The sequence below is a fragment of the Nicotiana tomentosiformis genome, chromosome 5 (assembly GCF_000390325.3).
Source record: "Nicotiana tomentosiformis chromosome 5, ASM39032v3, whole genome shotgun sequence".
In the NCBI taxonomy this organism is placed as follows: domain Eukaryota; kingdom Viridiplantae; phylum Streptophyta; class Magnoliopsida; order Solanales; family Solanaceae; genus Nicotiana; species Nicotiana tomentosiformis.
The window spans coordinates 90,181,210-90,253,298 of record NC_090816.1 but is presented as its reverse complement, the minus strand read 5'-3'; the positions used below and the strand labels follow the sequence as shown (position 1 = coordinate 90,253,298).

Here is a 72,089-nt window from a genome sequence, read left to right as displayed (position 1 = left end):
GTTAATTACGGCTAATTACAATCCTAATAACTTGACTAAAATATTTTCAAAATATAATGAAAGTGGAAGGTGTTTGAGGCATGATAAATATGAATATCATGATTTGAAAATAGATAGGATTGGTGAAATGACCAAAAGGATGAAGTTTGAAGATTGAATGAAGAATAACCTTCAGAGTCCTCTTGCTATAGTTGTGTACGTGAGCCGATTGCAGGAGGCAATTCAGTTGGCTAGACCCATAACCTCGTGCATTGCGAGAAGAGATATTTCAAATAAGGTGAGACAATACATTTAGGTCCCATAATCCGGCGGCGCGAGCCAACCTCGACAAGTATAAATTTCCTAACCAAGAGGTCGTCGGAAAGAAGACCCAGATTATAAGTACATTGGCAAGTCGGAAAGAAAAAAATAGCAGTAAAAGTTGTGGAATGATTTTAAGAGTACTTTTAGAGAAGGATCCGACCAATACATTATCAATGTACGTATTTATGGATATTTCGAGTAGATTTCACTAGATAACATCAAATCATACTCATTTGTCTAGATTTCATCAAATCTTCAAGGACTTCATCAAATTGAATTTTTAGGATTTGCGACCGAAGAGGTAAAGTCATTACCCAATCTTCACTTATAATGTTTAAATGAGTGCTATTACTGTCTTTTCTCTTTTATCCAATGTTTTTTTTTATTTCATTAAAAAGAAGAGGCCAGGCCTTTTGTATTTGAGAAAACGTTTCACAAAATGCAAGCACTATTATCATTCCCTTTCTCTCAGTCACCAAAAAGGCATAAACTCCATGTGAAATGAATCACGATATTGTTATGAACTATCTTGTCCAAGTTACTTTCTTGGTTAGTTTGATTTTATTTGTTACTTTAGTTCATTATCTTCGTTTTACTAGAAAGTGAGGCTGCCTATCACACACCTCATTTGCTAGTTGCTGCTACATTTATATTTTATTACATTTATAGTCTTCGAAGCCCTGATTAGGAGGTGTGAGAGATTGACCACGTCGGGTCACATGAGGGATAGAAGGAGACCCAAGAAGTACTGGACAGAGGTATTTACTATATAGGCGGGACATGACACTACCTCAGCTTACCGATGACATGACCCTCGATAGGAAAGTGTGGAGGTTGATAATTAAGGTTGTGGATTGATAGATAGTTGAGAATTCCTTCTAGTCTTACCATATGTTTTATTATATCTATAGTTTTCGATGTTCCAATTAGGAGGTGTGATAGGTTGACCATGGCGGGTCAGGGGAGAGGTAGAGGGAGGCCTAAAAAGTATTGGAAAGAAGTGATTAGACAAGACATGACACTACTTCAGCTTACTGGTGACATGACCCTCTATAGGATAGTGTGTGATAGGCTATATGTATAACTCTGTTATATTTTGATTATCTAACAAACTTACTGTCAAGAACCAGATAAGGAACCTGTTACACATTCTCAAGGCCTTAAGATCAAAAGGTTTCAACTTGGGATATGGCTCAACTCTTCAAAGTCAAGAGAACAACAAAGGGAACAGATAGCTACCGTTTCCCGAGGAAACTGCACAAGTCAACTGCCCCAGTTGTAAAGCTGCTGCCTGCACACGCTACAGTGCAGAAACAGTGCAGTAGTCAACTTTATGGAGAATGTCTTTTACCTCCCTTGCTTACATCATACTAGTGATGTCACAAATGCATTATTAACATCAAGGAAGGTAAAAAAATCACTTTAACACTTAGAGAATTTACTCAAGCACTCCAATAGTGATTGATCTTCCAGTCAATGATTCTCAAGTGCATCAAGAACAAAGAACAACACTGCTACGAACCAGTTTCTCATATCAAGTGATTGTATGTCCTTAGTTGAGTTGTAACTTTGTTAAAGTTCTCAATTGTAATTCCTACTTAGCTTGTTTAGAAGCATTGCGTAGGAAACCCTTTGTAAATCATAAACCCTTGTGTTTGTGTCTTGGCTAGAGTTAATCGAGTTGTAAAGTCTTTGTAATAGAGTTATTACAAAGTGGATTGTAATAGAGTGTTACAAGTTAGTGAGGGAATAAGAAATTAATTCCTAGGTTACATAGGTTGTAATCTGAAAGTTGCTCAGTAGTGAAGTAGAAATCCTACAAGAGTAAGTTGTGATTTTAATCCCGTTGAGCTGAGAATTTTCCACGTAAAATTTCTCTTGTCATTTACTTACAGTAGTGTGCGTGGTTTCTGTGGGAACTTATAGAGAACTTGATTCTCTATATAGTTTGGTGGACCCTTAAACTCTATCAATTGGTATCAGAGCGGGTTCTTTCTATCAGGCTAACACCTAAAAAGGATCCTCATGGCTGCTCCCCCAAACTTTGAAGAAGGTCAGTCTACCTACAGGCCACCAAGGTTCAATGGCCAGTACTATAGATGGTGGAATACTAGGATGCACGACTTCATCATGGATAAAGATTCATAGCTATGTGATGTTATCTGTGATAGGCCCTTTGTTCCCACCAAGAATCTTGGCGACCCAGCTGTAGCCATTCCCAAGATGAGGAAGGAATTCAATGACGCTGATCGAAAGGCCATAGAAAAGAACTTTCGTGCAAAGAAAATTCTTGTTTGTGGCATTGGTCCTAATGAATATAACAGGATATCGGCATGCCAATCAACAAAAGAAATCTGGAAGGCTCTTCAGACAGCTCACGAAGGAACAACATATGTTAAGCAATCCAAGATCGACATGCTCACAACTGAATATGAGCTCTTCAAGATGAAAGATGATAAATCCATCCAAGATATGTACACTCGTTTCACCACCATCATTAATGATCTTCACTCTATTGGTGAAACTATTCCAAGAAACAAGCTTGTGAGGAAAATCCTTAGTGTTCTGCCCAGTTCTTGGGAAAGCAACGTGAACGCCATTACAGAGGCGAAGGACTTGCAGACACTGACCATAGATGACCTTGTTGGCAATCTGAAAACATATGAAATGAAGAAGAAGGACAAAGAAAGAAGAGAACCCAAAAAGGAGAAGAACCTGGTCCTCAAGACATGCAGCAATGGTTCAAGTGGTGAGGATGGTGATATGGCTTACTTGACAAGAAGATTCCAGAAGATGGTTCGTAGGAATTAAGGCATTCCAAAAAGGGGAAGTTCTAGCAAGCCAAAATATTACGACCTATGTCATAAATGTGGCAAGCCAGGACACTTCATCAAGGAGTGCCCTCTCCTAAAGCAAGCTTAGTATAAAAATAACTTCGACAAAGCAGCCAAGAAGAACCCGGTTCCTGATAAATGCTTCAAGAGAAAGAATGTCGCTAACAATGTTGTAAAGCAAGCTCTTGTTGCATGGGAAGACTCCTCTAGCGAATTTGAAGAAGAAAATGATCATGGTGATAGTTCAATGATGGCAGTGGAAAGTGAAGCAACTGAGTATGACTCAATCTTTGCCTTGATGGCTCTGTCTAATGATGATGAAGATGATGACGATGATGAGGTAATTTTTCTGGATGTTCAGAGAAATCTTAAATCTTATTCTCCTAAAAAAACTCATGTCTTTGGCAAATGTGTTAATTGATGCTTATCACAGTCTTATAAATGATAAAGATGTTGTAACTGTGGAGTTAGGAGAAGTAGAACAAACCAAAGATGACTTAGTAATCGTTGTTGTTGATTTAAATGAAATAATTGAGAACTTAAAGAAAGAGAAGGATGCCTTAGATAAAAAAATTGCACATATAGAACATGAGAGAGATGACCTATTAGTGGTGGTAGTGGACTTGAAGGAAATAATTGGGGAACTTAAAATGGAGAGTAGGCCTGAAAATTCTCAAAAGGGAAAGAAAGTTGCAAGTGAGGCACATATTAAGCTTGAAAGTGAGTTAAATTCAGTGAAATCTAGTATGTGTGCTCAGCTTGAGAAAAACAAACAACTTCATGAGGAACTAGGTAGAGTGAAGAGTGATCTTGAAAAATCACTCAAGTGGACCTGGTCCTCTGATGCTATCACTGCCATGTATACCAATAATGGGGGGAAACATGCAGGGGATTGGGTTCCAAAGGGAAAAGACTCCCTACAACCCTCATAGCAAGTACGTTACTGTACCTGACAATTGGTTTTGCACTTACTGCGGTAACACTGGGCACTTTAAAGAAAATTGTATGGCCAGATTTCAGTCACACCAGAAAAACAAAGTTTTTGCTGAAAAAGTAACTACTGGTAGAGAACCTTGTCCCTCATATAAAAAATGCATAATGCCTGCTTGGACCAGAAGATCCCTCATTTACCCATTTCCTCATTACAAGGGACCCAAACTCGTTTGGGTTCTTAAGTCTAACTCTTGATTTTCTTGTGCATGAAAAAGTGAAAGGAAGCAGCCTACAATGGTACATGGATAGTGGCTGCTCAAAGCATATGACTGTAAGTACAAATGACTTCCTTTCACTTAAGGCCCTGCAAGGAGGGAGTCTATCCTTTGGAAATGGCAAGAAAGGATACATTCTGGGAGTTGGAAGGATTGAGAAGTCTCTCTCACACTCAAAAGAAAATGTGTACTACGTGAACGGGTTGAAGTACAACTTGCTAAGTGTTTCCAGATCTGTGACAAGGTAAACAAGGTGGAGTTTGTGTCAAAAATATGTACAGTCACAAACCTAGTGACTGGTGAGGTGGTTCTAGTAGCAAAAAGATACAAAAATATATATGTTGCTCATTTTGAGTCTTTGCAGAATGGTGATCTCAAATGTCTAAGTGTTGTTGATGATGATGCTAAATTATGGCATAGAAGGCTGGGTCATGCAAGCTTCACGTTGCTGAACAAATTGGTCAGGAAGGACCTAGTTCGTGGTCTGCCCAAGTCAAGTTTCAAGGATCACAAAGTGTGTGATGCATGTGTAAAAGGCAAGGAAGTCAGATCCTCATTCAAGCCCAAAAAGAAAGTTAGTACATCAAGGCCACTTGATCTTCTTCACATGGATCTATGTGGACCCATGGGGGTGGCAAGCAGGGGAGGAAAGAAATATATCTTCGTTATAGTTGACGATTACTCCAGATTCACCTGGACTCTGTTTCTCAGAACCAAGGATGAAACCTTTGAAGTGTTTGTTGCCTTCGTCAAAAGGATTCAAATGAAGATGGGTAATAATGTAGCTTGCATCAGGTCTGATCATGAGACAGAGTTCGACAATGCCAAATTTGATGAGTTCTGTACTGAAAATGGTATCACTCACAATTTTTCAGCTCCAAGAACACCTCAACAAAATGGTGTTGTGGAGAGGAAGAATAGAACTCTTGAAGACATGGCAAGGACAATGTTGATTGACAGTGGGATCTCAAAGAATTTCCGGGCAGTAGCTGTCAATAATGCTTGCTACTTGGTGAACAGGTGCATGATCAGGTCCCTTCTGAACAAAACTCCATATGAACTGCTGAATGGAAGGAAGCCCAAGCTGACACATCTAAGGACTTTTGGGTGTAAATATTTTGTCCTCAACAATGGAAAGGAAGCTCTTGGAAAATTCGATGCCAAAAATGATGAAGGAATCTTTCTGGGGTACTCATCCCAAAGAAAACCTTACAAAGTATACAACAAAAGGACTCAATGTATTGAAGAGAGTATACATGTGATCTTTGATGAATCTTACCTCTCATATGAGAAGGACAGACGTGTTGACCAAGATAAAGAACCTTTATCTGTTCCAGGTGAAGTATTGACATGACAAATGGAAAGGAAGACATGATGAGTCATGTCAAGGAATCTAGTGAAGATGATGCAAATACATCTCCATCCATTGGAGAGGAACCTGATCCCATGATCACAACAACTGAAGCTGAAAATAGAGTTGTTGATGCAGTCCAAGGTACTCCACTTGCTAAAATAAGAAGCGGCCAAGAACCTAAGTAAGATATACCTGGGTCCTCCACAAATGAGATTCAGGTACCAAATTGGAAGCACAAAAGCTCACATCCTCTTGACAACATAATCACCCCTCTTGACTTAGGAGTTCAAACTAGATCAAAAGCCAAAAATTCACTTGCCTTTTCAGCCTTTCTTTCCCAAATAGAGCCCAAAAACATCAAGGAAGCATTGAAGGATGCAGACTGGATCACAACTATGCAAGATAAGCTTCATCAATTTGAAAGAAACAAGGTATGGCACCTGGTTCCTCGACCCGCATATCGAACTATCCTAGGGACCAGGTAGGTATTCAAGAACAAACTTGATGAGTTTGGAAATACAACAAGAAACAAGGCAAGGCTTGTAGTTCAAGGCTACAATCAGGAAGAAGGGATTGATTATGATGAAACATCTGCTCCAATTGCTCAAATGGAAGCTATTAGAATTCGTATTGCCTTTGCATCTCATATGGAATTCACATTGTTCCAAATGGATGTCAAAAGTGCATTTTTGAATGGTTTTCTGAAAGAAGAAGTTTATGTCAAGCAGTCTCCTAGTTTTGAGTATCATGAGCATCTTGAGCATGTGTTCAAGCTGGACAAGGCATTGTATGGACTAAAACAGGCTCCCCGAGCTTGGTATGAAAGGTTATCAAAGTTCCTTCTAGAAAATGGCTTCACAAAAGGGAAAATTGACAACACTCTTTTTCTGAAGAAACGAGGGAGGAACCTGCTCATTGTTCAAGTATATGTTGATGATATCATTTTTGGAGCCACAACTGACTCTCTTTGTGAAGAGTTTGCAAAACTCATGGGAAGCGAGTTTGAGATGAGTATGATGGGAGAACTAAATTTCTTCCTGGGACTTTAAGTGAAGCAATCTAAAAGGGGAACATTAATAAGTCAGCAAAAGTACATCAATGAGCTGCTGAAAAGGTTTGACATGGAAGCATCTAAAGTTATTGACACTCTCATTGCCACAGCTACACGTCTAGACATGGATGAACCTGGCTCCCCTGTAAATCAGACCATGTATAGAGGCATCATAGGATCACTTCTGTATCTCACTGCAAGCAGACCAGACATTGTGTTCAGCGTGAGTCTTTGTGCAAGGTTCCAATCAAATCCAAAGGAGTCTCGCCTGAAGGCTGCTAAAAGAATATTGAGATATTTTAAAAGAACGCATGACCTAGTTCTCTACTATCCCTTAGGTGATAACTTTGATCTCATTGGGTATGCTGATGCTGATTATGCAGGATATCTGGTGGACAGGAAAATCACATCTGGAATGGCACATTTTCTGGGTTCTTGTCTCATCTCATGGGGTACAAGGAAGCAAAACTCAGTGGCACTATCAATTGCAGTAGCAGAATATGTAGATGCTGCTTCTTGCTGTGCTTAATTGTTGTGGATCAAGCAGCAGTTGGAGGACTTTGGAGTGTACTCAGATTGTGTACCTCTCTTGTGTGACAATACAAGTTCACTCAACATGGACAACTCCAGTCCAACACAAGAGGACCAAGCACACTGATGTACGTCATCACTTCCTCAGAGACAATGTTGAAAAATGGCTCATCTGTATGAAGTTTTGCAGTACTGAGGATCAGATTACAGACATCTTCACCAAAGCCATGAGCAGAGAGTATTTTGAAAGAAATCGCCTGGCACTGGGGCTGATAAAACCCAACTGATGAACTCGGTTCCCCAATGACTGGTTATGAAATAAATGTACATGTAAAATTAGCTAAAAGTGTTTTCTCGCAAAGTCTAACTCATTTCTATACTGTTACAGGTAGACATGCATGATGATTACAGAGCAGCTGATGCAGTGCATGCTGGTAAAAGGGGTTAAGCTTACATTTGCAAGACCTGTCATGGAACCTGGTTCTCCTGACACATATTAGTAGCTTCTTTGTTTTCTCATACGCAATTTAGAACGGATAAAAACAATGCCACATCATCAGTTTGTCAGTCTCTTTACTTTGCGTCTTTTGAACCAAAATGTCTCACCTATTACTGAACGACCCGACTCCCAAAATAAAACTGCCGCATTTTCTTAACTGGTCCTTCATCTCTCATAAATGCATCTATCAAGGTCACAACTCCTCACATCAAACTTTAAACTCTTCACTTTGATTTCTCTCTTCTCAAACCACTAATCTCTCCAGTACACTCCATCATGACTGAGAATCAAGAAAACTTCGATGCTCTCAACAATACCCCAATCGAGTCCACACCAGTCAAAACTCCAATAGTAGACTCCTCAATAAACACCACCACCAGTCCAAACCCTAAAGCGGAGTCTCCCCCATACTTAGTCTCCTCACCTACCCACTCAGGTTCTAGTTCTCATCGGAGTCGCAAAACCTCGACTCCAAAAAAGTTTGTGGCTACTAGCTCTCCTCCAATCTCGCTGGTAAAACAGAAGGAACAGGGTGAACAAGGTAACCTGGTCCAAGAGGGAAATCAGGAAACATCGAATCTCGCTATGGAAGAGAACTCAAGTGCAAACCATGAGGCTAGTCCTGACAATGCTGACTCAACCATGACAGGTCGTGAGTCTACAGGTAACACTCCTCCTTTTGTTGAGATTTCCATGGAACCGCAAGAAAATGAGGCAATAGAAAATATACTCTCTATAGTTGTTGAAGGGTTTTTTGTTGAGGAATGTATAGAGGGGTCTGAGCCTCAGGGGGAAGAGATAGATGGGAGAGAGCTTGTGCCGTTTGAAACTTTGGCACAGGATGATACTACTGGGGTCCCTAATAATGGACCTAATCCCTCCATGGAGGATCCAGGTCAGGGGTCATCTCCCCAGGTCAGTTTTGATCCTGCTCCTTCTCCCCATTTCTATGTTGAACCCCTGTCTATGGTGGTGCCTGAGATGTAGTATGATAGTGAAGAAGATTTGGATGATATGGTGATTGCTAGTTTTTTCAGGGCTAGGAGTAAGATAGTTACAACTCCAGAGCCAAACACCTAAGCGTCCCACTACACGGTTGCAGAAAAAGGAGGCTCCAGAGTCTGCTCTCAAGAAAAGTCAAAGAAGTAAAAGAAGGAGAAAGTTGGTAAATGATGGAAAAGAAATACATGAAAATGTCGTTCCTGTTGTTAATGTAGATGAGGAAACAGAAGAGGAACCTAGTTCCTTGAGTCACAACCCCTCGAGGCAGAAGCTCTATCTCTCTCAATCCAAAAGAAACACTTCTACCAGTGTTGAGAGTCCAACCAAGAGTGCTGATGATGTTTCTAGTGAAACGTTTGTGGAGAAATCTGGTGATAAGATAGTGAAAGAGAATGGTGGGAAGTCTGAAGGTGAAGAAGTGGAAAATTCTGGTGAAAATGTGCATAAAAAGTCAGTGGAGAAGGGAAAGTCTATTCGCAAGTCAGTGAAAAGAAAAGTGGATGATGATGAGGAACCCAATTCCTCCAAGAAACCAAAAGTTGGTAAGTGTCTGAGTTCTGGGAAAGAGAAGTTGAGAAATCAGAAGGTGCTGTAGGGCCACACATTTTCCCCTGACATTGTGGAGCTTGCTGGGATGAGACAGTTAGTGGAGATTTGCGATTTCCAATAGTGGACTCATTTGTTTACAAATGATGTTCCAAAAGTATATGAGGAGGATGTGCGGAGTTTTTATGCCGACCTCTTCATAGTTGAAGATAATCACATCTGTGTGTTGGTAAATGGGATGGATATAGTGATAGACTCTGCCGTGTTAGGGTCAATTCTAGGTGTTCCTACTGAGGGGTCATCGTCTGTTCAGGGTTCCTACTCATCCAATTTCAGAAATGCCATTGTCAAGGACAAGGCAATCCAGCAGGGGGAACGAGTGCATAAGAAGGCACTCCTTCCAGTATATCAATTTCTTTTTGAGAAGGTTAATAAAGTGTTGCTTCCCTGTGCTGAGAGGAGATCTATTACGTCCAAAGCTGACCTGCTCCTTATGGAAGCCTTGGATGGTTTTACCATCATCAATCTGCCCGGGTTTCTTCTTACAAAGGTCTTCGAGTTCTTCAAAGTGCCTCTGGGACAGGCCAAAGTGGGCACTAAAAAGCAAACCTTCTCCAAGACTACTCTTGAGGAGTGTGAGTGTATTGACAAGGACGGAGGAGTTGGAAGTACCTCTACCATCTCTCAACTGATAAATGCTCAGAATAGTGCCACAAAGGAGATCCAAATGTTTAAGGCAAGGAACGCGATTCTTGAGAGTCAGCTCAGTCAGCTACAAGAGGTACCAGGTTCCGGTAGTTCTCCTAACTCAGAGGTTGCCCACCTGACGCAGGAGAATGCTGAGCTTAGGAAACAGGTAGAGGACCTGAAAGAAAAATTGCTCAATGAGCAAATGTCCGCGAATGCTTGCATGGATCTTGTCCTCAAAACCCTTGCCCCCTCCTCGAAGCCCTCTTCATCCAGTGCCCCCTAAGCAGTGTCACCTTCAATGTCCAGTTTCTAGTGTCCGTCTCTTATGAATGTCTATGATGATGCCTTTTTGTTGTTGGTACTTTTTTTTTTTTGTTTAGGAAATTGTGGATGGTAACATTGAATCTGCTCCCGTTTGTAAAATCCAAATTGTTTTATGGAAGCTTTTCCCCTTTTGCCGCGTATGACATTATTTCTTTGTGTCTGTTTTCTATCATGTTTGTGTGCACACAAGTGGCATGAGTTAACCACGCTAGACTTCTTTTTGCTATTTACTTAGTATTCTTCTTTTTATGATGCCAAAAGGGAAAAAATAATTTAGGGGGAACATGATGGGAAACAGATTCAGGGGGAATTCAGGAAATGCTGGTTCTTAGGGGGAAATTGAATTATAAGTTTGTCATCATCAAAAAGGGGGAAATTGATAGGCTATATGTATATCCTTGTTATGTTTTGATGATCTAACAAACTTACTCTCAATAACCAGATGAGGAACCTGTTACACATTCTCAAGACCTTAAGATCAAAAGGTTCCAGCTTGGGATATGACTCAACTCTTCATAGTCAAAGGAACAACAGAGGGAACAGATAGCTACCGTTTCCCGAGGAACTGCACAAGTCAACTGCCCCAGCTGTAAAGCTATTGCCTGCACACGCTACAGTACATAAATAGTGCAATAGTCAACTTTATGGGGAGTGTCTTTTACCTACCTTACTTACACCATACTAGTGATGTCACAAATGCATTATTAATATCAAGGAAGGTAAAACAAATCACTTGAACACTTAGAGAATTTACTCAAGCACTCCAATAGTGATTGATTTTCCAGTCAACGATTCTCAAGTGCATCAAGAACAAAGAACAACACTGCTACGGACCAGTTCCCCCATATCAAGTGATTGTATGTCCTTAGTTGAGTTGTAACTTTGTTAAAGTTCTCAATTGTAATTCCTACTTAGCTTGTTTAGAAGCATTGCGTAGGAAACCCTTTGTAAATCATAAACCCTTGTGTTTGTGTCTTGGCTAGAGTTAGTCGAGTTGTAAAGTCTTTATAATAGAGTTATTACAAAGTGGCTTGTAATAGAGTGTTACAAGTTAGTGAGGGATTAAGAGGTTAATTCCTAGGTTACATAGGTTGTAATCTGAAAGTTGCTCAGTAGTGAAGTAGAAATCCTACAAGGGTAGGTCGTGGTTTTTAATCCCGTTGAGCTGGAAATTTTCCACGTAAAATTCCTCCTGTCATATACTTACTGTAGTGTGCGTGGTTTCTGTGGGAACTTATAGAGAACCTGATTCTCTATATAGTTTGGTAGACCTTTAAACTTTATCAGTGTGGGGATCGAGAATTAAGGTTGTGGGTTGACAAATAGTCGAGAGTTCCTCCTAGTCTTACCAGCACTATTAGTACTAGTCTTATATTTTTCTATTCCTAGTTCCTTGTTATTATACGGTGTGTCATTCTTACTGATCTATTGGCACTATTCTTGTATTTTTGTATTTTTAGATCTTTGTTATTACATATTGTGCTATTTGCTTCCATTGTCCTCTAACCTTGTTGGTGCTATTATTTGTTATTGATTTCTTTTTTGTTCTTGATCCGATGGTCTATCGAAAATAGCCTCTATACTAGGGCTGCTTATCGGGCAGATCGGACGGTTATTTACTCTTAACGGTTCGACTTATCGGTTATCGACTTTTAAATGTATTAATCCGCTAGCCACCGATAAGATATCAGGCGGATTGGTATCGGTTTAGCTATTATCGGACAGTTATCGGGCAGTTTATCAGCCTATTTGAATATGTATTACAGAGCCCTATTTTGGTCCTTTGTGTTACTAGTAAATACCAGCAAAAAGCGAGTTTACTTATGCATTTCATCATTCTTTAGTTGTCTCTCAAGGCACTTGGTTCTAGTGATTGGATTTTCTACATTACTTTATTTTGTCTTGTGTATTTTGTAGGTTGCCTTCAAAACCAAAGTATTCCACCCAAACATCAGCAATAATGGTAGTATTTGTCTTGACATCCTAAAAGAACAATGGAGCCCCACCCTTACTCTATCCAAGGTAGAGTATTGCATAGGATAAATGGAAGGAATATTTAATATACATATGGATAAAAATATATAAATATAAAAATTCTTAACGGGTTAACGATTTATCCTATAAGAAAATTGAATAATTCGCCCCCAAACGGATAAGTCGTTAATAACAAAATCTCAATCCGTTCACTATCCGTTAATCCGATAACCCGATACTAACAAGCCATTAAACCACTTTTGCGGTTCGGTTTTCGATTTCGGTTCGATTTTGAACACCCCTACTCCACCTTCATAAAGTAGGGGTAAGGTCTGCGTACGCATTACCCTCCCCAAATCCCATTTGTAGGATTTCACTGGGTTTTTATTGTTATATCTATATTCAAACTTCTTTAATATAAAATTTTGCTTATGACATAACTGTAAAATTTGATTCGTGCAATATTATTAAGAATTCATCTCATTCAATTTAAATTTTTTTAATCCCTTTTTAGTGCATCCTAAATGAAATTATATTTACAAGATGAAATTTCAAACTTATTATGCTTTGCAAACAGGCGTATTTTATTTTTCAAAACTTTCCAATCTATTAAAAGATTTATTATTGCAAGTCCATATATTCTCCCTCTCTAGGGGGTCGTTTTGGTTCAATTACAAGATAAACAAGGATGGACTGAGCTATTTTATGGGATTAGCTATTCCTCTTTTATTTAGGATATCTAATCTCATTACTTTGATATAAAATTTATTCCCGCCATTAATAAATATTTTAATCGGCAAAGGGTCAAATATACCTCTTTATTTTCGAAAATGGTCTAACAATACCCCTCGTTATACTATTGGGTTATCTATACCCCTGCAGTCATACTTTGGATTCAAATATACCCCTAATTTAAACGGAGAGACACATGTCATCGTCATGTTGGTCAATTCTAAATATCTTCTAATTAATTAAAAAGACCCATTAATCATACCCGAAAAGTAATTTTTTAAAGCAATTTTTTTTTTTTGTAAAAACTGGAAAAAAACTAATTTTTTTTTACTAAAAACTGAAAAAAACGAAAATATTTTTTTTTAAAGTTTTTACAAAAAAACTGCTTTAAAAAAAGCTGAAAAATATTTTCTAAAATAATATTTTTGTAAAAACTGAAAAAAATAAAAAAGCAAATTTCTAAAGCAGTGTTTTTGTAAAAACTGAAAAAACATGTATATTTTTTTTTCTAGTTTTTAGTTAAAAATATTTCAGTTTTTTCAGTTTTTAATTGTTTTAGAAAATTGCTTTTCAGTTTTTTTCTCTCCAGTTTTTACAAAAATATTATTTTAAAAAATATTTTTCAGTTTTTTAAAAACAGTTTTTTGTAAAAACCGAAAAAAAATATTTTCGTTTTTTCCAGTTTTTAGTAAAAATATTTTCTTTAGTTTTTTTCAGTTTTTATAAAAAAAATAATTATTTTTTGGGTATGGATAATGAGTTTTTTTAATTAATTAGGAGATATTTAGAATTGACCAACAAGACAATGACACGTGTCCCTCCGTTTAAATGAGGGGTATATTTGAACCCAAAGTATGACTGCAGGGGTATAGATAATCCAATAGTATAACGAGGGGTATTCTTAAACCATTTTCGAAAGTAGTGGGGTATATTTAGGCCTTTGTCATATTTTAATACAATCTCCATAATATATACCGAAATTAGTATCAAATCACCCATATTTAGTTTTAAGCCATGAAATCGCATACCTTAGTGCAAATTAAATCAGCACTCGAAGATGAGAATGAGATGAGAGTGACCAAAACCCAATCAAACGATTGGCGTCCGCTGTACAAAGATTTTCTGAAACTATTAGTAGTAACAGTAAGTAGTACTAATGGTTACTTTTGTCACACGTGAATTTACCCACCTCAGATTTTGTCACCTTGTACATTTGGTAAGTGCAAACAAAAGGAAAACAGATTTTTGTTTTTCTTTTCCTTTTCCTTTCCACTCTTCTTCTCTCACTGTGTGACTTTTAGCTTCTTTCTCCATTCCTTTGGAGGAAGAAAAAAGAGAGACTAAAGAGGGTGTAAATTAAAATTCCAAGAAATGCGGACGGTGCCACTTGGAAGGACAACATGTATAATTGGTACTAATAATAGTCTCAATCTGTTCCTAAATCTGGGTGCTATCAAGATCCCTTTTCACTTTCCTGCTTCCGATTTCAAGGCTTCTCCCAAATCTTTCTCTTCTCTCCCCAGAAGATCAGGTCCAATTCACTTTCCTTTTTCTATCAGTATTTAGTTATAGCTATAGACTGACATATCTACAACACTTGTTTATTTTGGGTTTGTTTTATATGATTTTGACTGTGTTCACTTGTTACTTTAGTTTTATGTGGCTTAGAATACTGAAGGAAATGATCGGATTATAACATGATGTGATTATTGTACACTAGTGGTTTCTGTTTGTTTTTCTTTTTGCTTAAAAAAAAGAAGGAAAAAGTTAGTAGTGCTAAATTATCTAAATGAAAGGTCAAAATTTTAGGATAGATTACTAATTATGGGCAAAGTTCATTAGTTAAAAAATTTGTTAGAGTTGAACTTGCCTAGGTTACTTGTCTATAACAAATTTACTTGTTAACATATCTTTGGCAAGGTTTTTGCTGAATGGATCTGACCCGAGGGTGCAGACTGTTTAAGTCGAACTCGGGGAAGGTAGAATGAGCCAATAATTGGGGGAACCAGAGAAAAGCTTTGCACTGTTGACCTTTCACATTCTATCAAAAGGGAGATTGATTCTCCCTATAAAAATAGTTGAGGAAAAAGGGCCCTTTTGTTGAAGGGCTAACTATTGTAGACGACTCCTTGTCTAGCTTTCCCCGGCCAAATGACTACAGGATCATCCATCCACTCTATCCCACTTCACCATTTCAAACCTTCTCCAGAAGGTTTTTGCGTACCAGCTCTTTCTGTGGAAATCCCTTTACAACCTCCTGGATGTTCATGCTTGCTTTAAGTATCTTCTCATATATCTCGTGAACCTCCCAGTGTTTGTTATAAATTTCTATGGACCAGCATGTATTCAATTGGCAAGGATATAACAATCTTGGACAATAATATCATAGGAGAACTAAGAAATTTGGACTAAAGAGAGCCAGAACTCTTTTATGTTACTGAAATTGGAATTATTCAGCACTTGGCAGTGCTGGAAGATGGAGCCCCCTAAAATTTTGTAGGAGTTTCATAAGCTAAGAATGAAACATAAGAAAATTCAAATTGGGAGTTGTTCTTTGCCAATGTTACAAGTGCCATCCGGTGGCTGACTAATGCTTGGGGTGGGTGGGGGTTGGGGGGGTTGGGTTGGGTTGGGTTGGGTTGATGAATATATGAGTAGCATGCAAACAAAAAGCATCGCCGATTATCCCTGGGGAGGTCTCCAAATGGTGAAGTTAGGCTACAACAAATGTGTAACTATTATGACTATCAAGATGTGGAGCAGTGTCCCTCAGCAGTGATTGAGAGTATTTATAGTATGGTCATGTAATATCCTCTAGCCTTGTCTTTTAATGGGGAAGGATGACTCACTCAATCAAACTCCGCATTTGTTTATATTAGAAATAGAAAGAATCTCTATTTACTTTAAATTGATGCAAGGTAAATCAGGGTTTTGCAATGTATAATGTGTATTTATGTTACAATATGCTCAAATGGTTTTGCCACGTAACTTGGGCTTATCATTCTCTTCTAGAACTAATTGAGTGATTTCTTCTCTTACAGGTCTATGTAGGGCCAGCCAAGTAGCTGAGCTTTTCCCAACGACATCACCTGAGGTTTTTGTAAGGGAAGCCAGGGTAGAGGACTGCTGGGAAGTAGCTGAGACTCACTGTAGCTCCTTCTTCCCTGAATACGCCTTCCCTCTAGATTTTGTGTTGAGAATTGACAGGCTGATTGCTATGCTATTTGGATTCTCCATACCTAATGGATGCAAGAGAACTTGTCTTGTTGCTGTGGTTGGAAGCAGAGATAAAGAGGCTTGCTTAATAGGTACAGAAGAATTGAAACTTGGAGGATTTGACGGTCGATTGAGTCTCAATAAGGGCTATGTAACTGGAATATTGACTGTGGATACTGTAGCTGATTTCCTTCCAAGAAAAGGACCCTTGCGGCAGAGAAGGTCAGTTATGTTTTGGATACTTATCAGAGGGATGGAGATTATTTTAATAAATGGCCTTTCCATAAAATTCTAGTTTTTGGCTAACCATTTTTTGTGAGAAGGTAACATATCCAATATATTAATGAAATCATCAGCACGTCTGTTTGTACTGGAAACCAAAATTTACATCTTGAAATGTTTAAACAAAAAGCAGAAACCAAAAATCCTTGTTCTTCTAAGAGTGAAAACTGATCATCTATACATTCTTGTTTACACCAAAAACTAAAAAGAAGAATACAATTCATCTTGATCTTCTGTGTAAAGCTACTTGCATCTTCAAAACATCTTGAATTTCTCTCTTTCCAACAGCCCACCAAATAGCTGCTGGGACAAACTCTCCATCTGTCTTTGTTAGATGTAGAGCTTCCCCTAGTGTTCCAACTAGACAAAAGTTCATAAGGTCTTCCTGGAATTGTCCATCTAATACTCCATCTTTTGGCTAACCATTATTATCAGATTCACTAAACATATGCTAGAAGTAAACTGTTACTATAATTTACTATTCGATCGGTCTAGGGTCATGATGTATGGAAGATCTCTAAAGCTTTCTAATTGGCCACATTTTGAAAGCACAACATCGGATTAGGCATTAGGTGATCTTTAAATGCTTAATGATTGTAAATTACTGTAGTATTTTCCTCATTTCCTGTATGGAAAGATGGAACCTCAAAACACTGTCTGATATGATGGTCAATACACCGATGCTATTTGGCTATTGAGTAAAGTGATTCTTCCCATTCCATAGTACAAAGGGAGTTTCACAGTCTCCTTTTTGTTCTCTAAAATTCTATTGTTCCTCTCTCCTGATAATCAACCAAATTGCAGCTGGGATAAGAGTCTTGACTTCAACTACTGCTTTCTTGAGTCCCCTCTTGTTCCGACACACAAGAAATTTCCTTCCCTGATCTAGGGATAGACTTGTGAATCCCCAGAATGTTTAGCATTAAACCCCATAACTGTGGAGGAGTGCACTCACTTTGCAACCATTATATTAATAAGTTTCTTCTACCATCACTAATATAATATAAAATCAAACTAGTATCTTAAACTCCATCTCTAATCAAATAGCATCATGTGAAATGAGACAAGGGAGTACATAATACTAACCAACTGTCTCTTTCACAAGAGACAGGGTTTGTATGGCTTCCGTTGTTGGTCGTTTGCCTTAGTTAGAAGTAGAACAAGAGGGTACCGATTACTTGTACTGAAGAAATAAAGGGGATGGATAAAAAACCTGATTAAGAAACAAATACTTGGTAATGGGATGGGGAGGTTAGTCCATCCGCTCTAGTGGAGTGCATTTGTGCACATCCGCTCTTTATGTGCATTTGTGCATCCATATACTTTTTGACATAACATCCACTCAATCAAAAGCTGATGAAACCATTGTAGTTCTTTGCTCAACAGGTTTTGCATTGAACATGATTTCTATCTTATGCAAGACGTTAATAATTTTTACAGGAAAGGAATTGCCTATATATCAAATGTTGCAGTCCGGGAAAGATACCGCCGAAAAGGCATAGCAAAAAAACTTGTAACTAAAGCGGAGGCACAAGCCAGAAGCTGGGGATGCCGTGCAATTGCTTTACATTGTGACACTAGCAACCCTGGAGCCATAAAGTTATATATAGGACAAGGCTTCAGAATCATCAAAGTGCCAGAAGGAGCAAACTGGCCTCAACCAAAGACATCCCCAAATATGCAGTTCAATTTATTGATTAAACTACTGGACATATAAGACAGTTTAGTAAACAATTGGGGGTGTGATACTTGTATATTTATGTGTAATTAAGGGAGCAGTAGCTGTAACTAGTCAAAATTTCTTCTTTACAATGTTTCTGTTGTATAATGCTTGCCAAACCAATGGCAGTTGATTTATTATTAGGAAGCACCCTTATAGTAGCAGTTTTTGCACTCTTTTACACATAATTATCGGACTGAAAGATATAAAGGTTAGTTTTCCATTTTAACTTCCCAATGAGTCTTTTCTTTTCTGAAAAGATCCTATAGTTGCTCATACAATTTGCAAAGTAAATATCACCTCCTTCAAAGACTGTTACTAGTAAACTTAAGCCTCATATTTGTTACTCTAGGAGGCGAAAAGTACTAGCGTTAATCATCTAACTGTTTTTTGCTTTTCCGCTTCACACCTTTCACATTGCAAATGCAAAATTTCTGTGTTTGTCCATGACAATCTGCACATTTTTATGTCCTTGAGGTAAAAAGATGCACCAAACAACTACTGTAAACGAAGTAATCACAAGTATCTCCTGGTACCTATCACACATTTTTATGTTGTTTGCACAGACGGTACAACTTTATTACATACAGCTCTTGATTTGTGAAGGAAATTTTTTCTATTCCAGCATTTCCAAGTTTTGAAAGATTCCAAAAACACATCAGTGGCCCTGTGGTCAGGTTGTCCAAAAGGTTGATGATCATCTAGACAACAGATAAATGCAAAGCGCAACTGCTCATACTCATGCTCCAACAAACTTAGTCAAGGCGGAGGTATCAAGGGCGGTGAACTCATTCACAGCATTAAGCACATCATGAGCAAGTTTTACAGCAGCCTCGTTGCTTGGTGCCTAAAATGATATATAGTCTATATCAGATATTTGTACTCGAAGAAAATTGCAAGAGCTCAAGAAATACTCAAAAGGAATAGTTGTAACCTCAATATTAAGGGGTAGAACAGGGTCATGTAGTGAAAGTCTTAGAAGGAACCACCCGCCATAACCAGAAACTCTAACCTGTCATCAAAACCAAAATAATCTGGGGACTGTTAATCGCAAATATACTTGTGTAGATATCCAGGGATTAGCAGATTACAGCTAATGAACTTCAGACGAACAGCAGGATACATATGATGATTCATCACACATGCAACGACTACCACAACGACTAAACAAATGAAATATGCTGGCCATAAGCAGTTGCTGCTCGGTGTGCTCCAATTTCAAGGAACATAATAATAAATCAATGGTATCAAAAAGAGTAACTTGATTTGCTTCTGCAAGGACGATAACAGCTAAAAGCTTACCCCTTCATAGTTAACAGGTGCTTTTAGAAGCTTAGCATCTGAGTCAACTGTATTCTCAAGCTGCTTCAACACTGCTTCCCCATATACACGGAAGGATCTGGAGGCACAAGCATGTTCCGTAATTTACAGAAACACAATAAGCTCAGCCAAATTAAATTGCAAGGACAAATAGCATACCCTCCTTTAAGATCTGAGTGATTCTGATCGATCTTTAGTCTAAGTTCAACAGCAACAGCTGGTTCTTCGAGACCCTCCACCATGTCAGTCAAGACTTTGCTGCCGCCTCCTTGTCCCGATGTTCTAGCTGATGCAAGCTTATTCAGTAACTTCACCTGCAAGTGAGGAACACGAACAAGATTTAGAAAATTTACTGACAGCAAAAATCTTAGAGCCCAGGGACTAGTTTTGGCAGAAACGTACCATAAGGTATGCACCATCATCAAGCCAATGATTCTCCCTTAGAGCTCCATGCCCACTAGTTTCAATAGCCAAATGTGCTTCCTCACCAACAGAGTTCTGTCAACATTCTACTATTAAGTACAATCTGTCTCAGAGCAACTTAAAGCTTGGCAGCAAAGATTTGATGCATTCAACTCTATCCAAACCCAAATATTAGAAAAGTAAAGTAATGGCAAGAGTCATAAGCCATCTATTTAGGCATACAAGTGCTTCACAGTTTCGAAGCTTGAGGCTGTAGTTTCCTCATGCTGATAACTTCAACAAATTTAAATGTACTATACCAGGCTAAACTCGTTCAGAACAAGATGATTAGTTATCGGAGGATTCCAGTTTATCTCAACACTCAATCCTGAAAGTTGTGATTGTATTGAAGAGAGTGCGCAATTATTAGAAATAAACCCACATGTTAGTGTTTCAGGTTTGCTTTATCACCCCAAGTGACAACAACAAACCCAGTGTAAACTGTAATCCCACAAGTGGGGATTCTGGGGTATCATCCAAGTGAATGAAGTTCAAAAACTTTCCAATAGAAGTATGCAAAGTTTAAATGAAAGCAGTTGATAAGTTGGGTTTTGGCCAACTTATCATTGTCTTATACTAAGTTTTTAACGTCTTAAATTTAAATTTAGAATTATGGCATAAATTGCTTGGTTTCATGAAGAAGAGTGTAGATGGCCGAGGAAGTGGAAATCGCGCAGAAAAGAGGCCAAGAAATGAAGATTTAGATTTTAGAGCTTTGAAGATGAATTTCGAGGAAGCCAAGCTGAAAGCAAGAAGAAAAGAAGAACTGCCGAACGTGAAACAACCCGCAGAACGGAGATCAGAGTCAGTATTAGGCCCAAGTCAACATATTCAGGGAGGCAAGAATGTGGTCCATGATTTTAAGTGTCAGAACATACTCTTTGAAGTTGCAATTATGCTGAGGCAAAATGAAAATGCTCCCGTGAAATGGAGATTCAGAGAGCAGGTTTTTGATCAAATTATTTTGCGGACCACGGTCAAAAGTGCGGACTGCGCTTTCAGGCAGAAGGAAAACTTCAGAAGTTTAGCAAGAGGCATAATGCGGATCGCGGAATAATGTGGGTCTGTGGTTTAGTAGTTCGGAGGGACATTTTTTGGAACTTTATTATTTGTTTTAAATTTTAATTAACCATAAATAGAATGTTTAGGGTTATTTTTAGTATCTTTGAAGCTGGGAAGCTGAGGAACAAGGGTTTGGAGACTTGGGAAGCATGTTAACTTCAACTTTGGAGGAATTCAACATTGTAGTTCGCCATTTTCTATCTAATTCTCTTTACCCATTGATGGTTAGGAACACATGTTTTTAGCTACATTTTGCATTCTAATTGCTGCACTTTAATCGTGTTTGAGCTAAATTGCTAGTACTTTGTACTTATTACGTGTGTTGTGCCTAGTAGGAAGTGATTCCGAGTTGAGAAGTATTGTTGGAGCTAAAATGGATGAATTGGAACTTCGACGTCTGAGTAAAAGTCGAAAGAATTAAATCGGGATCATGTTCGGGATTCGAGGACCATGATGTTAAAAAGTGAAGAAAAATCGGAAGCATAGAGAAATGCGCTACCGCGCCGCGTGGGGCGCCAGACGCGGCAAGAGAAAAGTAGCAGACATGAAAAGAGCACCTCTCTGAAAAGTCCCACTAGTGGGTCGCACAGGGCCTTGCGCCGGGTGACCCGCCAGTGCAAAATGGCGGCTGGTTTTCCCCTTTTCGGGATAAAGAGGGTATCTTGGTCCAGATTTATTCCTACTTGGTATAAATACATTGTAAACACGACTTTGAAGGGGAATTCGACCGAGGAAGCTATTGGAAAGCGGCTGAGGAAAAACACCTGATTTTCATCCGTTTTCTTACAATTGATCGATTCAAGACGAGAGTTTGTATCGTGAAGTTGGTTTGGATGATTTTTATGTTTCTTAACTATTTTATGATAACTTTCTCAATTGTTATGAAGTAGTTCACCTTAAGGTTTGACATGATTTGGTGACTTGATTGTTGTTCATGAATTTACCTCGTGTTTGATTGCTTGAATTGGTTGGAGGAGTTTTAATCTTAGTTGTGATTTTATTCTTTATTTTGTTTAATCGAAAACGAACATCTTATTGAATATTGTTGCAACGTATGCCTTAATTTACTTTGGTGATTCTTTAAAGAAATCAAAAGAGCTTTGCAATTTATCGTTTGAATTAAAATTGAGAAAATTCACAAGAAATGTTGATTGACTTAATTATTAGAAAAGATTTGATTTTGATTGAGATCTGATTTGATTTTATTCTGATTGATTGTAATTTATTTTCCTTCCTAAAATAGTCATAGGATTTGGTGTATAACTACCTTTGCTTAGGGATGTAAGAAATACACAGAAATACAAGAAACCTTTTTTTCTTCTCAAAAATCTACATGGTATCAGAGTCATTGTTGCCTTTTTGAGGTGAGTTATCTCCCTCGCAGCACTAGGGTTCCGTTTTTATCAAAAAGATCGAGTTTTCTCTCTCGTCCGCAACACAAACCCCTTCTGGTTCCGTCGAGACAGATTTGATTTCCGGCGAGGCAGATTAGTTTTGAATAATTTTCTTCAGATTTCCTTCTGATGGAGACATTCAAGGAGACGGTTTCTAAAGAAATCTTGTCTTCAGATGAAATTCAGTTTCTTCATCGCCTCCTAGCCAAACTTGACTCCGCTAATGTTGCCACATCCAATTATGTGCAATCAGGTAATGCTTTTGCTGCTCACCTTAATTCTTGGATTGTTGATTCTGGTGCAAATAGACACATGACAGGCTCTTCTAAAAGCATTCAAAACTATTCTACGTGTCTCAAAGGATATAATGTTAAAATAGCCAATGGTTCTTTAACACCTATCTCTGGAACAGGTTCTATCGTTTGTACTCCCAATATTAAACTATCATCCGTGCTCCATGTCCCTGAGTTCCCTGTCAATCCTTTATCTGTTAGTGCCATCACCAAAGCTCTAAACTGTAAAATCGAGTTCTTTCCCGATCATTGTAATTTTCAGGATCTTCAAACAAGGAAAAGGATTGGCAATGGTAGATTGCATGATGACTTGTATATATTAGATGGAATTCAAAACTTTGGTCAAGCCTTTTTTGGGGAAAGTAAGGATGTCAACCAAGAAATAATACAACGGCATAGACGGTTAGGACACCCATCATTTTTTGTTTCGAAGAGGTTATATCCCGATTTGTTTTTAAGGACTCAATTTAAATCTTTGTTTTGTGATGCGTGTGAATATGCCAAACATACTAGAAACTCTTATCATGTGAGCGATAATAGAAGCACAACTCCGTTTATGACTATTCATTCTGAGGTATGGGGTCCTACACAAACTGTTTCTTTATCTGGTAGTCGATATTTTGTTACTTTCATTGATTGTTGCACTAGGATGACTTGGGTATATTTGTTAAAAGCCAAAAGTGAAGTTTTCTCTTGTTTTCAGTCATTTCATAAGATGATTTGTACTCAGTTTGATGTCAAAACAAAAATCTTGAGAACTGACAATGGCAGCGAATACATGGATAAAAGATTTGGTGCTTATTTGGAGTCCAATGGGATAGTCCATCAGACTAGTTGTCCTTACACTAGTGCACAAAATGGGTCGCTGAAAGAAAAAATAGGCATTTTGTAAGTTAGTTATTATGTAAATAAGTATAGTCCTACATGGAATAGGAGTAGTGTAGGTATTGTGTATTGTTATAAATAGGGGTACTTGTATTTTTTTTTTATAAGGTAAATTGTATTAATCAAAAGGGAGAAAAAACTCCCGCATACAAGAAGTATACAAAAAGTAGAGAATTTACATCAGAACATGATTCTCTACAAATGACGCCCAATCTTCTACACAAGTAGGGGCTATATATGTGCACCAGAAAGCGATCAAAGATAAAAGACTATTCTTAAGATGTGAAAACGGAGACTCAATCCCCTCAAAAACTCTCCTATTTCTCTCTCCCAAGACTAACCACATGAGAGCTAATGGGGCGAACTTCCACGCCTTTTGCTTGCTTCTTCTACGGAAACCGGCCCAGCTATATAGCATTTCCTTTACAGCGTTTGGCATCACCCATTGAACACCAAAAAGATTCAGGATTGCCCTCCATAAACCCCAGGGCAATGCAGCATAAGATGATCAACTTCTTCCCCTGAGCTTTTACACATGTAGCACCAACTAACATGTGTAATTCCTCTCTTCAAAATCACTCCCCTCGCTGCTAGCCATGCAAAGACGCACACCTTTGTGGCGCCTTAGGAATCCAGATCGAGGAGTATGGGAAAGTAGTCTCCTCTCTCACCAACATACTCTGGTAGGACTTTACGATGAACAAACCATCGCCACGCAACCCCCATCTCCAAGAATCATAAGATGGATGGGGCATGTCTTGCCCGTATAGCAGTGCCAACAAATTTTGGAGCTCCGCAATCTCCCAATCTTGCATGTTCCTTCTAAAAGAGAGGTCTCATACTATCCCCCTTCATGCTCCTTGCGAATTTGTTGGACCATCAATTCCTTCTGGTTTGAAACTCTGAAGACGTGGGGGAAAGAGACCATCAGAGTAGCCTCTCCACACCACCTGTGATTCCAAAAGATGATTCTCCTTCCATCTCCCACCTTGTAAGCGATGTTGCCATAGAAAGTTTCCCAGTTCTTCATGATGTTCCTCCACATGCCACACCCGAATGGTGATGTGATTGCCTTGGTCCTCCAACCCCCTTCCGTGGAATCGTACTTTTCTGCTATGACCTCCCTCCATAGAGCATGCTCTTCTACCCCGAATCTCCACAGCCACTTCCCCAGCAAAGCTCTGTTGAATACCCTGAGATCTTTTACTCCAAGTCCACCCCACTTCTTTGGGGAAGTGACTGTCTGCCAATTCACTAGATGAAACTTTCTAGTTCCATCTGCCGCATCCCAAAGAAAATTCCTTTGAAGCCGCTCCAGTTTTTCTGTGGGGTACTTGTATTATAGTTAACATTATCATTAATATAATTTTCCCGTGTATTATTTCTCACATGGTATTAGAGCGTGAGTGAGACACATCCAGAAAAGAAAAAAAAAATTGGACAGTTGTTGTGCGTCAAATCCCGGTGACTTTCTAGGGCTGATTTGCGTCAGATCAGTCTCTGTTGGTGTTGTGCGAAAACCAATACCACCACAGGGTCCCCAAGCCTTCCGCGACCAAACTCCATAAAAGATCTCCGGCAACCGACCTCTCACGCGCCCTCACGCGCGGAACGGTGGTCAGAAATTCCGGCGACTGTTTCTCCACGTGCCAGCGCGTGTGGCCTTTTTCCGGCCAGATTTCGAATTTTTTTCTTCATACAGCTTGTTCGTGAGGCTTTTCCGAGCCTACCATCCAAGTTACACCAAAATCCGACGACTTTTTTATTTTCCGGCGACAATTTCTGATTTTTGCGGCAAAATTATCTAGATTTCGGCTTTCTCTTATGTTATTTGCTGATATTTTTGCTAACCCTCTCTTCCAATCCAACCATGTCTCTCAGACTTGATGCTTTTGGGTCTAAAAACACGGGTTCTGCAAGTTCTGGTATTATGATTACCTCAAAACCTTTAATGGGAAGTTCAACCTGCTTATCTTGGGCTTACCCTCTCTTCCAATCCAACCATGTCTCTCGGACTTGATGTTTTTGGGTCTAAAAACACGGGTTCTGGAAGTTCTGGTATTATGATTACCTCAAAACCTTTAATGGGAAGTTCAAACTGCTTAGCTTGGTCTTCGTCTGTTGAATTGTGGTGTAAAGGTCAAGGTGTTCAACAGCTCAAGATCATTTAACAAAAAAGGCTAACGAAGGAGATGTAAAGGCCAAAGCACTTTGGGAGAAGGTTGATGCTCAGTTATGTTGTATCCTGTGGCGATCTATTGATTCCAAGTTGATGCCCTTGTTCCGTCCATTCCAAACATATTATTTAGTTTGGGAAAAGGCTCGTACTTTATAAACTAATGACGTATCTCATTTCTATGATGTGATATCGCGAATGACAAGCTTGAAGAAACAGGAATTGGATATGTCTACATACTTGGGACAAGTACAGACAGGAAGAATTTGAGAAGTTGATGCCAGTTTATGCTAGCATTGAAAAGCAACAAGAGCAACGACAGAAGATGTTTCTAGTTCTTACACTTACTGGACTTCCTAATGACCTTGATTCAGTACGTGACCAAATTTTGGCTAGTCCGACTGTCCCTAGAGTTGATGAATTATTCTCTCGATTATTTCGCCTTGCTGCAGCACCAAGTCACCAAGTGATCTCATCACAGACACTCGACTCCTCTGTTCTCGCATCCCAGACAGTGGAAAATCGGGCATCTCAAACTATGGAGAATAGACAAGGAGGAGGTTGTTTTGGAAGATCTAGACCCAAGTGTTCTTATTGTTATAAACTTGGACACACTCGTGAAGTGTGCTATTCTTTACATGGTCGACCACCCAAAAATGCTTATGTTGCTCAGACCGAGACTACAGGTAACCAGGGATTTTCTTTATCTGAAGGAGAATATAATGAGTTCCTTCAGTATCGAGCAAGTAAGCAGACATCTCCACAAGTAGCATCGGTTGCTCAGACTGATACTTTTGTCGTTGGTCATTCTTTTGCTTGTGTTTCCTAGTCTAGTACTCTTAGACCATGGGTCATGGACTCAGGCGCTTCTGATCATATCTCTGGTAATAAATCTCTTTTGTCGAATATTGTGTATTCACAGTCTCTTCCCACTGTTACTTTAGCCAATAGGTTTCAAACTAAAGCAAAAGGAGTTAGACAAGCTAATCCCTTATCTTCTGTCACTCTAGATTTCATTCTTTGTCTCTGGCTGTCCTTTTAGTCTTGCATCTGTTAGTCGTTTGACTCGTGCCCTCCATTATAGTATATATTTTATTGATGATTCTTTTATTATGCAGGACCGCAGTACGGGACAGACGATTGGCACAGGGCGTGAATCAGAAGGCCTTTACTACCTTAACTCACTCAATCCCTCCAAAGCATGTCTAGTTACAAATCCTCCGGAGCTAATTCACAGACGATTAGGACATATGAGTTTATCCAAGCTTCAGAAAATGGTGCCTAGTTTGTCTACATTAGATTGTGAGTCGTGTCAGCTTGGGAAACATACTCAAGCCTCCATTCTGCGTAGTGTTGAGAGTCATGCAGAGTCTGTTTTCTCTTTAGTTCATTCTAATATATGGGGTCCTAGTAGAGTCAGTTCAACCTTGGGATTTCGTTATTTTGTTAGTTTCATTGATGATTATTCAAGATGTACTTGGCTTTTCTTAATGAAAGATCGTTCTGAGTTGTTTTCTATATTCCAGAATTTTTGTGCTGAAATCAAAAATCAATTTGGTGTTTCTATTCGCACTTTTCGCAGTGATAATGCCTTAGAATACTTATCCTCTCAGTTTCAGCAGTTTATGACTTCTCAAGGAATTATTCATCAGACATCTTATCCTTATACCCCTCAACAAAATGGGGTTGCAGAGAGAAAGAATAGGCACCTCATTGAGACTGCTCGCACTCTTCTCATTGAATCTCGTGTTCCGTTGCGTTTTAGGGCGATCCAGTTCTCACAACTTGTTATTTGATTAATCAGATGCCTTCATCTCCCATCCAGAATTAGATTCCATATTCAGTATTGTTTCCTCAGTCACCCTTATACTCTCTTCCCCCTCGTGTTTTTGGGAGCACATGTTTCGTTCATAACTTAGCCTCTGGGAAAGATAAGTTAGCTCCTCGTGCTCTCAAGTGTGTCTTCCTTAGTTATTCTCGTGTTCAGAAAGGATATCGTTGTTACTCACCTTGTATTCGTAGGTACCTTATGTCAGTTGACGTCACATTTTTTTAGTCTAAACCTTTTTTTACCTCTTCTGACCACCTTGATATATCTGAGGTCTTACCTATACCGACCTTTGAGGAGTTTACTATAGCTCCTTCACCACCTTCAACAACAGAAGTCTTACCTATACCAACCATTAAGTCTAGTATTGCTCCTATTGCTCCTCCTAGATCCCCAGCCGTTGAGGAGTCTAGTGTTGCTCCTCCTAGATCCCCAGCCACAGGAACACCACTCTTGACTTATCATCGCCGTCCGCGCCCAATGGACCGCACTTAATCCTAATCCCCATTATGTCGGTTTAAGTTATCATCGTCCTGTCATCACCCCATTATGCTTTTATATCTTCTTTGTCCTCTGTTTCTATCCCTAAGTCTACAGGTAAAGCATTGTCTCATCCAGGATGGCAACATGCTATGATTGACGAGATGTCAGCTTTACATACGAGTGGTACTTGGGAGCTTGTTCCTCTTCCTTCAGGTAAATTTATTGTTGGTTGTCGTTGGGTTTATGCAGTCAAGGTTGGTCCGGATGGCAAGGTTGATCGACTTAAGGCCCGTCTTGTTGCCAAGAAATATACTCAGATATTTGGACTCGATTACAGTGATACCTTTTCTCCCGTGGCTAAGATAGCATCAATCCGCCTTTTTCTATCCATGGTTGTTGTTCGCCATTGGCCTCTTTATCAGCTGGACATTAAGAATGCTTTTCTACACGGTGACCTTAAGGATGAAGTTTATATGGAGCAACCACCTGGGTTTGTTGCTCAGGGGGAGTCTCGTGGCCTTGTATATCGCTTGCGCCGGTCACTTAATGGTTTAAAGCAGTCTCCTCGAGCCTGGTTTGGTAAGTCCAACACAGTTATCTAGGAGTTTGGCATGACTCGTAGTGAAGCTGATCACTCTGTGTTTTATCGGCATTCTCCTTCTAAGTCTCTGTATTTATCTGGTGGTCAATGTTGAAGATATTGTTATTACCGGCAATGATCGGGATGGTATTACTAAATTGAAGCAACATCTCTTTCAACACTTTCAGACTAAGGATCTGGGCGGACTAAAGTATTTTCTGGGTTTTGAGGTCGCTCAGTCTAGCTCAGGTATTGTGATCTCACAACGGAAGTATGCCTTAGACATTCTTGAGGAGACAGGAATGACAAGCTATAGACCTGTTGACACTCTGATGGATCCGAATTCTAAACTTCTGACAGGACAGGGGGAGCCGCTTAGCGATCCTGCAAGATATAGGCGGCTGGTTGGTAAATTAAATTATCTCACATTGACTAGACCTGACATTTCCTTTTCTGTAAGTGTTGTAAGTCAGTTTATGGATTATCCCTGTGATAGTCATTGGGATGCAGTTGTCAGCATTCTTCGGTATATAAAATCGGCTCCAGGTAAAGGATTATTGTTTGAGGATCTAGGCCATGAGCAGATTGTTGGATACTCAAATGTTGATTTGGCAGGATCACCTTCTGATAGACGTTCTACGTCCGGATATTGTGTTTTATGAGGAGGCAATCTGGTGTCTTGGAAGAGCAAGAAACAAAATATAGTTGCTTGATCTAGTGCAGAAGCAGAATATCGAGCAATGACTATGGCAACATGTGAGCTAGTTTGGATCAAACAATTGCTCAAGGAGTTGAAATTTGGTGAAATCAGCCAGCTGGAACTTGTGTGCGATAATCAAGCTGCCCTTCATATTGCATCAAATCCGGTGTTCCATGAAAAAACTAAACACATTGAGATTGACTGTCACTTTGTCAGAAAAAAGATACTCTCAGGAGATATTGCTACAAAGTTTGTGAAGTCGAATGATCAGCTTGCAGATATTTTCACTAAGTCCCTCACTGGTCCTCGTATTAGTTATATATGTAACAAGCTCGGTACATATGATTTGTATGCACCGGCTTGTGGGGGAGTGTTAGTTAGTTATAATGAAAATAAGCATAGTCCTACATGGAATAGGAGTAGTGTAGGTATTGTGTACACCTTCTGATAGACGTTCTACGTCCGGATATTGTGTTTTATGAGGAGGCAATCTGGTGTCTTGGAAGAGCAAGAAACAAAATATAGTTGCTTGATCTAGTGCAGAAGCAGAATATCGAGCAATGACTATGGCAACATGTGAGCTAGTTTGGATCAAACAATTGCTCAAGGAGTTGAAATTTGGTGAAATCAGCCAGATGGAACTTGTGTGCGATAATCAAGTTGCCCTTCATATTGCATCAAATCCGGTGTTCCATGAAAAAACTAAACACATTGAGATTGACTGTCACTTTGTCAGAAAAAAGATACTCTCAGGAGATATTGCTACAAAGTTTGTGAAGTCGAATGATCAGCTTGCAGATATTTTCACTAAGTCCCTCACTGGTCCTCGTATTAGTTATATATGTAACAAGCTCGGTACATATGATTTGTATGCACCGGCTTGTGGGGGAGTGTTAGTTAGTTATAATGAAAATAAGCATAGTCCTACATGGAATAAGAGTAGTGTAGGTATTGTGTACACCTTCTGATAGACGTTCTACGTCCGGATATTGTGTTTTATGAGGAGGCAATCTGGTGTCTTGGAAGAGCAAGAAACAAAATATAGTTGCTTGATCTAGTGCAGAAGCAGAATATCGAGCAATGACTATGGCAACATGTGAGCTAGTTTGGATCAAACAATTGCTCAAGGAGTTGAAATTTGGTGAAATCAGCCAGATGGAACTTGTGTGCGATAATCAAGCTGCCCTTCATATTGCATCAAATCCGGTGTTCCATGAAAAAACTAAACACATTGAGATTGACTGTCACTTTGTCAGAAAAAAGATACTCTCAGGAGATATTGCTACAAAGTTTGTGAAGTCGAATGATCAGCTTGCAGATATTTTCACTAAGTCCCTCACTGGTCCTCGTATTAGTTATATATGTAACAAGCTCGGTACATATGATTTGTATGCACCGGCTTGTGGGGGAGTGTTAGTTAGTTATAATGAAAATAAGCATAGTCCTACATGGAATAGGAGTAGTGTAGGTATTGTGTACACCTTCTGATAGACGTTCTACGTCCGGATATTGTGTTTTATGAGGAGGCAATCTGGTGTCTTGGAAGAGCAAGAAACAAAATATAGTTGCTTGATCTAGTGCAGAAGCAGAATATCGAGCAATGACTATGGCAACATGTGAGCTAGTTTGGATCAAACAATTGCTCAAGGAGTTGAAATTTGGTGAAATCAGCCAGATGGAACTTGTGTGCGATAATCAAGCTGCCCTTCATATTGCATCAAATCCGGTGTTCCATGAAAAAACTAAACACATTGAGATTGACTGTCACTTTGTCAGAAAAAAGATACTCTCAGGAGATATTGCTACAAAGTTTGTGAAGTCGAATGATCAGCTTGCAGATATTTTCACTAAGTCCCTCACTGGTCCTCGTATTAGTTATATATGTAACAAGCTCGGTACATATGATTTGTATGCACCGGCTTGTGGGGGAGTGTTAGTTAGTTATAATGTAAATAAGCATAGTCCTACATGGAATAGGAGTAGTGTAGGTATTGTGTATTGTTATAAATATGGGTACTTGTATTATAGTTAACATTATCAATAATATAACTTTCCCGTATATTATTTCTCACACATTTGTTAGAAGTAGCACGATCTCTTATGTTCACCATGCATCTACCAAAACCTTATTAGGAGGATGTTATTCTAGTGGCTGCCTATCTTATTAACAAAATGCCTCTTAAAACCCTCAATTTTCAAAGTCCTCTGGAAGCTTTAAAGGGTAAGAATGAATATATTGTTCCTCCAAAGGTGTTTGGGTGTGTTTGCTTTGTCCACACTAGAAATTCTAGAAAACTTGATCCTAGAGCTATAAAGTGTGTTTTCATTGGGTATTCTCTCCGACACAGAAAGGTTACAAATGTTATCATCCTCCATCTAGGAGATCCTTTGTTAGCACGGATGTTACTTTTCGAGAATCTGAGCCCTATTTCAGTATTACCCCATCACCGCAGTAAGGAGGAAGAGGTGATCCTACCTAGTTCCATTACTGGACCTCTTGATGACATTGTCACAGGGAAAAGTGAAATTGGAGAAAGAATTCAGAGGGAGACTATTGGGCGCTTGGATAGGCCTGATTTGAAAACTTACTCAAGGAAAAATAGAGCAGAAGAAGCCATCATGCAATCTACCAAAGCTCAACCTTCTTTTGCTGGTGAGTTATCTACATTTCCTAATGAGTTATATGAACCTATTGCTCACAGAAAAGGAGTCAGATCTTGCACCACCAAACACCCTTTATCTAATTTTGTCTCATATAATTCTGTCCTTTGGCTTGTCTATTTTTTTTGTGTCTATTCCGCAGAATTGGAGGGAAGTTTTTGCAAACCCTAAATGGAAGCAAGCTATGATTGAAGAAATGAAGGCCTTGTCAAAAAATGAGACGTCGGAACTTGTCACTTCACCACCAGACAAGAAGTTGGTTGGCTGCAAATGGGTCTTCACTGTGAAGCACAAAGCTGATGGCTTGATTAAAAGATTCAAAGCAAGACTGGTGGCTAAGGGATTCACTCAGACTTATGGAGTGGATTATCAAGAGACATTTGCCCCTGTTGCTAAGATGAACATTATTAGAATTCTTTTGTCTTGTGCAGCTAATCTTGATTGGGACTTGCAAAAGTTTGATGTGAAGAATGCATTTCTTCATGGAGACTTAGAAGAAGAGGTGTATATGGAGATTCCTCTTGGATTTGATACTGAACAAAGTCAAGGAAAGGTATGCAGATTGAAGAAAATCTTGTACGGACTGAAGCAATCCCAGAGCCTGGTTTGACAGATTCTGCAAAACAATGATCTCCTTTTGGTTACCAACAAAGCAATGCTGATCACACCCTCTTCATAAGACATCATACGGGTAAACTCACTCTTCTCATAGTTTATTTTGATGACATAGTAATGATAGGAGATGACAAAGAGGAGATGGCCCGATTGAAGAAATTGTTGGCACATGAATTTGAGATCAAGGATCTAGGAAAATTGCCGTACTTCTTGGGAATTGAGGTTGCTAGATCAAAAAGAGGAATCTTTATTTCTCAGAGGAAGTATATTCTGGATCTCTTGAAAGAAACTGATATGATAGGTTGTAGACCCGCAGAATCGCCCGTTGAAAGCAATCACAAGTTACAAAGCGGAGTTGGAGAGTCAATTGATAAGGAGAGCTATCAGAGATTGGTTGGAAAACCCATTTATCTATCCCACACTAGACCAGACATAGCTTATTCAGTTAGCCTAGTGAGTCAGATCCTCATATGCAAGTTGTCTAGCACATTTTGCGGTATCTGAAGTTTGCTCCAGGAAAAGGTCTACTTTTCTCCGAACATGATCACCTCCAAATAGAAGCCTTTACAGACGCGGATTGGGTTGGATCTTTGGATGACAGAAGATCTACATCTGGGTTACTGTACGCTCGTAGAAGGAAACTTAGTTACTTTGGAGAAGCAAGAAGCAAAGTGTAGTTGCTAGATCAAGTGCGGAGGCAAAATATATAGTTATGGCCCAGGGTGTTTGCGAAATGTTTTGGCTACAAAAGCTACTAGAGGAATTGAGACTGTCTGAAAAAGGAAAACTTTCCTCGTACTATGAGAATAAGGCTGGCATCAGTATAACTCATAATCTAGTCCAGCATGACCGAACAAAGCATGTGGAAATTGATCGACACTTCATCAAAGAAAAAATTACAACTAGTGTCTTGAGTTTGTTTCATGTGCCATCAGAAAAACAGTTAGCTGATATGTTTACCAAGGGTCTTAACAAACAGACTTTTCATACACTGGTGTGCAAGTTAGGCATATGCGACATCTTTGCACCAACTTGAGGGGGAGTGTTGATTGACCTAATTATTAGGAAAGATTTTTTTCTGATTGATTGTAATTTATTTTCCTTCAAAAAATAGTCAGAGGACTTAGTGTATAAATACCTTTGCTTAGGGATGTAAGAAATACACAGATATACAAGAAGCTTTTTCTTCTTCTTAAAAATCTACAGTTTCTCTTAGACTATTCCTACCAACGAGATTCTTGCACATTTCACTACACTTCAGATTAGTTTATTTGAAAGATTTAGGTTTATTAGAAAGAAGAATCTTGACCATAAGAATAGGCTAATCACCTGTCGAATTCGTGAGAATTAATAAAACTTCAAGAGTGAAATTGAACAGAGCTAGATCCGGGATAGCGATGATGTACCTACCGTGTCACGATACTTATTTCTCATATTGATAACAACCCGCTTTAGCTCTACTCTCTAGTTTTCCGATCGAATTTACTTAGTCGTAATTTTAGTTAATAATTGTAGTCATTAATCAATTCAAATCAAAAGTGCGATTCATCTTGAATAGCGACATTCCATAAATTTACTTGAACATTTTCTAAACCAATCCCTGTAGAAACGATATTTTTCTATACTATCTTTGACTAGCGAGCTTCAGTTTTTACACACCGGTTTTGCTCTCGTCACCATCATGTTTGTTACTTAAGTTTCATTTTATTTCAATTTACATTATGTGAAACTAAAATCCTAGTTGCAATTTTATTCCAAATACAACAACAACAACAATCCAGTATAATCCCACTAGTGGGGTCTGAGTGTGTACGCAGACCTTACCCCTACCCTGAGGTAGAGAGGCTGTATCCGATAGACCCTCGGCTCCCTCCCTCCGAGAACTCCCCGCCTTGCTCTTGGGGTGACTCGAACTCACAACCTCTTGGTTGGAAGTGGAGGGTGCTCACCACTAAAGCAACCCCTCTTGTCGATTAATGGATATTTAATTAATTCCTTGAACTTGCTTGATTTTATTGTTGTCTAGTTATTAAATCTATGCTAGTGACCAACATTTGATTGATGTCCATTTATCTTAATTCTTATCTGGGAAAGTGGTTTTAGGATTAGGTAATGGTTAACTGGCAAGGTAAATGGATATATGGAAATAAGATACGGATAGCTATTTCTACCTTGGGTATTAGTCAATTTGCTCTTAGAGAACCTCAATTAGCTTCCAAGCTAATTGAGATAGAACCATTGGGATGGGAGATTCTACAGGGTAAATTAGTATTGACCATAACAATATTTCAAGTAAATTAAAAGCTAATTCGGCAAATTAACAAATTAATTAGGCGATAGAGGTGGGGTGAAATCTCAACTACCTAAATATATTGGTTCTCAACTTGTTTTCTAGTTACTACTTGCTCTATGTTACTTGTTCATTTCAGCTAGTTTTAATCACTCATTTCATATTTGACTGGCACTGTAGAAAGGACTTAGTAATTTTAACCATCTTCATTTCCCACACTGCTACCTTTGAATTCAACCCCGAACTTTGGTTGGATAATTTTTTTTTTTTTTTAATGAAATAAGATTCTTCATTGCAGGCATCGAGAAGATGCAAAGTTACAAGAAGGAATTGAGTTAGCTCCATTACAAAGACTTAATCTGCTTAGGGAGCTAACTCAAAAACAAAAGTAAGGATATAACTGAGTTAAGCTAGACTCAGAGATCCAATAAAATCTAGAAGAGGAATTACATTATTTATAGGTGTTAGAGAACTCCAACTAAATAGTTGCACAAGGCAATTGGCTTTGATAGCGTGTATAGAAGTTGAAATGCCATCAAAGCATCTGCGATTCCTTTCTTGCCAAATGCACCAAAAAATGCATACTGGGATCATCTTCCAGACTTTCTTAATGGCCCTTTCAACTTTCCAGCTGCTCCAACCTTCCACTGCTTCCCTGATGCCCTGTGGTTGTGTCCAGCTTATTCCCAGGATAAAAAGAAACATACACCACATATTTGTTGCCACTGGACAATGTAAGAATATGTGGTTGACTAACTCAGAACTTTGCTGACATAGGTAGCATCTATTTACCAGCTGAAAGCTCCTTTTGCAGAGATTGTCTTGAGTTAGGCTGGCTTCTTTGAGTGCAGTCCAAGTAAAGCAGATAACCTTTGTTGGAAGCTTTGTCTTCCAGGTGAGCTTCCATGGCCACGAGTCAATGTTTCCATTATGCTCACATATGCGTCTGTAGCCTATCTTCATTGAATATGGACTTGAGTCACAACCAACCCATCTGATTCTGTCAGGGATCTGCTCTTTCATAGTGAAGGTTCCCAGTCTACCAAGCAATGTAAACAAACTACCTAACTCCCAGTCATGCATATTCCTTTTGAACAGTGGGACCCATGAGTTTCCTGATCTGTATTGACTTATTGTAGAGTTGGGATCACTAGCAATCTGAAACAGTAGTGGAAAGCTCTCTTCCAGTGGGAGACTGTCCAACCAGATATCTTTCCAGAATCTAACATGTAACCCATTACCCACCTTGAATGAAATATTCTGTGAAAAATCCTCCCAAAGGCTCCTGATGTGTTTCCATGGGCCAACACCATGAGGAGACCTGCTGAGTTTAGTACACCAGTGATTTTGTAGTCCATGCAGTGTTGTGAAGAGCGTGAAGCGAGAAAAAGCGACAATCCCCATTTCGCTTAAAGCGAGAAGCGAGAAGCGAAGCGCTCGCTTTTTTGAAGTGAAGCGGAATTTTTAAAAAAAATTAAAATTAATACTGCATAGACAACACATGTAATTGTAATCAAATGTTCAATACTTCAATGTGAAAACTAAATAGTAGCATCAATTAAAGCACAAAATGAGCATCCTATTCTTCTACAAGATTGTCAAATTATTGTATTCCATTATCATTATTATATTGCTCGTCAACTTCTTCAACTTCTTCGCCATTAAAAGAACAACTACATAGCACATAAGAAAGACAATAAGAACTAACAATAAAGGATATAAAAATTAGAGGTAAAATAAAAAAAACTGGGCAGAGGAGAAAAAAAAACTGGACAGTAAACTGGGCAATTTTTTCTTTCACTGTTTAAAAATTGGCATTATTTCTGAGAAAGAACCGAAGGTAAAAAAAAAATTTCGCCAGCATTTCGCTGCTTTTTGGACGTTTAAACAGTGAAAGAAAAAGAAAAAGAAGAAGAAGAAGAAGGAGAAGAAGGAGAAGAAAAATCAGAACATACCTGTTGTTTGAACTTGAAGTTGATGCTTTCAGTCGATGAAGAAGAAGAAGTCGACTAGTGTCTTTAAAACCCTAGTCTCATTGCATTTGTTAGTTTAATGAAAGACCAGACCTCGTTTTTAATAAAATAGGGCTGGGTCTGTTTTAAAACACAGAAGCGGTCGCTTCTTCGCATCGCATCGCTTTCCCGCTTCTCGCTTTTTAGTGGGAAGCTGTCGCTTTTCTACACCTCAGTCGCTTCAGCAGGGTGAAGCGTGCAGCTTCTCGCTTCGCTTCGCTTCTCGCTTAAAGCGAGGAAGCGGGCGCTTTTTTAAACACTGAGTCCATGTTTAGCAGTCACCACCTTCTTCCATAGGTTGGCGTCTTCCTCCCCGAATCTCCCAAGCCATTTCATTAGCATGCTCTTGTTGTGTTTTGCCAAGTCTTTTATTCCAAGTCCACCAAGGTCCTTTGGTTGAGTTACTTTGGCCCATTTGACCAGGTGAAACTTGTGACCCTCACTGTTCCCTTTCCAGAGAAAATTCCTTCCAAGTTTGTCCAATTGTTTGAGCACTTTGCTGGGCATAGGATATAGTGACATGTAATAGGTTGGTATGTTGTCCATTACACTATTAATCAAGGTTACCCTGCCTCTTATTAATAGATATTGCAGCTGCCATGTTGCCAATCTCTTCTCCACCTTCTCTAGCACACCATTCCACACTGCAGTAGACTTGTACTTAGCTCCCAATGGAAGGCCCAGGTATGTTGCGGGGAAGGAACAGTACCACAACAAAGAATATCAGCTAGATCTCCCAAGTCAGGAACTTCATTAATAGGGTAGATAATGCTTTTTGCCATGTTGATATGAAGTCCAGAGATAGCTTCAAAAATGAGCAGAGTTAGATTAAGATATTGACCCTGAGATATTTCTGCTCCACAAAAAAATAATGTGTCATCCGCATAGAGCAGGTGTGAGACTGACACTGCATTCCTTTGAGGTCTCCCAACACTGAAACCATCTAACCACTGCAGCTGCTTTGCTTTGTCCAACATCTTGCTAAGGCCCTCCATAGCTAGGATAAACAAGAAAGGAGACAAGGGATCACCCTGCCGTAATCCTTTTTTAGGTGAAAAGAAGTCGACTGGACTTCTGTTGATGAGAATCGAATACTTGACTGTGGTCAAGCTATATTTTATCCACATGATCCATCTGCCACCAAATCCTATTTTCCTTAACATTGAAAACATGTATGACCAATTAACTTGGTCAAATGCTTTCTCAATGTCTAGTTTGCATAGGATGCCTGGAATTTCACTTTTTAGCCTTTCATCCAACGTCTCATTTGCAATCAAAGTTGCATCAGTAATTTGCCTTTGTTTGATGAAGGCATTTTGATTCTCTGAAATGAGCTTCCCAATCACTGATTTGAGTCTCTCAGCTAATAACTTTGCTATTATCTTGTAGATGCTGCTTATGAGGCTTATAGGCCTGAAATCTTTGAGCTCAATAGCACTCTTCCTCTTAGGGACCAATGCTATGAAAGAGGCATTACAAGATCTAACCATATAGCAATTTTGATGAAAGTGGTTTAAAGCCCCCATGATGTCCTGCTTTAGAATATCCCAAGCTTTCTGGAAAAAAGCCATAGTGTAACCATCTGGGCCGGGGGCTTTGTCTGGTGCACATGCCCTGATTGCTGCTATTACTTCCTCTTCTTCAAACACTCTTTCCAACCAGTCTTTCTCCTCTGTGGAGATGCATGCTAGATTATCAAAATTGGCAGTAGGTCTGCACATTCCAGCTAAGAATTTTGATTTTCATCCAGAAAAGGCTTTGTAGTACCTGACCCTGTCCCATTTGCTTCTACTTTCATAATTAAGTCCACACTTCAGTCTTTCAAGCTCGATTGTCTGCTTCTTTTTGCTTCTCTCTTTGGGATCCACCACTGATTTTTGCTTTTGTAGTTGTAGACGCCTTTTTTCCTCCATTCGCAGTATGATGTCAAAAATTTCATGTTCAAATCCAGCAACATTTAACCCAAATGCTTTGCATGCTTTAGACATAACTGATTTTGTCCACCTTGATGTTTCCACAACCGCAGGATTTTGAATCACTTGCAAACCCGAATTGTCCATGCCATACCATGGAAGAGAGAAGAATTCAGAATAAGGGGATAACTCTGCCTCTGAAGAGCTTATAATTGATGGTACTAATGTCGGTATCCAAGGGCGTACATGATTGTGGATGTTAGTTGCACGATCTGCTTCATCATCGGCCTCTGATGTCAACTCATAGGTGGTTGCTTGTGGAGCTGGAGTTCTTATAGTGGGTTATGCACAAGCTGTTTGTATTTCCATCGATATAGGGTCGAAGCTGTTTTCAATCAAGAGCCCAATAGACTTGTTGAGGCAAGGATCAGAGATTGGCCCAACAGCCATCCATACTGATTTATTATTTGCTTTCCTTTCTTTGTTTTTTGGGCCCTTAGAATAATAGAGTTGATCCAATTTATGGCCCAAGACCTGCTGCTTTTCTTTACCCTTTTGGGCTTTCACTGAGTGGGATGGGGTGTTGACTGGGTCAACAGGTGTTTTGACCACTTTATTTGAATTAAAGTGGTTCAAACCCAAATGTAAAGGTTTAGGTTTGACAGGCTGGACATCAGCCGTCTTTGTTTGGCTCGAGGAAGCTATTGTACTAGACTTCATCTTCTTCACCTCCCCTCTAGCTCTCTCTATTCCGTCACCGCTGACAATTTCTACGAGATTGTCATCCAAAATCGTAATTTTGTACTTCAACTTCCCAATTTCCAGTACCAAATTGTTGGGTAAACCACCTTCCTTAAAATTAATACAAATTCTAGCCCAAAAAAGGTGTGACCTAAGCTTCGTGTCTTCATCAGTGTCAATGAAGCCCCCGCAGTTGTCTCCAATAAACCGAAAGGTATTGGGGTTCCATGCATGCAATGGTATGCCAAAGGCCTTTATCCATTTTTGCTCAGATTTGTTGTTGGTCGGAGCTGCACCATTTTCCGGCGACCACCATTGAAGCATGAGACGCCTGCCATCCCAGAACCACTCACCAGCTATGATTCGCACCGCTTCAAGCGTTGATGGGAATTCAAAGAGAAATTTATTGTGGCCTAATGGTGTAATAATAAGTCCAACAGTAATCTTCCACCTGTAAAGGAACCATTTTTTGATAACTTCCGTGTTGGGGCTGAGATTAAAGGCATCGTTGAATGTTCCCACCAAGCATTTGGAGTAGAAGTTTTCATCATCTTTGTTTCCGTCACCCCTGTCATTCTTAGTTTGCTCCTGTGACTCAGTCTGCTGCGTTGGCCACTGAATTATTTTTGCTGCATCCAGATATTTCTTGTTCTGCACATCTGCAAAGTTCTGAAATTTGATGTTGATGCTCTTCCCCAGAAATTGTAGGATCCTCCCTGCTATGTCTCCCAAACCCTTGTTGTAATCTATTTCTGGAATAATGATAGCAGACCTTCTATCTCCCAACCATGCTTCCTCTCTAACATATCTGCCATAAACATTGTAGTTTTGATAAACTCTGAACAGGTCGGAATGGATCTTCCTCCCCCACCTCCGGTAGAGGTTGCCTTGACCACGTGAGGCTTTCTGTAATGTTTCACAAACCCAGCGCAAGTTCTCTTCATCGATCTTGATTCTGCTAGTGAATCTTGTCCCCCGCTCAATCAAAACAAACCATTTGTTGTAATCCTCACTAATGTCAATTAATTCAAAAGACTTATCACCTGAAATGAAATGTATTTTTCCTCCCATGACAAAGGATGTAAGACCCTGCTCGGATAATTATATTTGATAGCTATGATTTAGTTCCTTTTAGGACATAGTTGGGCGACATCAGCAGTATCTCCTAAAACTAGAGAGATCTTAAAGTTATCAACACATGTTTATGTAGTTGGAGAATTCATAAAAGGACTTAGCAACAACAACAACAACAACAACCCAGTATAATCCCACTAGTGGGGTCTGGGGAGGGTAGTGTGTACGCAAACCTTACCCCTACCCTGGGGTAGAGAGGCTGTTTCCGATAGACCCTCGGCTTCCTCCCTCCAAGAACTCTCCACCTTGCTCTTGGGGTGACTCGAACTCACAACCTCTTGGTTGGAAGTGGAGGGTGCTCACCATTATAGCAGCCCACTCTTGTCTATATAAAAGGACTTAGCACGACACAAAATTCTTGGTAGAAACTAGTAAATTCATCTATTAAAAACAGAATGTTAAAGTTTGAAATAAGATGTTAAATGTAGGTCAGCGATTAGAACTCACCTTTTTCTTCACTAAAAGCAAAATAGTTTGCAAAGAGCACAAGCAGTCTCCTACAACTTTCTGGAGTCATAAAGTATTCAGAATATTATGTAGGATGCAACGTTTCCTTTTCAAGAAAAATAAAAAGGACTTCTTTTCCTTTTCTTTTTCTTTCTTCCTTTTATTGGGGGATAAGTGGAGATTATTCAGCATAATCTGAAATCGAAGGACACTAGATTTGGATCAAGCAAAATAAACCTACAACTACTATTGTTTTGAAGAGATGGTTTTTCTTTCACCATAGAAAAGGGAATAAAAGAAAGCTATGACATGACCATCATAAGCACATGAAACAGAATCCAAACAATTCTATCAAAGATGTCATGTTGCTATCTCAGACAGTAGGCAATTGGTTGGACAATCTAGGGAACCAAATAAAACCATGAAAAGATCCATCTTATAATGGGCATGCTAATATGTTCACAAAGACCATGGGACCATTGAAAACGTTACTATAAGAACCATGCATCAAATAACCGAATCGTACCAGACGAATAGCTTCATCAATTACATTCTTGTATCCTCTTTTGAACCTATGATGCTTCCCTCCTGTCATAATATCATTAAAATTAGCAATGATTCTCATCACAAGGGTATCCATAGGTGACTTTGACTTCTCATCTAACCTAGTTTCTTTTCAATAAATGTTGTCAGCCCATCTGACGTAACACTGTCTGTGACAATAGTGGTCCCAGGATGCTGGTCAAACATTAACAGAAGTAGCAAATAGTTAAGATGCTCGTTAAAGCAAAAAGTTCTAAAGACATTTGTCAGAAAGAGAGACTTACTTCCTCCAAAACAATTGCAGACATTAAAGCAATCAAACGATTTCTGTTAAATTCACGACCACTCGAATCCACAGCTGCAGACCTGCCAAAACACATATCAGAAAAGGAAACTGACCAGCGACCACCTCCACTGAAAGCAAATACTTCTATATGGCACGTCACCTGTCAACATCTGTATCAAAGATGATTCCCAAATCAGCCCTGTTATCGAGTACTGCCTTGGTGATAGCTTCCATGGCTGTTTTATCCTCTGGGTTAGGTATATGATTGGGAAACAAACCTAGCATGAGAATAAAAAAATTAGCAAGAATAGCATACAAATCTGTTATGTGAAAATTGCAGGATATATCTTACCATCTGGTTCCAAGAACTGACTGCCAGAAGTAATAGCACCCAGAGGCTCAAGCACCTTTCCCTGAACATCCAGCAACATAAAACAATGATCAAAGCATCTAAAGAGAACAACAACAACAACAACAAGCCCAGTGTATTCCCACAAGTGGAGAGAGCATCTAAAGAGAAACAATGGAAAAAGATAAAGTTGATATACGCTGAGAATATTTTATGTTACAAAGTAAGCAGATAAACAGACTTCGATATATCTTAAAAGGCTTTTACATGATCCTTAAGTGCCCTGCTCCACCGTGCAGCTTCAATTAACAACTACTGATGCATTTTAGTCCCTTACACAATGACAAGAGTTGACAGACAATGTATCAAGTAAAAACATACTCCCTCCTTTCCGATGTAACCATCTAGATTTAACCCAAAAGGCAGGCACAGATATATAGAGCTAAATTACAATGCATTTCAGAGAAAGAGGACTTAATGGAAGATATAATGCTGTAACTTTGATAACTTTAGGAGTATGATATGCAGTTCCGTTTAACTTTTGCAGGGTATATTATAATATTAAAAAGTAATGGAGAGTAAAGGAAAGTGGGCATCACGTTGGCATGGTGGCTAAGAGAAAGTATAGCAATATCTTTTGGTACATCAAGGTATTTAAAAAATTTCAATCATATAGTACTATCCCCTTGCCTTTTACCAATAACTGGTTCTCTATATCACAGTTTCAAAACAAGAAGCTAGCAAAGATACCAGACAATAACTTTCACATCAAATTAGAAGAAGTTGGAGCTATTTCTTCCGACGGAGGGGGAAGATAACTTCTGGTAAGGGTGTTGTGGCAATTGAGGAAAAAAAAAAGTGGGGATAAGCATGTTAGGTTATGGAAATAGCGTCAGCCCTATTAACAACACAACACACACACACACACACACACACACCTACACACCACACATATATCTTTTTTTTCTTGGTTTTTCTTGTAAGTTGTAGCTAGCGCTTTTCTTGGATCAGAAGGTCTTAATGTAGTGTATGGGAGGCAAAAACTGTCAAGACACACTATAAGGATAAAAACTTACTACAAAGAATCCCCCTGCTCCGTTCCCTGCATCAACTACGATATGGAATCCTTCCAGTGGCTTTTCTGAGAATTGCACCGTGAAAAGAAGGAAAAGAAAAAAAGAAAGATGACATGAGCACTAGCAAGAACCTCAACAACACTTGGTCAGAGAAACAATTGTAGATGCTTTGAAGAAGGTCAGGATATTTTTATTAGTTGGAAGTTCGTGAAACTCTTTAAAAAGAGATTCTTAATCACGGGTCAACACCAAGATGGAAATCCCCAGTATGATTGGAGCAGCCATCACAAATATATCCTTGTGATTTGCATCCTTCTCCTCGAAACATTGATATTCTCATTAATCCAGAAACATGGTAGAAAGTACCTATATTTCCTGCAGCTCTGCGGACTGCTGCTACAAGATTAGAGGCATAAATGGACATGTAATCCACTCTTTTAACAGATAGAGAAACGGCTGTTTCTGCCCCCTTAGAATATTCGTTTGCAATATTTTTGTATATCTCTGCAGCTCGCTCCAAGATATCTTTGATGTCTGGCTTTCCAAGACCTCCAGCACGTGTAAAGAATTTGAACCCATTCCTGTTGTAGGGAAGATGGCTTGCTGTTCAAACAAAATTAGCATATAAGAGAATTATCCAGCCAGCATTAAGCCAATTCCATTAATATCAAAATGTATTAACTCTCAAAGTGAACTGAGCTAGCTACAAGAGAAGCAGCAGCCCTTCTCCACTTGCAAGTAAGAGATAGTATAAAGAATCTACACCTCCAAGGATAAAAGCATTGTTGCATTTGCATCTCAACCCGTTCTAGAGAACGAATTCATGCACTCACCTGTTATCATTATGGAGCCATCCACTGGACAGGAAAATTCTTCATCTACTGTAAGAGTGCTATTGAACATGGCTGGTGTGGATGCCAATCTACCTTGGGGAATAGGGGAAAACAAAGAAAGATGCTATTGTTAGGTATGCCATCACTTGTCTGAGTCACTGCTTAGGAAGAGCGGGAGGCACTAGATCAAATAAGCATTTAAACCAGAGAAAGATAATATAAACCTATATCTCTAATCTCTTTAATCTTGCAACAACATTTCTAGACATATCTTAATTGGAAGTGCACACACAAACCAAATAAGAAAGGATGAGTTCTGAATGAAGCAGGTTGTCTTGGTACATATTTGAATCGAGCTATGACTAATTGGATGGCATAATTCAGTATTGTGCTATATGAAGGACCAAACATCCAGTTACATCTGAATCAACCTAAGATATTTCAACCAACCATATCCATAATTATTTTTCAGAGAAACAAGAAAATGGAAAATGGGTAATCAGCTTTAGAACCGATAAACTAATATTCGTACAGAAATTTTCCAAACCAGCACCTCAAGATGAGTGAAGAACAAGTTGAGCTATCGGTTATAGATTACAGGACAAACACCAAACGGACAATGAACAACAGAATTGATAGATACCATTTTTGTATAAATCGTTAGGGAATGGTTATTGATATGAAGTTTTATTCTTTTCTTGATAAGGACAAATATGAAGATTCATTATGAACTAATGATTTGACTTTGGCTTGGGGGGGGGGGGGGGGGATATTCAGATGTCCTGGGTCTCTTTGAAACTATAACTTGCTTTTCAGTTTTCATCTTAAAAAGGTCTTTTCTTTAGGCCCTACAACAGCCAACAGAGCGTAGAATCAGATATCACCTTAAAATGATTTGAATCCCTTTTTTATAGGTCTGGGTTAGATGAGCAAAGAATCTGTAGTCTGCACATATTAGATACAAGTAGGACAGAAAGAAAAGCATCACTCACCCATACTGGATGACTTCAACTCCAGCTCTAGCAAGTCCTTGAGAAACAGCATCCTGAAAGATAGCAATCCAAGCCTTAATCAACAGCAGAACATGTGTACAACTGCAATGTACCTCGTGAATGAAAGAATAATGCACTAAAAGTACAAGAGAATGAATGTCACCGCACTAAGAAGTCCTTAACAGCAACAATAGTCTATAGCAAGAACTTGCTCTATTTTGATTTTTCCATAATCTCCCGGTGGATTCTTCTGTTTTGATTTAACACAAAGTGCACAACTGCATATGCACCACACAAATGAAAGAAAAACCAACTAAAAGTACAAGTCCATGAAGGCCACTGCACAAGAGGTCCTTAAAAGCTCCAACAATCTACAGCAAGAGATTGTTTTATTTTTTTTCTTCAAAATCTCCAGGTAAATTCATCTGTTTCATCTTAACACAGCCCAAAGCTGCATATATATCACATGAATGAAAGAACAAGGAACTAAAAGTACAAGTATGAATGCCACTGCACCAAGAAGTCCTTAACTACAACAGTCCACATCAAGAAATTATTTTCTTCGCCTGTTTAGAATTAAAGACGTGAAGGATGCTTTACCTAGGGTTTGTCCAGAATGTAAGATGGATTTTAGCAAGTGATTGAAATATACAAACAATCACGGTTATACTTCAGATAACTATGAAACATTGTTCTAAAAGATGTAAAAACTCGAAGGCACTCACTTTTCTTGACCTGTTTGGAATTTTAAAAAAAAGTGCTAATAGGAAATAAAACTGATAAACATGCCTTCTAATACATTATACATTTGGATGCATCTTGTTCCTATAGTCATTATGAACCAGAAAAAGGAGAGGCCAGGTTTAAGTGTTAACACCCCATAGTTAAGCCAAAGTGAACAAACTAGAAAATGCCCTCAAGCTTACAATTCTTTTCCCTGTAGAAGTAACTAGGAGTCCTCCAAAGAAGCAAAAGGTGCTTCTTTTTCTTTTTTCTTCTTTTTCCCCTTTGTTTAATTTATGTCTCTTTTTTCTTTTAGACAGGAGCCACTAATAGGAGAGAAAGTGAACTGTAGGCTTTCTAATACCTTTGCATGTATGTTACCCCTGCAGTCACTAAAAGGATAGACAAGACGAGACATTGATGAAGTTATTACACATTGTAATAAAGCAAAGTGAACAAACTAAGAGAAAGGTGCTCCAAATCGTTTCCATGTAGAAGCAACAAGGAATGCATATAAGCTTGTGGAGACAACCACTATCAGGTTTCTTCTTCTTATGTTTTTACTTTTTTATTTTTTGGGCTGAGAATCTGAGGAAGAGAGAGGTTACTTATGTCAGTTGGCGTTTTCTGGGCAAGAGCTAGGGTGAAGATGGCAACCATCTCCTCTTACATTGTCCGGTAGATTCGAGGTTATGGTGGAAAATCATGAGATGGTTTCGAAAATTGTGGGTGATGCCAGGCACTGTGGAAAAGGTAACAATCAGCTCGAATTGTGGTAGAAGAAGGAGAAGACACAGGGCATGGAATGTTGCTCCTCTAGCACTTGTGTGGGTCGTTTTGAAAGAAAGAAATAGGAGAGCTTGAGGGTGTAGAGTTGAATTTGTAGCAATTGAGTAGCCTCTATCCCTTATTTCTATTTGGTGCACCCATAATGTTCCTATATGTATAGAAGATTGGGTGTCATTCATCGAAAACCATATCTTTTTGTAGGTTTTCTACTTTTTGGTATACCTCTTGTATATGGAGCTTTTTTGCCCAAACGTTAATAAAACTTGTTACTTTATAGAAAAAGTTTATTAATATATGCCAGGCCCAGCAAAATGCTTGAAAGAGAGCAGATTCAAAAGAGTATGAGCACTGCAGGGAGTGTAAAAAACAGGGAAAGTCAAGCATGGCATCAGGCTCTAACACATTTACCACTGTCATGTTGCAACAAAAATTAAGCAAAAAAAAATGCAATTGCTTTTGAGCTTAAGTACATTATCATTCTTGTCTTCAAAAATTCTATCATTTCTTTTTCCAAATAATCCAGCATATGACAGCAGGTGTCACGTTCCAAGTAGTAAGAAAAGTTCAGCAATGCCTTCCATTTGCCATGCATGCAGAAATTCTAAAATAGATCTTGTCATGCACCAATTGATACCCAAAATGTTGAAAAGCGGGTACCAAAGTTGACATGACTCTTTTCAATGCAACGCCTTCCATTTGCCATGCATGCAGAAATTCTAAAATAGATCTTGTCATGCACCAATTGATACCCAAAATGTTGAAAAGTGGGTACCAAAGTTGACATGACTCTTTTCAATGAAAGAGAGGACAGGATAGGAGAGGAGACTAAGTACAATACCAGTTTTCGGCTGTTGAATTTATTTAATTACTGTTATTCTCAGTCATATGTTGTTTAAAAGTGTAAAAGGTCATTGTTTTCCTTTTAGTTATCAATTGTACCAACAAACTCTAGGACAAAGAAGGAGGGGCACATCCTCTCCTTGAGATACCCCCTAACTTCACATTTGTTTCCATTTAAGTGTTCAAACCTCACTAGATTAGCAAGTGGACACAATGGAGAGGGCATGGGAAAGCAAGCAGAATGAGGAAGTGAAAAGATTTACGTGTCTAGCCTTTATCCCCAAACTCCCACTGTATCTCGAATTATAGTTCAGTCAGACCAACTTGAAATCAGCTACTAATAAAGAGGACACAGATGCAAGGGTATGGGATGGCAGGAAAAAAGAGAGAAAGTATTAATGGCTAAGCTTACCCTTATTCCCCTGAATAAGCAGAATCCCACCCCATTCAATGTGAATGCTTATCCTGGATATGAAGAGACCACACACAGTGATGGTGGCAGGATTTCAACAAGGAGTCACAGATCACCATAGTGAGACCCTAATGTCCTTTTCAGTGAGCTTTATCTTTCAGTGAGCTTTATCATTGTTATACTTGTTAAAAAAGAAGTACCAGAAGACATACTAGCTTCCTGGTCACTTCAAAGCTAGCATGCCTTTCCTAGGAATCTAAAATATAAGTAATGAATTGTATCAATTGGAAAAGTAGTACTGCTGCGAGGCTCTACCTGTTATGCTAAGAAATATTAGCTGCATCCAAGAAAAACCACAATGCTATTACCTATAGCAACTCAGGCTACCAAAAAGCAAGAAGGAAATGTTCTCCTTTCATAATATTTGAAATTACATGATTAAGAAAGGGTATACAGCTTAACTTTCTAATATAGGATAAATACCTGTAACTTCTGCGCAGAAATTCGTGAGTCATGACCGATGGAGACTCTTAGACATTTAGAAGAATCATATTTCTTTCTCAACCAGCCAGCAAAACCTGCTGCTATTGCTTCTGTAACTGGCTCCGTGAGAGTAAGAGGTTCTCCCTCAACTCCATCAACGGCTACTCCACGTATATCACTGCATAAATACAGAAGAATATATCATCTTGGAACTTATGAGTAACTGTTTGTTAGTTACATCATAAATGGATGGGTATCCATGGTCTTGCATCACAGGTCATCCTAGATGTATTCTATATTAAAGATGATACTAAATGAAAGCATAGTTTAAGTTCTCAAACAGACTCTATTGTATTATGCTTCTGTTTAATTAACAAATGGCAAACAAGTTGAACTCCATATAGCATGCAAACCTTGAAGACTTACAGTCAAATAATAAAACCAAAGAAAAATTGGATATTTATAGAAAAGCTAATACTAAAGTCGCCCACAAGGAGCTAAGATCAATAGGAATTCACATTTACTTAAATGCATGTCTACACAAGCATTCTTCAAATTAATTCTTTCAAGTTTTGTTCTACTAAAGTTACCAGTTTTACAGATAAAAAAGCTTTAGAATGAAGAAACTTCAGTTAGCAAAAACTTTTACCTGCACTGAGATTATGAAAATAATTAGCTATACATGGTCTGATTCTCTACTAAACATAACAGATTTATCAACACTGAAACAACAGGCTATCAAACAAATCAAGCAAAAAAGAAAGATCAGCTGTTCTTTGAATTCTTCTCTCTTTTTCCTCTACAATCACCAATTCACTTGCTTTTATAGAATAAGAGATTCACTGCTTGCAGATCATATAATAACTTTTTTGCTAATTGAAACACCAGGCTGCGTAGAAGCAAAAAAAAAAAAGGAGAATCAGCTGTTGTTGCATCCTTCCCTTTTCCTCTAGACTTTCCAATTCATTCGCTACATAGAATAACAAATTCAAGCTGGAAATCGTCCATTATCTTTTTCACCGATCTATTACAAAACAATTGAATATTACATGCATACAAGTAACCAATTCTGGAACATATTAAAAGAAGCAGATGCATGACAAACTATCCACCTAAAAAAGATGACAAGTATTATTTGCAAGAACCAGTTACCTGCCATTCTGAAGCTTAAGAAAGTCGTTTTTCTCAACAGACGGAATTGCAGTGGCCGATGAGGCAGCTGCACCAAGGTCCAAGTGTTAGCATTATTTCGGATATATGAGAGGTTTGCTTACTATGCAGTCAAAGAGATTAATCATAGCTATGACTTATCAAAAACAAATGTTAATGATAGCTAGGAAAGGTAGACATCTGTCATGGAAAAAACAAAAGATCACCAATTTAAGAACAAAAACAAGCACACAAGAAAAGAGAGGGTTGCTCAAGTCGTAAGCACCCTCCACCTCCAACCCTGAGGTTGCGGGTTTGAGTCACCAAGGAGAAAAGTAGGGAGCTCCTGAGGAGGGGTAAAAAAAATCACAGAAAAGGGAGTAACTGAACAATTAGGTATTCCAACTATTCTCTGGAAAGTTATGGTCAAATCTGAGATCAACCTGAATAGTAAGAGTCTAGAACAGACCATTGCAATAAATAACTCCTCGCTTAAATTTTGATAAGGCGCCCAGTTGCATGGTGGAGTTGCCATTCCATGCCAACTTCCCTCCTACAGGAGGAAGCAAATTGCGCCTATTAAGGGTACAATAGTGCAGTTGGTATTTGGTGCTCAATTCCCTATTCTGCTGGCAGCACTTAGCTACCAGATTATGTTGGACAGCCTTCCCTGATATTGCTGCATGATTAAAGATTTCAAGTATTATCAAAGTTGCGATTGGCAAGGTCTCAATGAATAATTCACAATTTTTCAACATTTTGCTATTACATTTGCTTGTTTCTTGATTAGGGGTGCATGGTCTATAAAATCCTGAGTCAGCTTGATCCTACACCATCATGTCTTGTTATGCTTTATCTTTCTCCAATTGCCCAAATATTTCAGACTAATTCCATTGTTACCTGGACATACTCATATAGTCATATCTACACCTATTGCTATAACCTAGTTTATCCAGTAAAATAGAAAAGAAAAGTTAAAGAGTTGACCAAGAAAATTTCTATCCAAGTTTACTATTTAGTCAGTCAAGCAGCAAGCAGACAATACTTCACTAACCAAACGCAGAAGCAGGAGACGGAACTAAAGGGAAAAGTAAATACTTTTAAAAGCAGTTACCCAGGAAAATATAAGATGTATAACAATATCCAATGAAGATATCGGAGACACAACACTTGAATTTTGCCGAACCATTGAGATTCATTGTATACTGTTGAATCAATAAATGATTAATGCTTCAAAGACTCAGTTTCTCTTATGTAACAACTTAACCATGGAACTGGTGCTCTGCTATAAGGTGATTTTCTCGAGCTTAAACGGATAGAAGCAGGCATGTACCTTGAAAGGCAGCAAGGACCATTGAACTTCTACGTTCAACTACGAAGTTTTCTATTTTCCACTATTTAATTGAACATGGAAAACAAAGCCTAAAACAAGATTACATCGGGAGGGGTGTAGGGTGAGGGAAGACTTCAGCGGCTATAGTCGCGTAGGTTGCCCCAACGTGATTTCTACCACGCTAATGGGCCGCACACAATTATTCCAGATTATCATCAAGTAATATATTCTGTTTTCCTTTACATGTGCTCATCTATTATTTGAAGAAGAAGAGCAGAATTTCTATTCATTAATAAATACTAGTTGACGTCCAGTATTATGTGTGAACAAAAGGAATAAAGGACACTAAAAAGAAAGTAACTAGGGATAACAAAGAACAATAACCGTAACACTGAAAATTTTGAGTCTTGCGCAACCCGCTAAGGGTCAGAGGCGCATCCAAGATTTGACCTTTATGAGTTCAGGATTCTAGGACAGTGACCTCAAGTGCTAGTAACAGGGTTTTGAATTTAATTTTTGTAGATATTTAGTGAACTTCTTAAACACATACAGAGTCCGTGCTTAAGCTACTGGGTTCGCCATCTTAAAGCCTACATCTACCCTTGCTTAGAGCTCCCATCCCTCCCTGGCCCTTACAACGCCGCATCTTCTCCATGTAATCTTATCAAATTCTCTTCTTCTTCTTCTATTTTTTTTTTAAAAAAAATACAGTTTCTTATTAAGTGGTGTTTTTGTATCATTGATGTGAGGTTACGATAAGTATTGTTAACGAACAGAAGCAGGAACAAGTGAACGACATGCATTGTTAATTTTGTATTGATTTCTGCTGAAACAATCCATTACTGAGCCATAGATTTACTAAATTAGACTAGCTCTCTGATGCTATTTTATCAGAATCGACAAAATTCAGAGCACAACTGTAGACAATCAAAATGTCCTCAATAGAAAATACCAGCAATTTCAAATCATTACAATAATCAGCGGAGTCCTTGAATGTTACCTGCCATTTTGGGGATACGGATTTTGATTTTGTTCGATGGAACGAGAGGGGTTGATACTGAGCGACGGTGATGGGCGGAGAAAGAAGTGTATAGAAAGTTGCGCAAACGAAACAATGAGTAGGTGGCGTCTAGCGACAACTGTTAGATATTGAAGTTGGTGTCACCCGCATATTCCCTTTCTCTTTGATTTATTTATTTGTCCTATGAAATACTTCACTTTCAAATTTTTTTTGTTTGTTTAAATAAAAAGAAGAAAAGAAGAATAGTGTAAAATGTAGGAGCGATATTTCGTTTAAAATTACGGAAGAACGAAAAAAAAGGATGAGAACTAAAAGAATAGAGATAAAAGAAAAAGTGGACGAGAGAATATTTTCCCTCCTTGTGTCAATTTGAATGAGGCATTAATGATAGAATGAAAATTAATATGGGTCCTCTTTGACCTGATATAGCACATGAAAGTGGAGAGTTAGAGTCTTCTTTATTTTCTAACAATAATATATTTTTTTCATGTATTAATCCTAGAGTTTTCATTGACCTAGATAAAACATATAAAGTACCATGGAAGGTCCTTTGGTGAGTGATAGAAAAGGAAAAAAATTATACTAATATTAAACATATAAACATCACAGAGGACATGTATGAATGTGTAATAACCAGAAAAAAATACATACTTATTAATTTATGAGTTTGAAATTTATTAAATGGTTAGTAAAACTAATTAACTATTACACGTATTAAGTTGGATAATAAAATAATTGAGACAATAAATAATGATAAAGTAATGGGCTAAACCCATATATTATCCTTATTGGCCCATGTACAAAGACTGAAGGTGCAGGAAAAGGAGTAAATTAGGTCCTAATAAAAAAGAAGGGGGAAAAAAAAAAAAAAAAAAAAAAAAGGAGAACACACGTTGGCTTAAAGAAGATTGACGGCGGCCAAGGGTTCTGTATGGAATCCGTACAAAAATTAGGAAGAAGGCAAAAGCATAAAGTATACTAAACTCTATTATGCCTTTCAATTGATAATTTCTTTTGTTTGAATAGTGGTGATAGCATTAAGGAATAAGGAATTAATGATTATGTTATGATAGAAAGCAAGAATTTGGCAATGATTATTGCTTAGTGGAGATAGAATGAGAAGGCTATGTAATTTTACGTGGGAAAAAATAAATTTTGATTTTCAGTTTATGATTGCTATATTTTTATATAAGAAATTAACTAATAATTTATCTCTCTCTCTATATATATATATATATATCTATATAAAAGAAGAGAAAATACTGCTTACATGACACCCCTCTTAGTCTAGGAAAAGCATTTATCCTTTTTTCCCTTTTTTTTTAGTTTTCCTCTCGTTTTTCTACAAAATCGGAGGGAAAAAAATAATAATATTAAAAAAAGCGCGTCTCGTTACTACAAAAGCCAAAAGTCGCTAACCACTTAACTGCTATCACAAAGAACGGTCCCTTAACAATCTACTCCAAAAGTTGCGAACGAAACCGACTATATGGGTTTTCTTTCTATCTATGGTAAAGCACCATTTTCTTCCGTATCGCCTACTTTTTACTTCTACCTTTTTCATTTGAGAGTTCCATCTATTTGCCTTCTCCTGTTCTCATTTCGAACTTTTGATTATGTTTTCATATTTGAATTGTTCGATTGTGGGAATAACGTGCACTAGCTCTGTAAAACTTTTATTTTTGGGCTTCCTTTATTTTGCAGTTCGTAGTTTTCCGGGAATAGGTATTGTTGGTTGTATTGTTAATATTTTTGCTTTCTTCTTGAACTTTGTTGTTCATATTAGTCTAATTGATTTGTTAGATCGAAATCTTGTTGAGTAATTCTAGCATTGAATTTCTCTCCCCAGAGTTTAATTATCGCTCTCGACAAACTACTATGATGACCCAAAAGGTTATCTTATACTTTAGAAATCGAATATGCGCTCTTAAGCCTTAAAAATCTCATTTTACCCTTCTCGATTTGCATGCGCAGTCCGGATAGGTTTCCGGAAAACATTAATGTTGAAAACTAATGAAAATAAGAATTTATTCCTTAAAAGTTGATTTTAGTTGACTTCGGTCAACATTTTTGGTAAACGGGCCCGGATCCGTGCTTTGACGATCCCGGTAGGTCCGTATCGAATTATGGGACCTGGGCGTATGCCCGGAATCGAATTCGGAAGTCCCTAGCTTGAGTTATGAATTTTTGATGAAAATTAAAAGTTTGAAAATTATTTATTTTTAAGAATTAATTGGTATTTGAAATTATTAGTATCGGGTCTGTATTTTGGTTTCGGAGCTCGGTACAGGTTCATTATGATATTTAAGACTTGTTGGTAAAATTTGGTGAGAAACGGAGTTGATTTGACGTGATTCGGACGTCCAGTTGAGAAAATAGAAATTTTATAAGTGTTCTTGAGATTTTCATTTGATTTGGTGCTAAATCGTAGTTCTAGGTGTTATTTTGGCGATTTGATCGAGCAGGTCCGTATGATATTTTTAGACTTGTGTGTATGTTTGGTTTGGAGCCCCGAGTGCTCGGGTGAGTTTCGGATAGTCTACGGGGTGATTTGCACTTAGAAAATCTAAGATTTTTGCTGCAGCAACTGTTCTGGTGTGCCCTTCTTCGCGTTCGCGTAGGTAGTGTCGCGAACGCGAAAGGTAAAATAGGAGCAGGGGAACTTTCTTCTTCGCGAACGCGAAGGACTGGTCGCGAACGCGAAGCGTTGGGAGTGGTACCCTTCGCGAACGCGATCTGTCTCACGCGAACGTGATAGTTTAAGGGACATGGGGGATGGGGCATGTTCTTCTACGCGAACGCGTCCACTGGGTCGCGAACGCGAAGGCTTGGGGGGAGCTACCTTGCGCGAACGCGTAGAAAGACTCGCGAACGCGACGGCCTTAGGCCGATGTGCATCGCGATTGCGACAGGCCTCTCACGAACGCGATGAAGGCATGTCCAATGACTTAAAATAGACTCCAAACACGGGTTTAAGCCATTTTGTTCAACATGTTTCAAGAACCAAACGGGTAGAGATGATTTTCAAGAGTTATTTTCTTCCCCAAAGTGTTGTTAAGTGATTCTAACCCATTTTCTTTCAATTACCCATTACATTTTATGAATTATTAACCTAAAATCTAGAGTTTTCACGGTAGAATTAGAGGTTAGGGTATAAACTAGGGATTTCGGAAATTTGAGGATTTAGACCCCAATTTGAGGTCGGATTTCAAAACTAATTACATATTCGGGCTCGGGGTGAATGGGTAAAAGAATTTTGGTCTGAACCTCGGGTTTTGACCAAGCGGGCCCGGGGTTGATTTTTCGACTTTTTGGAGAAAAATTTGGGAAATTTAATTTATGAAATATAATTGATTCCTTTAGCAATATTTGATATTGTTGAGTAATTTTTGAATAGATACAAGTGGTTTGGAGGTGAATTTCAAAGGAAAAGCTGTGATTGAGAATTAAGTGGCCTTCGGAGCAAGGTAAGTGTCGTGTCTAACTTTGGCTTGAAGGAATAGGTATTATGTATTCATTTGCTACGTGTTTGGTTGTTAAATACTATGTATAGGTGAGGTGACGAGCATCTATGCGTCGTTGTCAAATCATAGCATGCGAGTGAAATCATATTCTTGTCTATTTTGTAGCCTTAAATTCTACTATCCATGCTTAGCGGGTTATTTGAAATGTTGGGTGACTCATATCTGGTTTCACTGAGATTTGGTAATTTTTGAATATTGATTCAAGGTTGAGATTACATTGTGCTATTGATTATGGGTAAAATACTGGTTTCTTTTTGATTCTTTTATCTATCCGTTGTTATTGATTCTGTGATTGGTGAGGAGGAGTGTAAAGCACGAAGGGTGATGTCGTGCATGCATTATTTATATTGTGAGGAAGAGTGTAAAGCACGAAAGGTAATGCTGTGTACATTATGAGAGGTTTAAAGCACGAAGGGTGATGCCGTGTATATTATGAGAGGTTTAATGCACGAAGGGTGATGTCGTGTCGTTCTATTTATTTATTTGGTGAGGTTGAGAGTAAAAGCACGAAGGGTAATACCGTGCAATTTTTCTTGCTGTTTTAATTGCTCAATTCGTTTAAGAATTTTCGATTTAATTCTGTCTTTTCATTAATCTCACTCTTTATGTTGTATTCCCCCGTTATATGTTCCATTCCCATTATTTCTATGTTATTTCTTTATTTACTGTTGTTGCCACTAGCATGATTATATTGTTCAGGTTATATGTGGGTGTCTTGTCCTAGCCTCGTCACTACTTCACCGAGGTTAGGCTCGACACTTACTACTACATGGGGTCGGTTGTACTAATGCTGCACTTTGCACTTTCTGTGCAGATTTTGATACCGGCTTAGGTTGATCGAGATTTGCTATTGGTCCGCTGTCTAGAGACTCAAGGTAGATCTGTTGGCGTTCACAGACCTTGAAGTCCCCGTCTATCTTTTATGTCCTACTGTTTTCTTTCATTCAGACAATTTTATTTCTTTCAGGCTATTACTTGTAGTACATTCTAGAATGCTCGTGAATTGTGACTCCAGATCCGGGTGGTAGTAATTAATACAATTTTATAATATTCCATACTTATTATATTTCATCTTAGTTAATTATTGTTATGTATAGGTGAGGTGACGAGCATCTATGCGTCGTTGTCGAGTCATAGCATGCGAGTGAAATCCTATTCTTGTCTATTTTGTAGCCTTAAATTCTACTATCCATGCTTAGCGGGTTATTTGAAATGTTGGGTGACCCATATCTGGTTTCACTGAGATTTGGTAATTTTCGAATATTGATTCAAGGTTGAGATTACATTGTGCTATTGATTATATGTAAAATACTGGTTTCTTTGTGATTCTCTTATCTATCCGTTGTTGTTGATTCTGTGATTGGTGAGGAGGAGTGTAAAGCACGAAGGGTGATGCCGTGCATGCATTATTTATATTGTGAGGAAGAGTGTAAAGCATGAAGGGTGATGCCGTGTATATTATGAGAGGTTTAAAGCACGAAGGGTGATGCCTTGTATATTATGAGAGGTTTAATGTACGAAGGGTGATGTCGTGCCGTTTTATTTATTTATTTGGTGAGGTTGAGAGTAAAAGCACGAAGGGTGATGCCGTGTAGTTTTCCTTGCTGTTTTAATTGCTCAATTCGTTTAAGGATTTTCGATTTATTTCTTTTTTTCATTATTCTCACTCTTTATGTTGTATTCCCCCAGTGTATGTTTCATTCCCATTATTTTTATGTTATTTCTTTATTTACTGTTTTGCCACTAGCATGATTATATTGTTCAGGTTATATGTGGGTGTATTGTCCTAGCCTCGTCACTACTTCACCGATGTTAGGCTCGACACTTACCAGAAATGGGGTCGGTTGTACTGATGCTGCACTCTGCACTTTCTGTGAAGATTTTGATACCGGCTCAGGTTGATCGAGATTTGCTATTGGTCCGCTGTCCGAAGACTCAAGGTAGATCTGTCGGCGTTCACATACCTTGAAGTCCCCGTCTATCTTTTATGACCTACTGTTTTCTTTCATTCAGACGGTTGTATTTCTTTCAGGCTATTACTTGTAGTAAATTCTAGAATGCTCGTGAATTTTGACTCCAGATCCGGGTGGCAGTAATTAATACAGTTTTATAATATTCCGTACTTATTATATTTAATCTTAGTTAATTATTGTTATTTACTGAATGAAAATAAGGAATTAGTTTAACGATTTTCTAACGTTGGCTTGACTAGCAAATGAAATGTTAGGCGCCATCACGGTCCCGTCGGTGGAAAATTTCGGGTCGTGACAGTTGGTATCAGAGCACTAGGCTGCTTAGGTCTCACGATTCACGAGCAAGCTTAGTAGAGTCTGGAGGATCAGCACGGAGACGTCTGTGCTTATCTTCCAGAGGCTATGAAGTTTATGTTTCACTTCTATTCTTCTCTGTCGTGCGATTTTGCTTTCTCAATACTGATTGAACTCTTATACTCTTATTCTCTCGCAGATGGCGAGAACACATACCGCTTCCTCCGTTGAGCAGCAGCCAGAGCCTCCAGTGACAGCTCCTACGCAGGGCATAGGTCGAGGCCGAGGCCGTGCCAGAGGCAGGGGCAGGGCTCAGCCTAGGGCGCGAGCAGCAGCCCCAGCAGTGGAGCCTCAGATAGAGCTTGTTGAGGAGGTTCCAGCCCAGACTGTTCGTGCCGGACCAGCTCAGGTTCCGAAGGGGTTCATTGCTACCCCAGTACTTCAGGACGCTTTGGTCCGTTTAGTGTGCCTTATGGAGAGTGTGGCCCAGACTGGCGCATTTCCCATGGCACCAGCAGTCTCTCAGGCCGGAGGAGGAGCTCAGACTCCCACCACTCCCGCTCCGAAGCAGATAGCTCCCCAGTATTAGGCTCCAGCAGGTCATCCAATCAGAGTAGTTCAACGGGTTATTGCGGCACAGGTCGGAGATGGGCCAGCTATGTCTTCTGAGGCTTTATGGAGACTGGACAGGTTTATTAAGCTCTTTCATGTTCACTTAAGTGGTGCTCCTTCAGAGGACCCCCAGGAGTATCTTGACAGCTGTCACGAGGTTCTACGGAATATGGGTATAGTGGAGACCAATGGGGTCGATTTTGCTGCATTTCAGATGACTGGTTCCGCCAAGAAATGGTAGAGATATTACTTGTTGACCAGACCAGCTGGGTCACCTGCTCTTACTTGGGACCAGTTCTCTCAGCTATTCATAGAGAAGTTTCTGCCTATCACATTGAGAGAGGAGCGTTGCCGTTAGTTTGAGCATCTCCAGTAGGGCAGTATGACTGTTACTCATTATGAGACCCGTTTTGTGGATTTGGCCCGTCATGCTATTCTTCTGCTTCCCACAGAGAGAGAGAGAGAGAGAGAGAGAGAGAGAGAGAGAGAGAGAGAGGGTGAGGAGGTTTATTTATGGACTTGCTCAGCCTATTAGATTGCAGATGGCTAAGGAGACTGGGAGTGATATTTCTTTTCAGGCGGCTGCTAATGTCGCCAGACGAGTCGAAATGGTTCTTACTCAGGGATGTTAGGGGTCTGACAAGAGACCTCGTCATTCCGGTGAGTTCAGCGGTGCCTCACCTAGAGGCAGGAGTACTTTTGGTAGAGGCCATCCTCCCAGGACATTTCATTCAGCGCTCCAGGCATCCCACGGTGCCTCAAGTGGTCGTGGCCCTTAGATGCATTATTCAAACCAGCTAGCCTACAGTGCACCACCAACTCCTATTAGTGCACCTCCACTCCAGAGTTATCAGGGTGGTTGTTCAGGTCGACAGGGTTAGTTTCAGTGTCAGCAGTCACAGCCCCCGAGGTTATGTTATACTTGTGGTGATCCGAGGCACATTGCTAGATTTTGCCATCAAGCAATGGGTAGCTCACAGCATCAGAGTTCTCGTGCCATAGTTCCGGCACCAGTTGCTGCACCACCTGCTCAACTAGCTAGAGGCAGGGGTACGACAGCCAGAGGTAAAGGCGAGACTGTTAGAGGTGGAGGTTAGGCCGTTAGAGGTGGAGACCAACCAGTTAGAGGCCGTCCCAGGGACGTAGTTCAGGGTGGTAGGGCCCAACCCTGGTGTTATGCTTTCCCAACCAGGCCTGAGACTGAGTCATATGACGCTGTTATCACATGCATTGTTTCAGTTTGCAGTAGAGATGCTTCAGTTCTATTTGATCCGTGATCTACTTACTCCTATGTGTCATCCTATTTTGCTTCATATTTGGTTGTGCCTCGTGATTCTTTGAGTGTTTCTGTGTATGTTTCCACACCAGTGGGAGATGCTATTGTTGTAGATCGTGTTTATCGTTCGTGTGTGGTCACCATTGGGAGTCTTGAGACTCGTGTAGATCTTTTAATTATCGACATGGTTGATTTTGATGTCATACTAGGTATGGATTGGCTGTCACCTTATCATGCTATATTAGATTGTCACGCCAAGACAGTGACCTTAGCCTTGCATGGGTTGCCTCGATTAGAGTGGAGAGGGAATTTTGGCCATTCTGCCAGCAAGGTTATCTCTTATGTGAAGGCTCGGCATATGGTCGAGAAGGGGTATCTAACTTATTTGGCTTATGTCCGCGATTCTAGTGTGGAGGTTCCTTCCATAGATTTAGTGACGGTTGTTCGTGAGTTTCCAAAGGTGTTTCCTACAGACCTGCCGGGGATGTCACCCGACAGAGATATTGATTTATGCATTGATTTGGCTCCGGGCACTCAACCTATTTCCATTTCGCCATATCGCATGGACCAGCCAGAGTTGAAAAAATTGAAGGAGTAGTTGCAAGATTTGCTTGATAAGGGCTTCATTAGACCTAGTGTCTCGCCCTAGGTGCACCTGTGTTGTTTGTGAAGAAGAAAGATGGATCTATGAGGATGTGTATAGATTATCGGCAGTTGAACAAAGTCACCATTAAGAACAAATATCTATTACCGAGGATTGATGATTTATTTGATCAGCTTCAGGGTGCCAAGGTGTTTTCAAAGATTGATTTGAGATCTGGCTACCATCAGTTGAGGATTAGGGCATCCGATGTTCCTAAGACAGCTTTTTGGACTCGGTATGGGCATTATAAGTTTCTAGTGATGTCATTTGGGCTGACAAATGCCCCAGCAACATTCATGGATTTGATGAACCGGGTGTTCAAACCCTACTTGGATTCTTTTGTGGTTGTGTTTATTGATGATATCTTGATCTACTCCCACAGTCGATAGAAGCATGAGTAGCACCTTCGGATCATTCTTCAAACTTTGAAAGACAACCAGTTATATGCTAAGTTCTCAAAATGCGAGTTTTGGTTGAGTTCAGTTACTTTCTTAGGTCACGTTGTATCATCAGAGGGTATTCAGGTGGATCCTAAGAAGATTGAGGCAGTTCGAACTGGCCTAGACCCACATCAACTACAGAGATTCTTAGTTTCCTGGGTTTGGCGGGCTATTACCGTCAATTTGTGGAGGGGTTTTCATCCACATCATACGAGTGTGAAGCGGGCTTTCAGAAGCTCAAGACTGCTTTGACTACAACACCGTTATTGGTGTTACCCACAGGTTCAGGATCTTATACAGTATACTACGACGCATCCTGTATTGGTCTGGGTGCGGTATTGATGCAGGGTGGCAAGGTTATTATATATGCTTCGCGACAGTTGAAGGTTCACGAGAAGAATTACCATATTCATGATCTAGAGCTGGCAGCCATTGTTCACGCGCTGAAGATTTGGAGGCACTATCTTTACAGTGTTCCATGTGAGGTATTCACTGATCATCGGATCTTGCAGTATTTGTTCAAACAGAAGGAACTCAATTTGAGGCAGATGAGGTGGCTGGAGCTATTAAAATACTATGATATCGCCATATTGTATCATCCCGGGAAGGCCAACGTGGTAGCCGACGCTTTGAGTAGAAAGTCAGTCAGTATGGGTAGCCTTGCATATATTCCAGTTGGTGAGAGACCGCTTGCATTGGATGTTCAGGCCCTGGCCAACTAGTTTGTGAGGTTAGATGTTTCTTATCCCGGTCATGTTCTAGCTTGTATAGTTGCTCGATCTTCTTTGTTTGAGTGCATCAGAAATTGGCAAGATGACGATTCTCATTTACTTGTCCTTAGAGACACAGTGCGGCACGGGGTGCCAAGCAGGTTACTGTTGGAGATGCCGGAGTTTTGAGGATGCAGGGTCATATTTGTGTGCCTAATGTGGATGGACTTCATGAGTTGATCCTTGAGGAGTCCCACAGTTTCCAGTATTCTATTTATCCGAGCACCGCCAAGATGTATCAGGACTTGAGGTAGAATTATTGGTGGAGGCGGATGAAGAAGGACATAATTGCCTATGTAGAGCAGTGCCTAAATTGTCACCAGGTGAAATACGAGCATCAGAGGCCCGGTGGTTTGCTTCAGCAGATGGAGATTCCTGAGTGGAAGTGGGAGCGTATCACTATGGACTTTGTTGTTGGACTCCCACGGACTCATAGGAAGTTCGACGCCGTATGGGTTATTGTGGATAGGCTGACTAAGTTAGCGCACTTCATTCCTGTGGCCGTTACTATTCCTCAGAACGGTTAGCAGAGATTTATATTCGTGAGATCGTCCGTCTTCACGGTGTGCCTGTTTCTATTATTTCTGATCAAGGTACGCAGTTTACCTCGCACTTTTGGAGGGCAGTTTAGCGTGAGTTGGTTACGCGGGTTGAGTTGAGCATATTATTTTATCCTCAAACGGACGGGCAGTCCGAGCGTACTATTCAGATCTTGGAGGATATGCTTCGCGCTTGTGTTATAGACTTCGGAGGATCGTGGGATCAATTCTTGCCCCTTGCAGAGTTCGCCTACAATAACAACTACCAGTCGAGCATTCAGATGGCTCCCTATAAGGCATTATATGGTAGGCGATGTCGGTTGCCAGTCGGGTGGTTCGATCCGGGAGAGGCTCGGTTGTTGGGCACAGACTTAGTACATGATGCCTTGGATAAGGTCAAGATTATTCAGGATCGACTTCGCACAACTCAGTCAAGGCAGAAGAGTTATGCCGATCGTAGAGTTCGTGATGTTGCATTCATGGTGGGAGAGAGAGTGTTACTTCGGGTATCACCCATGAAGGGTGTAATGAGGTTCGAAAATAAGGGCAAGTTGAGCCCAAGGTATATCAGACCTTTTGAGATTCTGGAGAGAGTCGGTGAGGTGGCTTACAGGCTTGCGTTGCCACCTAGTTTAGCAGCTGTTCATCCGGTATTCCATGTGTCCATGCTTCGAAAGTATCACGGTAATCCATCCCATGTGTTAGATTTCAGCTCTGTCCAGTTGGACAAGGATTTGACTTACGAGGAGGAGCCGATGGTAATTCTAGCCCGGCAAGTTCGCTAGTTGAGATCAAAGAGTTACCCTTCAGTTCGAGTGCGGTGGAGAGGTAAGCCTATTGAGGCAGCTACTTGGGAGTCCGAGTCCGATATGCGGAGTACATATCCCCACCTTTTCACCAGCCCATGTACTTTTCTATGTCCGTTCGAGGACGAACAGTTGCTTTCGAGGTGGAGAATGTGATGACCCAAAAGGTCATATTATGCTTTAGAACTCGAATCTGCGCTATTAAGCCTTAACTTGAGTTATGAATTTTTGATAAAAATTAAAGGTTTGGAAATTATTTATTTTTAAGAATTGATTGGTATTTGGCATTGTTAGTATCGGGTCCGTATTTTGATTTCGGAGTCCGGTACAGGTTCATTATGATATTTAAGACTTGTCGGTGAAATTTGTTGAGAAACGGAGTTGATTTGACGTGATTCGGATGTCCAGTTGAGAAAATAGAAATTTTAAAGTGTTCTTGAGATTTTCATTTGATTTGGTGCTAAATTCGTAGTTCTAGGTGTTATTTTGGCGATTTGATCGCGCGAGCAGGTCCGTATGATATTTTTAGACTTGTGTGCATGTTTGGTTTGGAGCCCCGAGGGTTCGGGTGAGTTTCAGATAGGCTACAGGGTGATTTGCATTTAGAAAATGTGAGATTTTTGCTGCAGCAGCTGTTCTGGTGTGCCCTTCTTCACGTTCGCGTAGGTAGTGTCACGAACGCGAAAGGTAAAATGGGGGCAGGGGAATTTTCTTCTTCGTGAACGCGAAGGACTGGTCGCGAACGCGAAGCGTTGAGGGTGGTACCCTTCGCGAACGCGATAGTTTAAGGGACCTGGGGAGGGGGGTCATGTTCTTCTACGCGAACGCGTCCACTGGGCCGCGAACGCGAAGGCTTGGGAGGAGCTGCCTTACGCGAACGCGTAGAAAGACTCGCGAACGCGATGAAGGCTTGTCCAGTGACTTAAAACAGACTCCAAACACGGGTTTAAGCCATTTCTTCAATATTTTTCAAGAACCAAACGGGTAAAGGCGATTTTCAAGAGTCATTTTCTTCCCCAAAGTGTTGGCAAGTGATTCTAAACCATTAATTTCAATTACCCATTATATTTTATGAATTATCAACCTAAAATCTAGAGTTTTTATGGTAGAATTAGGAGTTGGGTATAAACTAGGGATTTCGGAAATTTGAGGATTTAGACCCCAATTTGAGGTCTGATTCCAAAACTAATTATATATTCGGGCTCGGGGGTGAATGGGTAAAAGAATTTTGGTCCGAACCTCGGGTTTTGATCAAGCGGGCCCGGGGTCGATTTTTGACTTTTTGGAGGAAAATTTGGGAAATTTAATTTATGAAATATAATTGATTCCTTTAGCAATATTTGATATTGTTGAGTCATTTTTGAATAGATACAAGTGGTTTGGAGGTGAATTTCAAAGAAAAAGCTGTGATTGAGAATTAAGTGGCCTTCGGAGCAAGGTAAGTGTCGTGTCTAACTTCGGCTTGAAGGAATAGGTATTATGTATTCATTTGCTACGTGTTTGGTTGTTAAATACGATGTATAGGTGAGGTGATGAGCATCTATGCGTCGTTGTCGAATCATAGCATGTGAGTGAAATCCTATTCTTGTCTATTTTGTAGCCTTAAATTCTACTATCCATGCTTAGCGGGTTATTTGAAATGTTGGGTGACTCATATCTGGTTTCATTGAGATTTGATAATTTTCGAATATTGATTCAAGGTTGAGATTACATTGTGCTATTGATTATGGGCAAAATACTGGTTTCTTTGTGATTCTCTTATCTATCCGTTGTTATTGATTCTGTGATTGGTGAGGAGGAGTGTAAAGCACGAAGGATGATGCCGTGCATGCATTATTTATATTGTGAGGAAGAGTGTAAAGAACGAAAGGTGATGCCGTGTACATTATGAGAGGTTTAAAGCACGAAGGGTGATGCCGTGTATATTATGAGAGGTTTAATGCACGAAGGGTGATGTCGTGTCGTTCTATTTATTTATTTGGTGAGGTTGAGAGTAAAAGCACGAAGGGTGATGCTGTGCAGTTTTTCTTGCTGTTTTAATTGCTCAATTCGTTTAAGGATTTTCGGTTTAATTCTGTATTTCATTATTCTCACTCTTTATGTTGTATTCCCCTAGTGTATGTTCCATTCCCATTATTTTTATGTTATTTCTTTATTTACTGTTTTGCCACTAGCATGATTATATTGTTTAGGTTATATGTGGGTGTCTTGTCCTAGTCTCGTCACTATTTCACCGATGTTAGGCTCGACACTTACCAGAAATGGGGTCGGTTGTACTGATGCTGCACTCTGCACTTTCTGTGCAGATTTTGATACCGGCTCAGGTTGATTGAGATTTGCTATTGGTCCGCTGTCCGGAGACTCAAGGTAGATCTGTCGGCGTTCACATACCTTGAAGTCCCCGTCTATATTTTATGTCCTACTGTTTTCTTTCATTCAGACAGTTGTTTCTTTCAGGCTATTACTTGTAGTAAATTCTAGAATGCTCGTGAATTATGACTCTAGATTCGGGTGATAATAATTAATACAATTTTATAATATTCCGTACTTATTATATTTAATCTTAGTTAATTATCGTTATTTATTGAATGGAAATAAGGAATTGGTTTAACGATTTTCTAACGTTGGCTTGCCTAGCAAGTGAAATGTTAGGCGCCATCACGGTTCCGTCGGTGAAAAATTTCGGGTCGTGACAACTATAATCATGTTTCGATTTTCTCCTTCAATAATTGTGAGCAAAGTTAATATCACCCATTTGTGGTTTTAATGGCTCCTTTTGTATTTGTTTAATTTTTTTGGTGAAACATTTTACTTATTCGGTAGTTCACGTATTCTTTGTTATCGTGTTCGTTATTCCCTCTTATATTCTAATTATTTATATATTTATAATAGATATATGGAAGAGTGCAGAATGAGGACCTAACATAGGTCAATCGGGAAACTTCCAATGGTTCATTTACATTTGAGCTTTTATATTCTTTTACTTTTGGTTTTTGTTGTTTTGCAAAAGGGGTTTTTGCTTAAGGAGAGAAAACTTAAAATTATACTTTAGAAGTAGACGTATTACAAGCATGAGCTATGAACTTGCTGCAATTTCATAAAACTTTCTTTGAGAAGGTTTGCAGAGATGTGGCTGAGGACAGAACAAGGGCCTATAATAGTCACTCTGGGAACTTCCTTTGGTTCATTTATACTTGAGGTATTAGATTCTTCATGCCTATTTTTATAGACGTTCTTTTAGAAATCTAAACTTCCACTGGCATGATAGCTAATCTCACTCATTTATACTTTTTTATTTAATCATTTTTTTTTGAAAATTTTAAACTATTTTAGTGAAATATTTCACTTATTCGTGGTTATCATGTTCGCTTAATTCAATGCAATGTGATTTCAGGCGCAGCTCATGACTGTGTGTCACTTGCTAACAACTGAAATATAAAATGATTAAGATTCGATAGCTTATGCCTTCTTATCTATTACACCTCAGAACGTTGTTAATTGAATAAAAATTACTATTTCTAATCTTCTAATAACAATAAACTATATTATGATAAAGGACTAAAAAAATGATAAAAATATTGCCTTGTATAAAAGAAGTGATCTTTGGAGATAGTAAAGGAAAAAATAATTCACTTATGGGATAAAACTATGACTAATTTACATTAATTCCACGCGGATTTTGACATAGAAATTTGAATTAGATCGAAAGTTGAATTGAGCTAACATGCAGTAAAATTTTGCTTGCTTATGGTAAATGAATCATATTGGAAGCTAAAAACAAAAGAATCTTCATCGGTTTTAATTCTTTGGATAAGAGGAATCCGATCACCATTTCATGTTTGTTTGGATTAAATAGATAATGATAATTTGCTCAGGTAATTCAATATTAATATTAATGAATCTTCTACTCGGGTTTGTATTCGGTATTGGAAGCTTAGAAAAAGGGGATAATTTTGCTCAAGTAGAGAATATTCATGTGAACAATGCTTTCTTCTATGGAACCACAAAATAGAGCTCGTATCAAGAGAAGACAGGTATATAAAGTAGACTTAGCCATTTAAAAAACTCAAAGCAGAATAATACTATTGAAGAATCTGGAATACTAACCTTCAACGGTGCATCTACCATCACTAAAGTCAAAACGACAAGATCAACACCCGAGATAGGGATCTCAGCAGTTGATAGAAGCACTTGAGCAGCTCAAAAATAGCAAATTCACTGGAAAGAGAACAACAAGATGCATGTAAAATTTTTGTAATTTTTCAATCCCCTTTTAAAGAGGAAACGAATAAAAAGTTCAATTCATTTATATAAGATTCAAAGCATTCACATGAAAATAATTATGTAGAATGAAGGCAATATTACTATAAAAAAAATATAGTTTCATTAAATCTAGCCTGTGATTTAAAATCCTATAGAATGAATAATTTTCATCTTTTTACTTCTAAACCCTATTAACTTCTAATGAAATACTCACGAAGTATTAATGTTCATGTTTCCATGTGTGTCGTACGTCAGTCTCTGTACTTATATCAGTTGTTTATTTCTGTTTCCCCGGTACCTTGCTTTGATTCTACTCATTTCCCCTTTCGTTTGAATAGGATTTGTAATATACTTTTAGTGTGATTGATAGTTATTTATTCGGAGCAATAAAGGAGGCCGCGATGGAGTCAGAATTTTTATTAAGGGGAGTCAAACTATAAAAAAATAAACTCACCAAGAAGTCAAAGGGTGTCAATATATATATATATATATATATATATATATATATATATATATATATATATTACTGTGATGACCCAAAATATCATCTTTAATTTAAACATTCATTTCAGTGTTCTATGACATTGAATAACACTATTCATCATTCCTCGACTTGCGTGCGCAGTCGGTATAATTTTTCGAAAAGTTTTTATATGAAAAATTGATTAAAATGTGAAATAGAGCTTTAAAACTCAACTGAGTTGACTTCGGTCAAAACTTTGAGCAAACGGACCCGGATCAACGTTTTGACAGTTTCGGTAGGTCCGTATCATGATTTGGGACTTGGGCGTATGCCCAAAATTAATTTGGAGGTCCCTAGCTTGATCTATCGTCAATTGACGAAAACTAGAAGTTTAAAGACTTGAAAATTTCAAAGTTTGATCATAAATTAACTTTTATTGATATCGGGGTCGGAATCCAGTTCTGAAAATTTTTATAGGTTTGTCATGTCATTTATGACTTGTGTGTAAAATTTGGGGTCAATTGGACTTGATTTGATAGGTTTCGGCATCGAATGTAGAAGTTGAAAATTCTTCAGTTATTTAATCTCGAATTATGGTATAATTCGTGGTTTTAGCGTTGTTTGATGTGATTTGATATTTTGACGAAATTCATATGATGTTTTAGGACTTGTTAGTGTATTTGGTGGAGGTCCCGGGAGCCTTGAGTAAGTTTCGGATGGTTAACGGGTTGAATTTTGAACTTGGAACTTTGCTGGAATTTTGTGCACTGTCTGGTTTCCTTCTTCGCGTTCGCGAGAGAGGTCTCGCGTTCGAGAAGGGGAACTGGAGGCAGGCGAGTTTTGTTCTTCGCGTTCGTGAAGAAGGGATCGCGTTCGCGAAGGGTCGATGCCAGTGTTCATCGCGAACTCGTGAAGGCATTCACGTTCGCAAACTCGTGAAGGCATTCGCGTTCGCAAACTCGTGAAGGCATTCGCGTTCGCGAACGTGAGGGTCCGTCGCGTTCGTGAAGAAGAAATCCCTCGACAGCGGAACTTAAGTTCTGGAAATGGGATTTCGTCCCATTTTTTATTATTCACGATTTTGAGCTCGGGTAAGGCGATTTTTGGGCGATTTTCACGGAAAAATATTGGGGTAAGTATTTCGTATCCTATAATGATTATATTTCATGATTCGATTCTCACTTACATCATGAATCCGTGAATTTATGGAAGAAAAATTAAATTTTTATAAAATCTTCCAAAAATGTAAAATGAAGATTTGAAGGTCAATCCGATGTCGGAATTCGATAATTTTTATATGGTTGAAGTCGTATCGGAACGGGCATTCGAATTTCGTGAGTTTTTCCAGGATTCGAGACGTGGGTCCCACTGTCGATTTTTAAAATGAATTTTGGATTTTAATCCGAAAAATTAGTAAATTCATATGAAATTAATTCCTACGATTCGTGTTGAGTATATTGAATTGTTTGTGACTAGATTTGAAATTTTCAGACACGAATTCGTGAGGCAAAGGTTTATTGGAATCTTGAAATTGGTTGCGAAGCGAGGTAAGTCTCGTGGTTAACCTTGACTTGAGGGAATAGAACCCTTGAATTATTTGTTATGTGAAATTCATGTGAACGACGTATAGGCGAGGTGACGGGTGTCTATACGTCGTCAAATTAACTGTTTGCCTAATTATTTAAAAATAATAAATTATTTTAAATCATGAATTAATTATTATATTAATTGTTTCTCTCATATTCCTTTCTCAAAATTATGCCTTGAATACATGCTATAATTGCTACATGCTTGTTTGATTTATGTGACTTAATTGCTACTTGACATTTAGCATACTAATTATTAAATTGCCTATTTCCTTCTTAATTTCTACAATTAATTTCTACTTGTCATTACTTATTTCTAAATAAATTATAATTATTGTATGCTTGTTGTCTTATAATTTTATATTAATTGTTGCATTTATTGGAGTAATTTTTTTTATAAGAATTGGTAAACTATATTATATGTGGAGCGGGTTGCACGCCGCAACAGAAATAAAAATTAATATATTGGAGGAGCGGGTTGCACGTCGCAACAGAATTGAATGAAAAGATATATTGAGGATCGGGTTGCACGCCGCAACGGGATTAAATAAAAATAAATATATTGTGGGATCGGGTTGCACGCCACAACGGAATTGAATATGAATATATTGTGGGATCGGATTGCACGCCGCAACGAAAATTGATTGAAATAATTATTGGTTATGACTGCCGAGTTGGCTTCAACTGTTGAAATGAGTTATCTGTTTTATTTCTATTATTGTTGTTATTATTATTATTGCGTACAAGTTAATGTAAGTGACCTGCCTTAGCCTCGTCACTACTTTGTCGAAGTTAGGCTCGGCACTTACTGGGTACATGGAGTCGGTGGTACTCATACTACACTCTGCACTCTTGTGCAGATACCAGAGTTGGTCCAGTGGCGTACAATAGATTTGCTCGGATTTAGCTATTCGCAGGAAACTTGAGGTATAACTGCATGGCGTTCGCAGTCCTGAAGTCCCCTTCCACTCTATAGTACCTATGTATTTCTTTCAGATAACTTCATTTTCATTCAGACCTTAATTTGTATTATTCTAGTAGCTCGTGCACTTGTGACACCAGTTCTGGGATGGTATTTAGACATCGCTATTATTATGGATTATTCACTTTATTTCAGACTTTATTTTTGCATTTGTTTCTTTATTATTAATTAATTTATAATTGTTTAAAAATGGCTAATATTATTCTAACGTTGGCTTGCCTAGCAAGTGAAATGTTATGCGTCATCACGGCCCTGAAGGTGGAAATTTCGGGTCGTGACAAGTTAGTATCGGAGCACTAGGTTACTTAGGTATCACGAGTCACGAGCAAGCTTAGTAGAGTCTGAAGGATCGGTATGGAGACGACTGTACTTATTTCTCAGAGGCTATGAAGTTTAGGAGCAATATCACTTTTTTCTTATCCTGTCGTGCGATTTTATTCTATCATCGATGATTGAACCATTCTATTCTTATTCTCTCGTAAATGGTGAGAACACGTAATACATCTACCGATAGATAGGGACCGGAGACCCCGATGGCAATTATGACCAGGGGTAGGGGTAGAGGCTGAGGTCGTGCCAGAGGCAAAGGTAGAGGCTGAGGTAGAGCTCAGTCTAGAGCTCGAGCAACATCACCTATTGTAGAACCTCAGGTGGATTTGGGAGCGGAGGTTCAAATTCAGACTGTATCTGTTGGACCAGTTCAGGTCTCGGAAGGATTCATAGCTACTCCAATGCTTTAGGATGCTCTAGTCCATTTGGTTAGCCTTATGGAGGGCGTGGCACAGAATGGTATATTTCCAGTGGCACCAGCCATCTTACAGGCTGGGGGAGGAGCACAGACTCTCACTACTTCTGCTCCGGAGCAGTTGACTCCCCAGTATCAGGCTCCAGCAGTCCCGCCAGTTGGGGTAGTTCAGCCAGTTGTTGCAGCACAGGCCGGTGATAGGCCTGCTTTCTCTTCTGAGGTTTTGTTGAGTTTTGACAAGTTTACCAAGATATTTCCAATCCATTTTAGTGGTACACCTTCTGAGGACCCACAGGATTTTCTTGACCGCTTCTATGAAGTATTGCAAAACATGGGGATAGTCAAAAGTAATGGGGTTGATTTTGCTGTGTTTCAGATGACTGGTTCCGCCAAGAGGTGGTGGAAAGATTATGTATTTACTAGACTAGTTGGTTCTCCTACACTTACCTGACAACAGTTCTCGCAGCTATTTCTGGATAAGTTCCTTCTTATCACACTGAGGGAGAATTACCGCAAGCAGTTTGAGCGTCTCCAGCAGGGCAATATGTCAGTCACTCAGTATGAGACCCGTTTTGTGGATCTAGCCCGTCATGCTCTTCTTCTTCTTCCTACCGAGAGAGAGAGAGAGAGAGAGGGTGAGGAGGTTCATTGATGGACTCGTTCAACCTATCAAGCTACAGATGGCCAAGGAGACCGGGAGTGAGATTTCTTTTCAGACGGCTTCTAATGTCGCCAGGCGGATCGAGATGGTTCTTTCACAGGAGAGAGGGCCAGTGTCAGATAAAGGCCCCGTCATTCCGATAATTTCAGAGGTGCCTCACCTGGAGGCAAGAGTACTTATGGTAGGGATCATCCTCCCAGACCATTTTATTCAGCACTTCAGGCATCTTACGGTGCTTTAGGGAGTCATGGTCCAATTATGCCTTACTCTGGGCAGCCGACATCTAGTTCACATCCATCTCTTATCAGTGCACCACCACTCCAGAGTCACTATGGCGGTTGTCGCGCCCCGTTTTCTTGTGAAAGCGGGCTTCCGACGTTATGACAACTCTTTTGAGTGGGAGGATAGGTATTAAAAGAGA

The 72,089-nt window shown here is 39.1% G+C and overlaps 2 protein-coding genes across 3 annotated transcripts; one reads left to right on the top strand and one right to left on the bottom strand.

Moving 5' to 3' along the window:
• The first annotated feature begins 14,292 nt into the window (after positions 1 to 14,292).
• On the top strand, positions 14,293 to 18,495 carry LOC104098620 (GCN5-related N-acetyltransferase 4, chloroplastic). The gene is made up of 3 exons (XM_009605405.4): positions 14,293 to 14,579; positions 16,090 to 16,486; positions 17,987 to 18,495. The coding sequence occupies exons 1-3, from the start codon at positions 14,420 to 14,422 to the stop codon at positions 18,261 to 18,263; spliced, it is 834 nt and encodes a 277-aa protein (XP_009603700.1). The 5' UTR covers positions 14,293 to 14,419; the 3' UTR covers positions 18,264 to 18,495.
• Positions 18,496 to 18,637: 142 nt separating this feature from the next.
• LOC104098623 (uncharacterized) lies at positions 18,638 to 52,237 on the bottom strand. Of its 2 annotated transcripts, XM_009605406.4 has the most exons (18): positions 52,071 to 52,209; positions 50,207 to 50,416; positions 49,741 to 49,807; positions 48,589 to 48,766; positions 45,342 to 45,394; positions 44,350 to 44,438; positions 43,883 to 44,119; positions 43,517 to 43,581; positions 42,444 to 42,504; positions 42,252 to 42,369; positions 42,090 to 42,171; positions 41,928 to 42,000; positions 41,789 to 41,850; positions 19,989 to 20,084; positions 19,746 to 19,900; positions 19,569 to 19,665; positions 19,201 to 19,278; positions 18,638 to 19,113 (listed from the first exon to the last, which is right to left on the bottom strand). In XM_009605406.4, exons 1-18 carry the CDS (start codon positions 52,075 to 52,077, stop codon positions 19,006 to 19,008), a joined length of 1,836 nt encoding a protein of 611 aa, XP_009603701.1. In that variant the 5' UTR covers positions 52,078 to 52,209; the 3' UTR covers positions 18,638 to 19,005. The 2 variants fall into 2 exon arrangements, with proteins under 2 accessions (XP_009603701.1, XP_009603702.1); XM_009605407.4 differs by lacking the exon at positions 50,207 to 50,416 and having other exon boundaries at positions 52,071 to 52,237.
• Positions 52,238 to 72,089: the final 19,852 nt, after the last annotated feature.

Bases quoted from the DNA above. Each gene is read 5' to 3' on its own strand.
- LOC104098620 (XM_009605405.4), top strand. From the start codon at position 14,420: ATGCGGACGGTGCCACTTGGAAGGACAACATGTATAATTGGTACTAAT. The intron at 14,580-16,089 runs GTCCAATTCACT...CTTCTCTTACAG, and splicing joins TTCTCTCCCCAGAAGATCAG to GTCTATGTAGGGCCAGCCAA. The intron at 16,487-17,986 runs GTCAGTTATGTT...TAATTTTTACAG, and splicing joins GGACCCTTGCGGCAGAGAAG to GAAAGGAATTGCCTATATAT.
- LOC104098623 (XM_009605406.4), bottom strand. The intron at 44,120-44,349 runs GTGAGTGCATGA...TTGTTTGAACAG, and splicing joins TGGCTCCATAATGATAACAG to CAAGCCATCTTCCCTACAAC. The intron at 19,279-19,568 runs GTAAGCTTTTAG...TTTTGATGACAG, and splicing joins CACCTGTTAACTATGAAGGG to GTTAGAGTTTCTGGTTATGG.